Source organism: Carcharhinus amblyrhynchos, chromosome 3 (genome assembly GCF_965287045.1).
Source record: "Carcharhinus amblyrhynchos chromosome 3, sCarAmb.v2.hapA, whole genome shotgun sequence".
Lineage (NCBI taxonomy): Eukaryota > Metazoa > Chordata > Chondrichthyes > Carcharhiniformes > Carcharhinidae > Carcharhinus > Carcharhinus amblyrhynchos.
This window is the reverse complement of record NC_137326.1, coordinates 93,055,601-93,127,689: the sequence shown is the minus strand read 5'-3', so window position 1 is coordinate 93,127,689 and position 72,089 is coordinate 93,055,601. Positions and strand designations below refer to the sequence as shown.

At 40.7% G+C, this 72,089-nt stretch overlaps 2 protein-coding genes across 4 annotated transcripts; one reads left to right on the top strand and one right to left on the bottom strand.

Annotated features, from left to right (window-relative positions):
• The first annotated feature begins 23,409 nt into the window (after nucleotides 1-23,409).
• On the top strand, nucleotides 23,410-26,657 carry LOC145341451 (secretogranin-2-like). 2 transcript variants are annotated; one of them, XM_080186404.1, is made up of 3 exons: nucleotides 23,410-23,532; nucleotides 23,752-23,817; nucleotides 24,438-26,657. In XM_080186404.1, the coding sequence occupies exon 3, from the start codon at nucleotides 24,458-24,460 to the stop codon at nucleotides 26,294-26,296; it is 1,839 nt and encodes a 612-aa protein (XP_080042530.1). In that variant the 5' UTR covers nucleotides 23,410-23,532; nucleotides 23,752-23,817; nucleotides 24,438-24,457; the 3' UTR covers nucleotides 26,297-26,657. The 2 variants fall into 2 exon arrangements, with proteins under 2 accessions (XP_080042530.1, XP_080042532.1); XM_080186406.1 differs by lacking the exon at nucleotides 23,752-23,817.
• Nucleotides 26,658-36,341: 9,684 nt separating this feature from the next.
• On the bottom strand, nucleotides 36,342-71,519 carry ap1s3a (adaptor related protein complex 1 subunit sigma 3a). Of its 2 annotated transcripts, XM_080185529.1 has the most exons (6): nucleotides 71,413-71,504; nucleotides 53,026-53,139; nucleotides 48,784-48,962; nucleotides 43,398-43,506; nucleotides 39,968-40,105; nucleotides 36,342-38,433 (listed from the first exon to the last, which is right to left on the bottom strand). In XM_080185529.1, the coding sequence occupies exons 2-6, from the start codon at nucleotides 53,026-53,028 to the stop codon at nucleotides 38,398-38,400; spliced, it is 465 nt and encodes a 154-aa protein (XP_080041655.1). In that variant the 5' UTR covers nucleotides 53,029-53,139; nucleotides 71,413-71,504; the 3' UTR covers nucleotides 36,342-38,397. The 2 variants fall into 2 exon arrangements, with proteins under 2 accessions (XP_080041655.1, XP_080041656.1); XM_080185530.1 differs by lacking the exon at nucleotides 53,026-53,139 and having other exon boundaries at nucleotides 71,413-71,519.
• Nucleotides 71,520-72,089: the final 570 nt, after the last annotated feature.

Here is a 72,089-nt window from a genome sequence, read left to right as displayed (position 1 = left end):
CAGTGCTTCACTGTGATGAAATGTCTGAGCCTGGTGTTATAATATATGTTCATTCTATTTCCAAAACATTGTAAACTGCAGTCTCCTTTGAAACCGTTTGCTTTCACAGAGGTAATAATGAGCTCACGGCATTCTGCAAAATATAATCTGCACATATACATTATGTATTACCTACTGGCATGAGTAGAATCGCAGAATGGTTACAGTGCAGGAAGAAGTCATTTAAGCCTGTTGTGTCTGTGTCTGCCTTCTTCAAAAGAAACTCAGCTAGCTCCATTCTCCCATCCATTCCACATAGCCCTGAAATCCTTTTCTCTTCAGCACTTATCCAAATTTATCTTGAAAGTCATGATGGATTCTGACTCCACCACACTCTCAGGCAGATATTCCTGATTCTAAACTTGTTGCGTAGAACAAATTCCTCATGCTATAAAAAAAAGATAATGCTGGAAAATGCCAGCAGGCCTGACAGCATGCGGAGAGAGAATAGAGCTAACATTTCAAGAGAAACTCGAAACATTGGTCCTATTCTCTCAAAACACAGATGCTGTCAGACCTGCTGAGATTTTCCAACGTCTCCTGTTTTTGTACCAGCATCTGTAATGTTTTGCTTTTTTCCTCATATTGCCATTGGTTCTTTTACCATTCCATTTATATTGGTGTGCTCTGGTTCTTGTCCTGTAAGCCAATGGGAACAGTTTTGCTGTGTTGACTCTTCATGGTTTTGTACGTCTCTCAAATCCATTCTCAATCTTCTCTTTTCTAAGGAGACCAATCCCAGATTTTCCAACCTATCCACATAACTGAAATCCCTCATCACTGGAGCCATTGTTTTAAGTCTTTTCTGCACCCTCTCTTAAACCTTCACATCCTTCCTCAAGTGCACTTCCAACTGAGCATTATTAGGTGAAGCAATGTGGGGCAGGATTCTAACTTTACCTTCCAATTATTCCTTGTATGAAACTTTTTACATATATAATTTCCGATGGCCAAGAGTACCTGGATGTCAGGGATTGAAGTAGAGTTTCTCCCCACAATTTTTACTGCACAGCCAGTCTTCTGATACACATAGCTTATTTTTCTCTGAAGTCCTTGTAAGATAGGGAAGTTAGCTGAGAAGCACAGCTGGTTATAACAATGAACCTTTGGAAATGGTTCTAACTATAGTCAGTTATCTGAGCTTAAGGTAACGTTGCACACAAAAAAACCATTTGAAACATTTCATTTTGAAGTTGTGGCATACTTGTTAATTTAGTGAATGTTGCTCAATGTGAGATAAGGGCATAGATTTTCCTCTGGGAAGCCGACTGTATTTTCCCCCCAAAGTTCCTAGCGCGGTGCCTCAAGGAACGTAAGGCGGAGAGGCCAATCCCTGTTTCCACCACCCCCTGCTCAAACATTTTATTCTCACCATATCAACATGGATGTTGACAACCAGAATCTTGGTCACTCCCTTGTATATAAATTGTGGTAAATGAAATGATTGTCAACAACAATTTTCGGGCCTTGGTAAAGGGAGAACCAGCACGGAGGCGGGCACGAATCACGCTACTTACCTCATGCCCAACTTTACCAAGTTTTCACACCTGAAAATGTACACAACGCAATGGTAAAATTGGGCCCTACATCCAGCAAGAGTGGAAAATTCAGGCCATAATCATTTTATGTGAAGTAGCATCTAGTGAACTGGCTGGCAATGCTAAATGTTGCTATAATGGAAGAGATTTGTACCCTTAGGTTTGCCAATTGTCCACTTCTTGCCAGAAAGTAATTTATGTTAATATCTAAACTACTAACTAAATATGTACTTTAATAAAAGAATGTATGTACAATAACATTGTGCAAATAGCATAATTGTCATTATTCCTCTCCATAGAGACAAGGTTTAAGAGAATGACCTTTAATGCACTTTTCAAAAGATTGTTCAGCAGCTAAGCATCTGTTATACTTCGTTGCCATAGCAATTTCAATATTTTGTTCTTCTCTTATGACATTGTTGAAACTAAAGAGAAATAATGGATCAAAATCAAACAGTAATGTGTGTATGGTTGAACAAAGTGCAAAGAAAGAAAGCAAACAAATAAGCAGGTACCGAAAATCTCACTGCAGAATATTTTGTCTTGCGTTCTCTAATAACTTCTTATTGTATTTTTTTATTTGTTCTCAGGGTGTGGGTGACTCGGACAATGCAGCATTTGTTGTCCATCCCTGTTTGCCCTAGATAGTGATGTTCCTTCTTGAATCACTGTAATCCTTGTGGTGATGATACTCTCACAGCCTCTCAGTTTGCCATCTATCATCTTGTCATTTTTATCTCTGCCTCTGACTCTTTCTCAACCTTTTTCTGTCCTTAATTTTGTTAGTCTTTCCTTCCTTCTTTCCTTTCTTCTGTCAGGCTGATATTCTTCTCCCCATACCTCATTCAATAAACCTCACATCGCTGTGCTGAATTGCTGCCATTTGTTCCCTTGAAAGCCCAGGCCATACAACAAATGTACAACCAATGGCTTATTGCAATTGCTAGAATTCTGCCCATCACAAAATTAGTCCTAGTGCTTTATCTTGAGCCCCAAAAATATCAGCAGGGATTCTCCCAGCCGGCTGTGTTGCTCGAATAGTACAACAGGGCAGGAGGCAACAGCAGGGGGCCTTTCGTGAGATTCACACTGCTCCCGAGATTCTGAGGTGCTTTTTTTTAAGCACCATCAGCTCCGTACTGGAAATCAGTGCAGAGCTGATTATCGTATGGAAATTTGAATTTCAATATGATTAGTGAGTCTGGGACACTATTCTCCTGATCCGCTAGTCTACTAGTGTCTCCCCAACCCCCTCCCCAGTGGGAGAGATCCCCACCAGCATGGTTTACAACTATTCCTGTGGCCGAGTGGCCTACTCCTGCTCCTGATTTGAATGTTCACATGTTCTTGGATCAATTCACCACTTGATCCAATTATCAGACTTCCATTATTCATAATGGTTACAGCTATCATAATTTCCATTTCAAAGCAAAGTGCCAGTCAATCAACAGAGGCAAACAGATACAGGGATTTATTAAAACTTTCAAACACCTGTTCTTTCTAACCATTAGAGCTGTTAGCTGATGTAAATCACAACATAAAACATGATAGCAGAGGCCAACAGGACCTTTTGTTTTTATATTTTTAATGCAATATAGCATGTTTGACAATGGAAAAAGTCATGACAACAATTACCAATATTAGTCAATGCAGGAATCAACTTACCATTGCAGGACAGACAGTATGATGAATCATTGCATTTAAAACACATCTGCATTACATTACAGCATCTAACATCTGAAGGTGTCAAAACATTTAGTCATAGTCATAGACCTAGAAGTTTACAGCTTGGAAATAGGCCCTTTGGTCCAACTTGTGCATGCCATCCTTTCTTGAAATTTATACTTATGTTACAAAATGTCCATAACTCCTCAACAGGTTTCCCTTAGTTTCAAAATCTTGAAGGAGATACTTTTTTTAGGGCTTACAAAACCTAGACATCACACGAAAATAGTGCACGGGACAAAACACAATTTCGCTATTACTTTAACTGCAGGGTACCCAACCTCTGAAGAGGTGCATGTATATGTTGCTCCCAGGCTCACTGAAAGGTCACATAAAAAGGCATGGGTTCAGCAAGGCACAGGAAAGTTGATTTTCCAGCAAGAAGAAACAAAGTTTAGTGTTTCATGGCCCAATTCACAGCAGCCCTGATCTGTCAATTGGTTGAGCTTCATCATTTCCACATTAATGTAGAACAGTGAAAAATAAGTTCCAGACATGTGTCAGACCTCAAGCTCCAGGCCACAAAAGGAGAGGTAGGTCAAGAGAAGGAGCAGTTGCAAAGTATAATAGCTACATTTAAGATTCCTGAGCCCTTGAAAATTAATGATGTTCCATCTCAGGACCTGAGGGTTGGAGCTGGTGAAGAAGCAGCAGCAGCAATGCAAATGTTTATGGTGGTTCCTGATTACTTGTCCTGTGTGAGTGCAAAATTAGAGATAGTGGGAACAGTCAAACTGTTAATAGCGTTGGAAATCCAAGTGTAATTATCTATGTGAATATGCCCAAAGGAAATATCAGCACTACCTCTTAATGCTCATGGCATTAGGGTGAATACCCTTAAGTATATTCTGACCAGCGAGTGTCCACACAACATTAGACATCCATGTGCCCGGTCCAGAAAATTAATAACATTTGCAATATCTTTGAATGTCTAGGCAACATTCTAAGTCTAGATTCCCAAACACATGGTAATAATAATAGCGAACACCTAATGTATGACGCCTCTTTCTGCTTCTTTAATAGATTCCCAGCCAGTGCCTCCCTCCCAGATGAATTACCTGAAGGCTGTTCAGGAAACCTCTGGGCTGCCTGATATTGGAAGATTGTAACCTGATAAGCTGACTGTCAGATAACTCAAATTAGGAGAAATCATTCATTAAGCACTCATGCTTATATGACTAATGCAAATACTGTTGAAGTTTAAGAAATGTAACTCTGAGTCCTTGTCCACCCTCTCCTCACATTCTGCACAGAAATATTGAAACATTCAAACTTTCATTCTTCCAGATCCCTTATACTTTGTGGTTTATCAATAGATTTCCTGACTACACGTAACTAGTTCACTGTCCCAGAGGGTGGTCCACACTCAGAGAAAGATAGGAAAATAAAGGCCTCATCCTCACCATCATTCTTTTCTTCTAGGCCTTCTATGCCTTCAGAAAGCAGAGCCCCGGCCTCTCTTTTCCTTCTCCTTGAGCTGTACCTTCCCTAACATCCATCCCCACCCACTTAGCCATAGACCCCTGTCTTATTTCTCCCCAAGTATCTCTTACTGCTATGCTGGACCTGCAAGGAGGAAAGCGTGTAAGGTCCAAAATGGTTCCAATATTTTGGACTTTGCACTGCAGGAGATAATGAATGGGAGTGAAAGTTTGATCATGAGCAATGGTGCTGAAGATTGATATGGAAGAATAATAGGTGCTCACACACTTATCTGGTTGCTGCCAACCCCAGTGAGCACCAAAGTCATAACACCTCGGCAGGCTGGGAGCTTTGAAGTGAATTTGGATTTTCTGAATGAATATTCCACACCCCACAACCCTGCGCTCCCCCCCACCCCGCCCCACCGCCCCACCTCCCACTCCAATGTTCTGCACATCTGGTGAGCATTGTGCACCAATTTATCTTGCAAAGGGGGAAAAGAGTATGTAGACATGGCTTTCAGTCTGCCAGGTGTTATTACAGAGGTGGTTTGTGAATGGTGCAAATATGAGAGTACCAAACTGATAGACCATGTTTGAGGATTGTTATAATCAACTACTGTGTTCAGAGAGTTGTACAGGCGTGCATAGTGTAGCTTTGGGTGATAGAGGTGCTCTTAAGTTGAATGCAGTAGGAAGAACAAGTTGTATCTGCTCCCAACTCAATGGGTAAAATGTAACCAGTGTTTAGTTTTCAAACTCTAGGATGTCAGTCCAGCATTAAAATAGTTAAACAACACTGATCAGATACATTTTCTGGGTCTAATGAAATAAATCTTGTGCCTCTTCAAGCATTCTACCTTTATCTCTACCTTTATCCTTAAAACTTTCAGTCATATATTTGTCAGCGTATTTATCCAGCATCATTTAACAGGAATTGATCGGCCTATCTCTTTTGCCAGGAGCCATTCTCATATATCTAACACTCAGTGAGGAGAGAATTTTTTTTGCAATTTCTAGTGTTGCAATATTGTGCTATTGAAACCCGCAGCCACAAACTAAGCTAAATTATTTATATCTACAAAAAAAAAGAAAATGTTGGAAAATCTCTCACAGACTCTGTGGAGAGAGAATAGAGCCAATGTTTCGAGTCTAGATGGTAATTTGCCAGAGGGCGGAATTTTCTCTTTTTGTTTCAGATTCCAGCATCCGTAGTATTTTGTTTTTATCTTTTTATTTACATTGTGTGGGCATTTCAAAAATGTTGGATTATGTCTCCTGTCAAACTCCGCTGATAAACAAGTTGACTTTGGGCCTCAGTCTTCACAGCTGAGAAAGTCAAGCCTTGGAATAAATCTTGGGGGTGATTCTTCCATCCTGACCCGCAAGTTTTCTGGCGAGTCGGGGTGGGAGATGCGCGTCACCAGCTTTGTTCCGGGATTTGCGCATGCGCATCTCCCAGAGCCAGAGAACAGTGGGAGACCAGACCATGCTGGAAACAGGCGGGAAGAGAGGTAAGTCATCTGAAGCTTTTTTTAACAATGTTTTAGATGTAATTATTGGGAACTTTCGGGCCCCGATTGAATCTCCCTCACGCCAGGAGTATTTCATTCTGACAGGGCTTAGAGTAGCTCCCCACATTCAGGGAACTAGCAGAAGACCCTGCTGGAATGAAGAGAGCAATCAAGGCCCCCAGGAGGGTCAGGCAGTGGGGCATGGGCACCCTGTCAGTGCCAGCCTATGCCCCTGGCACTGCCCAAGGGGCAAAGTGCCCATGCCCAGAACTGCCCATGCATCGGACAGTGTGAAGGGGACAGGGCCTATTGTGTGTGGGGTCTAGGGGCAATCAGTGGGTTGGGGAGTCCCACTGCCGCTCTGCATGGGGATCAGTCTGAGATGGAGGGAGGGCAGCGATTGGGGCAGGCCAGGGGGGAGTATGGCGGCGGGGCAGGGGTGGGGTGGGGAAAGAGTGTTGGTCTGCCAGGGGGACCTATCTCCCAGGAGGGATCTGATCCTAGTCGGCAGGGGATGGGGTGGGGTGGGGGCGGGGGGTGGTTTGGGGATCGCCACTGCTGGGGGGGCTGGGCTGGACATCGGGATGCTCCAGGGTGGGGGGAGAGGGGTCAGGGCTGACCCAGGAATTGTTCTGGGGGCCACAACTGAGCCGTGAGGGGGGCTGGAGGGGCAGCACTGCGGGGGTCCCGGGCTGGCTAGCGATTGAGCTGCCAGCAGATGGGGAGACTGACAGATCGGGACCAGTGCACACACGTAGAGTTCCACAACTGTCAAACTCCAGCTCAAATAGCTCCCCCCCTCCAATTCCCAAACTAGATTTTTAATGATATTCACAATTGTAACCTCTGCAGTGCACAGAGTGGGGAGATTCGTATGTAAACTTGAACTGAGAAAACAATCATGATCTAGAAGTTGTCCCAGCAATTCAGCACTTTAGGGAGAATCGTCCCCCCCTTGACCGCCGTCACCATGTTCTTGGTTATCTCCAAGACATTAATCTTAACTTGTAGATATGCAGAGTACCAGTACAAAATAAATCAAATGTAAAGTTAGCTATTAAATAAAATAGAAGTTTCAAAGAAAAGTCTAAATGCTGTGTGCATTGCTGAGAAAAAATTACACATATAAGTCTTAAAAAAGAAGTGTGTTTGAACTGAAGGAAAATTCAAAGCTGTTCAAGGAACCATAAATTACACTAAACTCTGCAAACACAGGGCAAGCACATGGAAGGGGGAAATAAATCTGTCCCACTTTCACTTTATTGTTGATGCATTATTTAGAATGTCCAAGTGAAATAGCACCTGCCAAAGAAAATTGCCAAGTGGAAGACAACTTGTTTACCTCAATTTATGACTAGGCTAAACTTGAAACTGTTTTCTTCTGTCTGTAGTATAAATGATTTCAACAGTGCAACACGGCACTAAAATTAACTGATAGTACAGTTCTATAAACTCTCCTGACTATGGCTGATTATATTTTAGGCCTGGAATTTTCTTGATCAGATTTACACCATAGAGTTACCCTGTTGTATTCACCAGTTGTTCTAATTGCTTCATTCCTTTGCACACTACCTGAACAAACTCTGAACTTGATGGTATACTGAATTATTTATCTGCTGCCTTTGCCTCTGCAACTATTGGTTTGACCAGGAGGCTAATTTTCATATATCCAATGGATGTCATAGTGCTGCATCCACATAGTGCTCCAGTGATCATGGATGACTTTATTCTACATATAGACTGGACAAACCACGTTAATAGTAAAGCTGTGGCAGATGAATTCCTGGACTGTTATACAGGATGTTTTTTTTTGAAGAACCAACAAGGGAACAGGCTATCTGGATTATGTATTGTGCAATGAGATGGGATTAATTAATAATCTTGTTATGTGGGGTCCTTTTAAGGAGGAGTGCCCAGAACACGAGAGAGTTCTTCAGTGCAATAGAAAATAAAGTAATGTAATTTGAAACTAGAGTCCTAAATCTAGGAGAAATTGATGGGACTGAAATTTGTTATTCTATATCCCAGTGTACTAACGGAAGTGGCCATGGAAATAGTGGAGGTTTTGGTCATCCAAAGTTCTGTAGATTCTGGAATAGTCCCATCAGATTGAAGAGTGGCAAATGTAACCCCACTATCTGAAAAAAAGGAGGGAGAAAGCAGTGAGTTTCAGCTCAGTTAGTAGTAGGGAAAATGCTAAAGAATGTGACAACAAGACACTTAGAAATTATAAACAGATTGGACAAAGGCAACATGAATTTATGCAAGGAAGATCCTGTTTGACAAACCTATTGTAGTTTAGTAGAATAGATAAGGGTGAACCAGTAGAAATGATATAATTGGATTTCCACCAAACTTTTGATAGAAGTACTACTTAAGAGGATTGGTGATAATATACTGGCATGGATTGAGAATTTGTTAGCAGACAGGCAACAGAGTAGGAATAAATGGGCCTTTTTCAGAGTGGAAGACAGTGACTAGCGTGCTACATAGGGACCTGCGCTTGGGGCCCCAGCCATTCACAATAAATCAATGATTTGAATGAAGGAATCGAATGTAATATTTCTAAGTTTGCTGATGACACAAAACCAGGTGGAATTATGAATGGTGAGGAGGAAGTAAAGAGGCTTCAAGGTGATTCGGATAAGTTGAGTGACTGGGTAAATACATGGCAGGCGCAGGATGACATGGATAAATGTGAGGTTATGCAATTCAGTAGGAAAAGAGAATCAAGTATATGGTGATAGAATGGGAAGTATTGAGATAGAAAGTGATCTAGGTGTCCTTGCATGTCAGTCATTGAAGGCAAGCATGAAGATGCAGTAAACCGTTAGGAAGCCAAATGGTATGTTGGCCTTTATCACAAGAGGGCTTTTAGTACAGGAGCAAGGATTTCTTACTGCAGCTGTATAGGGCCTTGGTGAGACTACACCTGGGGTACTGCGTGCACTTTTGGTCTCCTTTCTGAAGAAAAGATATATTTGCCATGGAGGGAGTTCAGCAAGGTTTCTCCAGAATGATCCCTGGGATGGCAGAATTATCATTTGTGGAGAGATTGTGCTGACTAGGCATACTTTCACTGGAGTTTAGAAAAATGAGAGTGAAATGAATACAATTTTGACAATGTTGGACAGACTGGATACAGGATGATATTTCCCCCGATTGGAGGTTCTCAAACAAGGGGTCATGGGATCAGGGTAGGTTATTATGACTGAGACAAGGAGAAATATTTTCATATAGAGGATAGTGAACGCATGGAGTTCTCTGCCAATGAAGACTGTAGATGCCAAGTCGCTGAATGTATTTGGAAAGAAATGAACAGATTACTGGACACTAATGGTTTCAAGGGGTATTGGGAGAGTGAGGGAGTATAATGATGAGATACAGTATTACCCATTATCACAGTAAATTGAAGAACAGGCTCTGCAATATATAAACCACTCTCAATGTACAGCTGGTCTGTGACCTAAGAAATTAATTGTGCAGATCAGTGTCCGATTCCCGAAAGCAGCCATGACTCATACATCTTGAGTAGATTACAGATCCCAAGTATCTTTGTGGGATCACGCAGCATTGGAGACAAAGGTTACCAGCAAAGAAAGTGGCTGATGATGCCGGTCCAGTATCCTCAGACTCCTGCAGAGAGAAGATACAACAAGGCTCAAGCTACTAGTCAAGTATTTGTGGTGCACACCATAGAGATCCTAAAGATACAAATCCTATATCTGGACTGGTATGGCAGAGTACTCCCATACAATCCCCAGATGGTCTCATGGATTATTGCGATTTGCTGGGTGCTGCACAACCTCGTGCTATAAAGTGGGGAGGACTTGCCAGATGACAAGTTCGAGGAACTGTGCATCTCCTCTGATGAGAACGACGTCAAAAGTGATGAGAACAACGAGGTCCATGAAGCCGAGGCTGCAGGGGAGGAGCTGGATTGGTCACTTTGCTGGACTCCTGCTGCCAGGGGTTAGAGGACACGGCTGCAGGCTTTGACTGTATCCAGCAGACACTCAAGTAAGGCATCACAGAATTTGAGGCCTGCTGTCCTGTTGGGATTTGGGGGCCATGTCTTTAATGGAGCAACCCTGAGCTGCCTTCTCAAGGAGAAATTGAAGGAAATTAGTATTAGTAAAAAAATCCTGGAGAAATTGATAGTGGGGGTTACATTTGCCACTCTCCAATCTGATGGGACTATTCCAGAATCTACAGAACTTTGGATGACCAAAACCTCCACTATTTCCATGGCCATTTCCTTTAGCACCCTGGGATATAGAGTAACAAATTTCAGTCCCTTCAATTTCTCCAGGATTTTCTTACGAATACTAATTTCCTTCAATTTCTCCTTGAGAAGGCAGCTCAGGGTTGCTCCATTAAAGACATGGCCCCCAAATCCCAACAGGACACAATAGCAGTTTTTGGTGGGATATTCTCCCCACTGCCCTAAGTGCAGGAGTGGTCATGAAGAACAGCATTCTATTCACCAGTTGCAATGGCAGATTTTTGCACCATATCATCTGCTCCCTGGCTCATTGATTATGCACACATCTGAACCATGCTAGATTGCTGGTGGGTGGCCTCTAATTTGCCTGATCTGCCGTCAGTTTCCTTGTCCTCACTCCAGGCATCATATTTAAAATTCAGCCACTTACAGCCTTCTCAAGGAGAAATTGAAGGAAATTAGTATTCGTAAGAAAATCCTGGAGAAATTGAAGGGACTGAAATTTGTTATTCTATATCCCAGGGTGCTAAAGGAAATGGCCATGGAAATAGTGGAGGTTTTGGTCATCCAAAGTTCTGTAGATTCTGGAATAGTCCCATCAGATTGGAGAGTGGCAAATGTAACCCCCACTATCAATTTCTCCAGGATTTTTTTACTAATACTAATTTCCTTCAATTTCTCCTTGAGAAGGCTGTAAGTGGCTGAATTTTAAATATGATGCCTGGAGTGAGGACAAGGAAACTGACGGCAGATCAGGCAAATTAGAGGCCACCCACCAGCAATCTAGCATGGTTCAGATGTGTGCATAATCAATGAGCCAGGGAGCAGATGATATGGTGCAAAAATCTGCTATTGCAACTGGTGAATAGAATGCTGTTCTTCATGGCCACTCCTGCACTTAGTGCAATGGGGAGAATATCCCACCAAAAACTGCTATTGTGCTGTCAAAGCACCTTTGACAACAGGCAGCATGGGAACACAGTGGCTAGAACTGCTGTCTCACAATGCGAGGGACCCCAGTTTGATTCCCAGCTTGGATCACTGTCTGCGTAGACCTTGCACATTCTCCCCATGTCTGTGTGTGTTTCTCCCCAGTGCTCCGGTTTCCTCCCACAGTCCAAAAGACGCGCATTAACTTGAACAGGCACCGGAGTGTGGTGACTAGAGGAATTTCACAGTAACTTCAATGCAATGTTAATGTAAGCCTTGCTGGTGACCAAGAAATATATTTTAATTTCTTTACTTTTTTTTTACAGCTGAAACTGAACGTTCTGATGACTCCTCCAACCTCTGGCAGACAATAACTAAACACCTTGACACATTCCCATCAGGTTTTCTTGTCTCCCTTTCTATCCTTTTAGCTAGTCACACTTTCTCTGTGTCTCATGTATTGTTGATTTCTGTGATTTTTTTTCACTATATCACTCTTTATTTCCTGTTAATTACATTTCAGCTCTATAACCATTTCTTGTTCTCACCTAGGCACATTTAATTTCCTGTCTACATTTTTGTTCCCTTCTGCTTATCCCTTATTCTGGTCTGCCTTAAATGTTGTTAATCTATCTTTTCCAGTCACGAGAAAGGACTTGAGACATGGTTCCTCTCTGTTAATTGTGTCAATAATCAGTAATAATGACCTGTAATCCCCTTCTTTGTTGTTCATTAGTGTTGTAAAAAAGCTTGACTACATATTTTTATCAGTTTTGAAGCATTCCACTGAAACCCTTGATCTGATTTTTTTCCTTTTTGCAGATGATAAGGGCGACTGTTATCTTTGGAGCTTTTTCTGCTGTTAATCTGAATTCAGCATTCTTTATATCTTTATTTAATTTGTGAAAGTTAATGCAGATTCCTCATGTCAATGAAGCATTAGTAAAGAAAAGTGATGGTGAAAAACACATGCAATTTTACAGCTGTGGAATATTTTCAAAAGGAATGTTATTCTTACCCTTTGCTCTCACTATTCATTTGTTCAATTGCAATAGTTTATTTGTTGCTGTTAATGCAACTGTGGGTTGTGACACACTGGTATTTAACATCTGATCGATCTGCTTAAAAAGAATCAACAGTTTTTAATTAAGGAAGCATTTAAGTTTTCTCCATGTGCCCTTCCATTTGTGGCATTTGCTTCTTAACATTGCTTGATCTTCAACTTCAAATAGCGAATAAATTAGTTTGAAAATGCTGCACTTGTACGAGTGAGAGCTCGTACAGAGAGGGAGAATGGGATTTTGCTCATGAGTCATCTACCAACAGTGTACACCAGGCTCAAAGGCTTAGTGAAGTGGCAATAAAAATAATATTTGGTAAAAACAGTCATTCAACTAAAGATGCATGCCTTTGTTTTCCAATGGGTACAGAATACAACACTCATATTGGAAATATAAAATGCTTTTAGGGCTTAGTATAACTCTGTTGAAATATTCAATGCAATAAACATGGAATGCTACTCATCAACCTGTGACCTACATTAATCTTTCTTATGACCACTGTGATTGGTCATTCCCAAACCAAACATTCTGCCATTATTCGTGACAGCCCAAGTTTTGGAAATAAAAACAAGAAGTGCTGGAGATGCTCAACAGCTCAGGTAGCATCTACAACAGAATAAACTGAAATAGCCAAACTCATTGAAAGACGCACAAATGAAGTAACTACCACCAAGATTCCACCTTTGTAGCTTTTATTTTAACACAACCAGAGCCAAAACAAATTGAACATGAATTAACATGAAAATGATACTTCACATAAAAAAGAAAATTGCATTTTAAATAGTTGATACACAAAGATACATCTTATACAACCACTAGCATCCACATCCATTTTGACATAGAAATGGCATTACATAGTAGCTAGATAATTCCATAATATGTTATTATTTATTTATACACAGTCAGTCAGGAAATTTATCTGTCAATATCTTTCATCTTTGAGATTCAAAGGTACAATTATCATCAGCAAGGCATGCTTCTACAAACCTTCTATATTTTGGACCAATACAGTCCTAATGGTAAGGCTTTCCAGAGCTTCTTTTCAACTAACCAATGTGTAAGATCCCAATGCATGGTTTGAGCCCTTCAGGGAAAATAGACAGCTTTTTAACATTCCCAAGCTATTCACATAGCTTTTCATGTTTTAGAATTTTTTTAGCCAGCTAACAGAGTAACTCTAAGAGCTCTTATCAACTTTTCTGTGAAATAGGAAAAATGACCTCTTCCTGAGAGCGATTTGCTTGATCTCTTCCTAGTAATTTTCTTTGTTCCTCTTTCAGTCTTTTTCTGGGTTCTCTTTGTGTTTGAGCCTGTGCACTGATCGCCTTCACCCTCCAACTCCTCTGCTTGTAGCTCCTCTTTCTGTCTGCAGCTTTTCCTTGTGTCTACTAGCCATACAGTTTCATTTTTAACTTTCTTCCTCTGTCTGGGGCACATGGACCAGCATTTCTTATGATTCAAGCAGATCCCTTTACAATTAATGCTAAAGTCATTTTCAAACATTTTTAAAAATCCACAGACATTTAAAGGAAATTACAGATTTTCCTTACTGCACTACATCTGGGTCAAATGAAGAAAGAAGAAAGAAAGAAATTTGACATTTCAGTTGGATAACATTTCATCAGAACAGTTTTGAACTGTCTTTTTTTGGATCTTTATGTACATGGGTTCTATTCTGAGATATCCTCCTTAACTATGGACTTACAGAACTCATACTTGATTAGCAGACAGGTATCTGTTTAACGCTTGTTTATTAGTACTACATTTAAACAGGTCATAGAGTAGACATGTTGCTCCTAGGCATTGTGTACCAACCTCTCTCTTTCTCTCTCTCTCTGAAAAAGACAGAGTCTGATGTGTGTCAATAGTATATCATTGTCTACATTTTTTTATACTCCTTTATATTTCACCTCCCCAAGCCTACTGTCCCATTTTCAACAATATTAAAGCACATCTTTGACTATTTACATTGCATTTCTGTAACTCCTTTTTGACACCTACAGATTCTACTCAACTCCAACTCATATACTTTCCCCTCCCCAAGTCACCATTCTGAGGGATCTAATCATCCAGAGAATTCTCAGACCTTAGGGAAAACATCTTGGAGACGTGGGTCTGTTGATTCTCTTGAATGACATCATCATCAGAAAGGACTGCAATTTAGCAGCATTGCTGGTAAGCAGAGTGTATTTCAGAACTACTGAAATACAAATATATTGAACATTTTTCAACAAAAATCCAAAAGGGAAGGTTGAAGGGCATTGTAATTAGGGGCCAGAAAGTAGGAAATTATAGACCAGTTAGTTTAACATCTGTTGTTGGGAAATTGTTAGAATCCGTCATTAAGGAAGTAATAACAGGATATTTGGCAAGTCAAAACACAATCCAGCAGAATCAGCACGGTTTTATGAAGGGTAAATCATTTTTGGCTCATTTTCTAGAGTTCTCTGAAGATATGACAAGCCAGCTGGAGAAGGGAAATCTGGTAGATGTAATATATCTAGGCTTCAGGAAGACTTTTGATAAGGTGTCACACAGAAGGTGAATACGTAATGTAAAATCACATGGGGTTAGATGTAATTTATTAGTTTGGATAGAAAACTGGCTGGCTGACAGAAGGCAGGGTCAGAATAAATGGGTGTTTTTCAGGTTGGCAAGATGTAACTAGTGGAGTGCCACAGGGTTCAATCCTTGGGCACCAACTATTTACAATCTAAATTAATCATTTGGATACAGGTAGAGAAGGCACTAGAGCCAAATTTGCAGATGACACTAAAATAAGTCAGATAGTAAGTTGCACTGAGGAAATAAGAAATTTACAAATAGACATAGACAGGTTAGGTGAGTGGGCCAAAGTCTGGCACATGGAGTTTAACATGGATAAATGTGAGGTTATCCATTTTGGTCAGAAAAATGGAAAGTCAACTTATTATTTAAATAAACAGGGACTTTGGGGTGCTTCAGCGAGGAGGGAACTGGGGGTCCTCATGCATGACTGACAGGAAACTGATATGCACGTACAGCAGGTAATAAGGAAAGCAAATGGAATTTTGACATTTATAGTGAAAGGAATAGAGTATAAATATAAGGCAGTGTTGTTGCAACTACAAGGCATTGGTGAGACCACATCTGGAGAATTGTTTAAAGCTTTGGTCCCCTTATTTGAGGAAGGATGTAATGGCATTAGAGGCAGTTCAGATGTGGTTTATTAGATTGATTCCTGAGATGAGGGGTTTTGTCTTTATGGAGAAAGATTGAGCAGATTAGGCCCATACTTGCTAGAGTTTAGAAGAATGAGAGGAGATCTAATTGAGGTATACAAGATGATAAAAGGTATTGATAAAGTATGCATAGAGCAGATGCTTCCTCTTGTGAAGAAATCTGGAACAAGAGGTCATAGTTTTAGGATAAGAGATGTTATCAGAATAGCAACATTGTAATTTTGTATTCATCTTGATTTCCAGTTTCTTGGATGGCGTGTATTTCATATATTTCAGAATTTTTTGTTTCCAATCCCAATTATAGTTGGATTTACAGAAATGCTTGAAATGTCCAGTTTTGCTGCATGGAAGCATTTTGCACCCCCTGGTGGGCAGTTCTGGTATTGATATTGGTTCCTATGCCAGATTCATTCTAAAAGGTATACTTGAGTCTGCAGGAATTATTCTCTGCATGAAAAACCATAACTGGAACCTTTCCTTTCTTGAATAGCTTTGAGTTCAAAATGAAATTCACAGTGTGAAATCCATGCAAGCATCTCCAACTGGCTGTAGGTGTGGAATTTCACTTGGTTTGGCTGGGGGTGCAGCTGCTGGCTGTGGTCCTACCCAATCAACAGAGTCACATGAAACCTAAAAGCCACACTGAATTACAGCCTGGTTTAACTCTTTAAGCTCAGCTTGCCTCACGTACTGGACTTGATCTGAAGTAATATCAGCTTGGGTCTGCAGAAACTTGGACAGTTTTCATTCAGACATGTATGACTGTGTGATCACAGATTAGCTAGTCCTTCAGCTCCCTGTGTCTGGAACTAGAAAGGCAATATAGGTCAGTTAAACATAGTTACATCAATTCCCCAGGTTGTAGCAACATTTGGCTAAACCATGTCTGTTCTATAACTGAGCTCTGCTTCAGGCTAAATTAGGTATCAAAAGTTTTGAAAATGGCCTCAACATCCCCAGAGGGCTCCTGCACTCCCTGCCTTTGGAGAATGTCATATGACACTGGACATACAGCATAAAGAAAGAGATTGACTTTCTGCTTTTGCTGATTAGAATGAAGACCTGATCCTGCTTGACACTGGAAGAAATGGCACTTCCATAAGTCCCACTGCTAGCCTCTCTGCAGGCCCTCCAGGTAGTCAAATAGGCAGAGTAGGGACAGGGGCTGCTCATCAAGAACAGTCATCATCCTACCTTTCTACAGTGTGCCTACTCTTTCTGCCAATTTATGACGAGTTACTATTGAGCTTTCCTTCACTTTGTGATTCCTTCAATAACACCTATGCATTTTTTACATGAATACCACTCACTCTTACCACCATGTTCTGAGATGATCCTTCTTACTTATGGACTCTAGGCATGATTTTTGGTTAGTAGACAGACTGTAGTCATACACACCAGTATCTACTGAATACTTGTGTATTATGATTACATCTAACCAAGTCACAGAGTGGACATGTTACTCCCTGGCATTGTGTTCCAACCTCTCTATCTCTCAAGACAGAGAGAGGGAGGCTAACCCATGACTGATTGATGTCAGTGGAGCAACATGATCTGTCATCCATTAACATAGCCCATCAGTTAACCCTTTACAGGTTTTAAAATTGCAGGTGGATTGATAATAGTATCTAGTGATTTCAATATGAAGTGAATAAAATACACCAAAGTCTAACTGCCACGGATGTAATGATAATGATTATCTGAGCACATCCTTTGGCACTAATGCAGAGTTAATTTCCAAAGTAGTAATCTTTTTAAGGTCAGAAATAAAGGATAGGTTTAAAATACTTCATTTGAGAGTTTCAAGAATCTACAAACATGCAAATAACTACCGAGGCTCCAGCTTCAAACTAGATTGAAGTTAAATTGCAACTTTGTGAAACCCTATTTAAGGAAATGATAAACGAAGTAACGTTCATACACCTCACTGTGAGATGATGGCCTGATACATGAATTAGATTTTCAAGTCAATTGGCAGTCAAACACAGTTCACGTCACCAAAAAGTGTCAGTTGTATGCTTTAAGTATGCTTTTGCTCAACCTGTTTAAAAAGCAGAGTATTTTGTCTGATCTGTCTTCAATCTTGGGTTACAATATATTTGTAATTAAGTATGTACATTAGCTAAGTTTTCCCATTGTTTACAACTTAGGTCCATTTCAGCGATTGGAGAACTAAAATATTTATTTAAGTGGAAGAGGGTGGCCATGCATTGGAGTGAGAATGTCTTGTTAAAATATAAATGTGCCCATTGTCCTGAGGGAATGGATATTAAACATTCTTAAAGTTTCTGATTCCCCATTGTGTTTCTATAATACAAAGAAAATGCCTTTGAAAATGGAATGATTCCTGATGCCATGGTCCTTAGCAATGATGGGCATGAGAAATGTATGGCCATCTCTTTCATTCCATATTGCTAAAGTGTGAATGATGAAAAATATCTGCTGTCAGACCCACTGAAATTTTCCAGCATTTTCTGCTTTTGTTTCAGGTCCCAGCAGTAATTCGCTTTTATCATGTATTTCTTTGTTTCTCTTGGACTGTAATATGTCATAGAATCATAGAATCCATACAGTGCAGAAGGAAGCCATTTGGCCCATAATGCCTGCACCGACAACAAGCCCACAAAAGCCTATGTCCATACTATTACTTCCTGTTTTGCAACCAAACAGTGCAGTTAATTCAGCTGTTCTAAAAGCTAGCCTAGAATATAAATGGCTACTAAGCCCCTGACACAAAAGGGCAATTTAGCATGGCCAATCCACCTAACCTACACATCTTGATCTATGCTTGTTTGGGTGAAAATATTCTAATATAAAGACAGTCAGATATGTACCCACAATGGATGCTGCACTGTCACGTCCATTGTGCAGGAAATGCTGTTGAGCACAGAGAACTGTTGATCTAAGTTTCCTCCTTCACGTCAGGCAACAGATACTTAAGAACACCAAGTTCCCCTCCAAGTCACACATCATTCTGACTTGGAAATCTATTCACTTTCCTTTGACCCTTTCCTAGGTCAAAACCCTGGAACTCCCTTTCTAACAGCACTATGGGAATGCAAGTGGTTTAAGAAGGTAGCTCACCATCACCTTCTCAAGGGCAATGAGGGGTGGGCAATAATTGCTGGATTTGTAAGTGATGCCTACATCCCATGAACAAATGAAGAAGTGCAATGTTGCAAAACAAGCTTAGTCGATAAAAGTTAAGAAAGTCTTATGTGGTAGAGCATATTTTTCATTGAATGCAGAACATTATCAATAGAACATAGAACATAGAACATTACAGCGCAGAACAGGCCCTTCGGCCCACGATGTTGCGCCGACCAGTTACAAAAACAATGACCCACTAGCCTATACCAATCCCTTTTCGTCCATAAACCTATCCAGAGATCTCTTAAACGCCCCCAAACTAGACGCATTTACAACTGCAGCAGGCAGGGCATTCCAATCCCTCACCACCCGCTGGGTAAAGAACCTACCCCTGACATCCGTCCTGTAGCTACCCCCCCTTAATTTAAAGCCATGCCCCCTCGTGCTAGCTTTCTCCATCCGAGGAAAAAGGCTATCACTATCCACCCTATCTAAACCTCTAATCATCTTATATGTTTCAATAAGATCCCCTCTTAGCCGCCTTCTTTCCAACGAAAACAACCCTAAATCCCTCAGTCTCTCCTCATAGGACCTCCCCACCATACCAGGCAACATCCTAGTAAACCTCCTCTGCACCCTCTCCAACGCCTCCACATCCTTCTTGTAATGCGGGGACCAGAACTGCACACAGTACTCCAAGTGCGGCCGCACTAGAGTAGTGTATAGTTGCAACATGACGCTGCGACTCCTAAATTCAATCCCCCTACCAATAAACGCCAAGACACCGTACGCCTTCTTAACAACCTTATCTACTTGATTCCCAACTTTCAGGGATCTATGTACACATACACCTAGATCCCTCTGTTCATCCACACTATTGAAAGTCCTCCCGTTAGCCCTATACTCGACACATCTGTTGCTCCTACCAAAGTGAATTACCTCACACTTCTCCGCATTAAATTCCATCCGCCACCTCTCGGCCCAGCTCTGCAACCTATCTAAGTCTCCCTGCAGACTATGACACCCTTCCTCACAATCTACCACACCTCCAACTTTGGTGTCATCAGCAAATTTACTAATCCACCCAACTATACCCTCATCCAGATCATTAATAAAAATTACAAACAACAGTGGCCCCAAAACAGATCCCTGAGGCACACCACTCATAACTGAACTCCATGATGAATATTTACCATCAACCACCACCGTCTGTCTCCTATCTGATAGCCAATTCCTGATCCAACTTCCTAGATTACCCACAATCCCATACATCTGCATTTTCTGCAGAAGCCTACCATGGTGAACCTTATCGAACGCCTTACTAAAATCCATATAAAATCCATATATACCACGTCAACTGCCTTGCCCCCATCCACCTCTTTGGTCACCTTCTCAAAATGGTTAGGATTGTTACCAAATTAACTAATGGCACTCTTAATGTTTGGAACAATAATATTTTCACACTGAATAAGCTTTGCTTGTAGCAAAATCATGAAGAAGAATACGAACAATAGTATTAACAATACTGTTATCAAAAACAAGGAAAAATAGCTCTTCCCCAAATTGATGGCCTCATCCAATAATCCCTGAAATACACATTCTAATTTTTAATTCAAAGACCTCCATCTTCATTGCAATTTTATTTTAAGTAATATATACCTACTACTTTCCATACAATGCTGTGAAATATCTACACCCTAGAGTCTGAAATCTAGGATATGATGATATGAGCTCAAATGATTAAATATTTATAGAATCACACACTTTGGTTCTAAAACTTCCATTAATATCGGAGAATCTCTTCCATGTCCCAGCCTCATGTTCCATTACCGTAACCACTCCATTTATATTCTCTGCTAGCTTTTAGAACAGCTGAATTAACTGCACTGTTTGGTTGCAAAACAGGAAGTAATAGTTTGGATATATGTTCTGGGGTTGATATTGGTTAACCGATCTATTACTGCTTGTTTTAAGTTTCCCTCTGGCCTCTGAATTTCAGTTTCATCCCATTCTTATCAACTATTTTGCTAGTACTAATATCAGCTTCTACGACAGCAGGCAATGGTGTATGCCAGCAGTGACAGAAGCTGCTGGCCTACCCAGAGAGGGATGTAAAGTTCCAAGTGTTTCAGGTTGCTGATAGTCACATTAATCATCTGCCACTAATGGCTTTGATTGCAGTTTGCAGTGAAAGTACAAGGAGAGTTACCTGAAACCATCTGACTTGTTGTTATGCATTTCCTATGATGAACTCAGTTGATGACAAAATCCTAATTCAAAAGCATTGCAAATACTAAGTGAGATTTCTTACATATTCTCCTTGCAAAGTGAATTATTCAAAGACACATGGATAGAAATTCAGCTTGGATTATAGTACATAGTGGTGTATTGTCTACCCATAATACATCCACCCACTATTTGGTTCCATAGACTTTAATGCAATTAAATATCAGGTTTACCAGATGACAATGTGACGATGAGCACTCAAGATTTCTTTCTACCTTTTAGGAACCCTTTGAAGTTTCCACCCATATTCTTATTGATTAATATTCTCTGCTGACTATTTCCTCCGAACTCATGTGAAATATTACCATTTCTTTTGTTGCTGAAGCCAACTGTAATGAATATGTTTTTGGATTGGTGTTGAATACTTTTATTTTTTCAAAATATTTAACTCTACAAGTTCCAAGTTGGACATCGATGGAGTTGGTTGAGCTAATAATTAATTCCACTCTTACTTCTAGATTGCATTTTCTGATTTTGCATCATGACATTTTTTGTATGTCCCAGGGGCATTTCACAGTTTGGTCTTGCAGCAGTTGCAGGAGGGATACAAACTGGAATTAGTATGCTTAACAATTTTGCATTAGCCCTGGGGTAACTGCTAGGGCTGTGTGGGGTGAGGTACACATGAGGTTTGTGATAGTTCATGAAGAAAGACTTATTAATATGCAATTAGTGGATTTTGCAAGTTGTCCAAAGGGAGATGCGATTCATATATACTTTGTACCATTGACACATCACTGAGGTGTGCCAAGAAAAGTTGGAGTAGATGGTGATGCATAGTCATCAGAAATGCATCCCTATGTCTTCTAAAGCTGCAACACTCTCAGATCGGTAAATATCGATAGCTGTTTTGCTATGTATGTGCCTTTCTTCTGATAGATTGATAGTGAAGCAGAAGTTTTTCAGTCCTTTAATTTTCTGTTCATGTTTTATGTCTCATGTCTCTTGTTAGAGAATTTCAAATTGCAAGTGCGAGTGGCATGTGGATTAGTTGGTGCGCTCCTTTGTAAATATGCAGAATAGATTCTGTTGATATCATCAGAGCATCCCCTGCTATTCTAACCTGAAATCTAAGTAGTGGCTTCCCATCCAGGCCAAAGCTGTTGGAAAATGAAGGCCAAGAAAGGCCAAACAAAGAAAATTATTATGTTTCTGTTTTGGTCCTTCTAGGCCAGCAGTACTCCTTTGAGTCATTCTATATAGAGAAACATGGGTTTTCTCTCCTGTAGGATTTCACCATCCTAACCCCTTCCCCAATGCTAACACCCTTCCAGGATTTTTCCTCTCTTCCCATTTATTACAATAGCAAGAACATTTCCTTCTGTTCCACAATGGCAGCTTTGGATTTCCCAACTCATTTCATCTGAAACATGTGTTCATTACAAAAAATAGGAAGAATTGGTCAACTTTGAGAGAAATTTGAGAGAGAACTGTGATTCAAGTAGTGTGAAGTGATGAATAAGAAATGCATACATAGACACAACTTCAATATTATCAAAAATAGTTGTGCATTGAGGCAGGATAGAAGGTATAAAGATAAAAAGAGAGAAAAATACAAATATTGGAAGAAGATTAACAAGAAACGCAAAATGCTACAAATGAATATGAAATCAAGTTGACAGCTGAAAGTGAAAGTTAACATTTCCAATGGGACCTATGGTCAAATTGTTATCTTAGATCCTGACCAGTGGTTATTCAACTGTTCATGCAATTCCAGGAGGCACGATGCTGACTTTCACCTCGTCTAGTTAAAAGATGCACGGTTTTGTAATATCACCAGGTCAATGCAAGTGATCATAGACTCCCCGCAGTGCAAAAGGAGACAATTTGGTCATCGAGCCTACAGTAATCCTACCCAGGCCCTATCCCCGTAACGCCACGTATTTACTCCACTAATCCCCCTGACATTAAGGAGGAATTTAGTATGGCCAATCCACCTAACCTGCACAACCTTGGGTATGAATTAGTGATCAGTTGTAAAAAGTACACAAAATCGTAGATAATGCATATGCGTTAAAATCTCATCTCTGCGCTTCATATAAAAAGCGCATTAGTTTCCCAAATCTAGCCAAACTTCCGATCAAACGCACGAGATGGGAAAATTGGATAAGATCTATTCAAATTCGTGCAAAGTTTGGATGAGGACTAATGTTTCTTGAACTCCCAAGGGATCTTCGTATTTGCGTGTCTATGTTATAGACATAACGCACTCAATGCTGTTATTTCTGATCACTATGCGACCTTACGGTGCTGGCTTCACCGTGTTCTCATTTCCCATTGCAATTACTGATCAGACTGTACTGGCGTCAGAGTTGGGCTGACGCAGGGTCAGGTGGTTTCTGACTTGTTGTGAGGCTGCTTTATATATATAAGGAGCTGTCCAGCTGCTGAAATTTTCAGTCCCACTTCATCCAGACGCTCTCAAACAAGGGAGGGGGAAAAAAGATGCTGTCAGACGATTCGGCTTCATCTTAAAGAGCAGGTAACCCTTTCACAACACGATTAAGAAATCCATTCTGCTTCAAGGGGATGTGATTGCGACTGCTAATCCTTTTAACCGAGTGGTCCTTCAATAGCAACCTGATGCGCTTTGCAAATTGTATTCTACTCCCGATTTACGGAAAAGGTCTTTGGCATGTTTGCGTTCACAAACTCAAGCTGAACTGATATATTTTGGGTTTATTTTTTGTTTGTTTTAAAGCCTTTTTCATTGTGAACTCCGGAGAAGTGACAGACGATAGGGACCAACATCTCTGAACCGAAGTTGGTAAAGTAAACCTTTACTGTGTACTGAGTGAAGTGAAATAAACGTTACTGGCTATTTGTCCAGACTTAGTTAACATAAATCTCGATTTGGAATCTGCTAACATAACAGAGTGGGTTCAGTAATCTCGTCCCATATTTTGCGATTGTGGCGCATAACAAATGCCCCTTTCCAGCTTTCAGTAGTGCCAGACATTGCATGTTACCGTGGCAACAAGTACTGCAGCATTTCCAGACTCAGTGAAGCTGCGGTGAAAACAACACGCCGGATGAATTTAGCATTGACACAAATAGAATGAGTTTACCGGCTTCAGTCTAACCAGGAATATCCAATTGCCTAAACGTGTGCATTGCTCCCCCATTAGAGGAGCATCTTCAACTCACCGAGAAACCACACGTTAAATGGGTTAAGCAGAACTGCGGTTAATAGCCATCGTTCGCAGTCTCTTAGTATAAAGAAATCCCTTTTCGGGTACAAAGCTTAAAGTGTTGGAAAGGCTGGCACTAATTAATATAGGGAATATTTAGTGAGTTGTAGCACATATACTCGAAGTGATTGTATTCTTGAAGTTTGAGTTTCCAAATTAAAATGTGAATCATTTTGTTTTTGTTTTATTTCACTAGTTGTGGGCAACATTAGAAAGATGGCGGTGATCAAATCACTTACAAGCAGCACCATATTAACCCTCAGCATCCTGCTTTATTCCGATAGTCTTAAGGCTGCTTCCTTGGTGCCCAACAGATACGATCCGAGCACTTTCAAAGAAAGCCCGTACAATCCCAACCCGGATATGATTAAAGCCCTGGAGTTTATTGAGAATTTAAGACAAAACAACGAAGACACGTCCATCCCAGACTACGACGCGAGAGGCGCCTTCCGTCCAGTTCAAGAACCCCTCTTTGCAAAGTTAGAGGGAGCTGACCGAGAGAATCAGCAATGGGACACATCCGCAGGCGAGGACAGGGCCGAATGGGCTAAACTTTTACTACAAGCACTGATGCAAGCAGAAAGCAGCGACAGGACCATCGGTAAACCTTCCAGTTCAGAAGCTGGGCCGCAAACCCAAGAGGAGAACGCATTGGGGTTCCTCGGTAACCAGGGAAATTATGATGGATACGAGTTACCCGGGAGCGACAGAAAGGACAAAGTGTGGAGGAAGCATCATGTGGTCTTTCCTGAGGACAGGTACAGGGTCAGTCCCTATAAACGCACCAATGAAATTGTAGAGGAAGAATATTCCCCCCAAAGCCTTGCGACTGTGGAATCTGCTTTCCGGGAACTAGGGAAACACCCAGGTCCCCGCAAGGAGCAAGGAAGGCTAGAGGAAGAACAATTCCGCAAAGACGAGGAAGATGAGATCTCCCAGGACAGCGACTTTGCCTACGAGGACGTGGCGGACCGCGAAGACTGGAAGTCGGTTGAAATGAAGAACAGGCACCAGCACAAAGAATTGCAACTTCAAGAGGAGGAAAGCGAGCTGGACAGAGACTCGGAGAGAGTAGGGAACAGCGCGAAGAATTCCTTAGCTGCTTTAGGTGAGGACCAGCTCGATTCCCAGGAGAAAGCCACACTAGGGAAGGAGAGTGAGGATGAGCTGCCGGATGCGGCGGCAGACCTGATGCTCCAGTATTACAAACGGCTTCAGGACAGAATGGAGATGGGGGAATTCAAGAGGGACATGGGGGAAAGAGATGGAGATAAGGATGTGGGGGGTGAGAAAATCCCAAACAGGCAGCTTAGAGGCTCCGAGGATGAAATCGACCCCCAGGTAGTGAACCAGTTGGTGGAACTGTCCAGCAGACTGCAAATACCCCCAGATGATATCCTCAAAATGCTGAGAGAGACAGAGCAAAGGAAGGCGGCGGAGATTCAGGCTGATCTGAGAAACTCGGCTGCAGAGAGCTCGGAAACAGAGGGCGAAGACAAAAGATTTCGAGAAATGAACCCCCGGGGCCGCAAGGTAGCCGAGAGCGAAGATGAAGATCTGACTCCAGAAGACATCCTGAGTATCTTGGGGGTGGAGGATAGGATGCAAGACAAAGCGACGCATTTCCGAAAGGACCACCAGCCCGGAATCCGCCCCCCGTTTGAAAGGTTGAAAGGGAGTCGCTACCAGGAGCTGTACGGGCGCGGCGGGGGCAGGGACCGCGGGCAGGACATCGACGATGAGGAGCTGGCCGGGTACCTGGAGGAGATGCTGGCCAAAAATCCCGACACCCCGCCGGCACCAGCCAGCTATCAGGATCCAGTCAGAGAGTTACTGCGTGGCATTAACCCACAGAGAGCTACAGAGATCATGTCAGTCATAAATAATCTTGCCAGCTTTGCAGCAAACGATTACCAAGCCCCCCGAAGACAGCAGAATGGAGACGATTCTTCCCTAGTGATCCAGAAGTTAATGGAATTACTAAATGAACAGAATGGAGAGCGGGGGGGCTCTGTGAAGGAATTAAACAGAGGGATGTTTGGGAGTGATGTCTAAACAGTGTTAATGATGAGTAAAGGTTTGTTTGTCTTTGTAAACAGATGAAACGGTAAATTGTACTCTAATCATCAGTTGCCATCCTTACTTAGTTGAAATTTCCATAGTTAGCATACCTGGACAGTGATATGAGTATCCACCCTCTTTATTGTGCACAGGAGGCGGTTGCAGTGAGTCTTTCGTCACCAGCTTTTTGGCATTATTTTAGCTGTGAAGCTATTTACTTTCCATGCCGTAGCAGTTTTGAAAGTTATGAAATGTTGCGACACTTCTTGGCTGAAACCTTTGCCCATCACCCATTGTTAAACTGTTAGCAGAATATGATTATTTTAAAAACAAATAAAATTATGTTTTTTTCTTACTGAACCGAAATGAGCTCGTTATTGTCTGTTATTTCTTGTGAAGCGCTGAGAATAAAGTAACATTAAGAAACGAAAGAAGCACTAGTTCTTGTACACGTCGCTCATATTGTTCCGTGAGTGAAAATACCTCGCCTGTCATTGTTGGAAAATCTCCGCAGGTCTGACAGCATCTTTGGGGAGAGAATAGCACCAATGTTTCGAGTCTAGGTGACTCTAGAGCCAGCTCTGACCAAGGGTCATCCAGACTCGAAACGTTGGCTCCATTCTCTCCCCACAGATGCTGTCAGACCGGCTGAGATTTTCCAGCATTTTCTGTTTTTGTTTCAGATTCCAGCATCCGCAGTATTTTGCTTTCAAGTCTGTCATTGTTGTTGAGTTTCCGGTAAGCTTAAATTGATGGTCGTCAATTGCCTAGTTGGGGGTAACATTTGTAATTTAAAAATATTAAAGCACAAAGGGGAGAGATTTTTCACCCATTCAAACCCCATCCACTCTCACACAGTTAAAATTAGGCCTAACGACACACAAATGATTTCTATGTAAATTTGCAACTTTCTTTCGCCCGAATTTAAAGATAAATCAGAGTTAGAGCGACCTTTGAGGTTGAATAAAACATTTTTATGACGATACTCTAGTGGGGCCATTCACGCGATTCACAAGGAGTACTACAAAGTCTAACTGATCAGGTCGCACTGTTAACCAGTAAAACTGAAAAGTGTGCATTAAGCAGCAGGAAGAAGAGCAGGAACATCAAAGATTGGATAACCAACAAGGACGGAACTGAATACATCTTTGGATAAGGGAGTGTCGTGGAAGGGACAATGGTTCAGGGAAAACCCCTGTATGGTGTTTTCGAACAGATCCAGCAGCATAGAGGCACAAGTTTCACAAGTTTATTTAACCTTTGGAATTAATCTTTGGGGTTGAATTAACAGGGTCAATTCTTCAATAAGGGGCATGCAATTTTGGATGGGAGTTAGTCTTGGACAGCAGCATAACATAAATAGTGGCCACTCAACAGATTCTTCTTCATTCCATTAAGCTGTTTCCTCCCAAACGGAGGGGCTACTGATTTGCTTTTGCTTTCACTTTAGGAAACACCAGCTCACAGCTACTTTAGAGAGTAGGTCAGAGGAGGCATCATCACATGGTGAAACACTGGAAATAGGTATGCAGGAGCTAGGGTGGGAAGAGGTGTCAACTCATCAAAGGATGCAGTGACATATTAGTTCTGCCACACAGAATTCAGATCCTGACTTTAAGAACCTGGGCGACTGATGAAAACTGTTTTGTATCATTGGCCAAGATGGCTTTCTGCCTCAGTGTTTTACATCTCAGAGCGAGTGGCCTAAATATTTAATACGGGGGTGCATTTTCCTATGATGGTCATAGGGAAATGTAAAAGATTGGCTGGGAGATCATTCGACATGGAAGAATGTGCAAGGTGATATGGAAGTGAGCATGATGGTAATGTGAGGAGACCATTTGGCATGGCTCCTCCGAGATGACTTGTTGGATGCAGGCTTGATACCAGGAATCACTAACACAACTGTAAATTAATCAGCTCCTCTTCAGCCTCTCCTTTGTGAACCATGACTGTGGCTAGTGGAAATGTTGGAGATGTGCCAAAGGGTTTCTTCACACCTTACCCTCTTTCTCCTTTTTCATTTTTAAAAGCCCGGCATGACAAATTGCATCTGCTTTCAGCAACCTATTAGTTCTTTCCACGTATCCTTGACACTAAAAATAAATCAGAGGAATGTGAATTTAAGATGCAGAAAATATTGAGGCCTGAAAGATGTACCAAAGATGATTAAAAAAAGTATTCATTTAGATTTGGTTGCCACGAGCTACTTTTGAGAAGATGATGGTGAGCTGACTTCTTGAATTGCTTCAATGGTATGGTGAAAGTAATTCTTCAATATTCTTATACTTCCAATTCATTTGTGGGACATGGGTGTCGTGGCTGACCAGCAGTTATTGCCCATCCCTAGTTGCAGTTGAGAGTGAAGCACATTGCTGCGGCTCTGGAGTCACATATAGGCCAGACCAGGTAAGGACAGCAGATTTCCTTTCCTAAAGGACATTACTGAACCAGATGTGTTTTTACAACAATTGAGAATAGTTTCATGATCATAAGCAGATTCTCGATTCCAGATTTTTTTTATTGAATTCAATGAAATCTGCTATGGTAGAATTCGAACCTGGGTCCCCAGAACATGACCTGAGTTTTGGATTAATAGTCAAGCGATAATACCTCTAGGCCATTGCCTCCTCTATTAGGTGAGGAAATTCCAGAATTTGTTCAAATGATGGTGAAGAAATGGCATTATACCTGAAATTAACATATCCTGTAACTTGGAGGAGAAATTGAAGTCTTGGAGTCATAGAGGTTTACAGCATGGCCCAACTTGTCCATGCTGCCCTTTTCTTTTGAACCCTAAGCTAATCACAATTGCCCACATTTGGCCCATATCCCTCTATACCCATCGTTCCTATGTAGCTATCTAAATGCTTTTTAAAAGATAAAATTATACCCACCTCTACTATTACCTCTGGCAGCTTGTTCCAGACAGTCACCACCTTCTGTGTGAAAAAATTGCCCCTCTGGACACTTTTGTATCTCTCCCCTCTCACCTTAAACCTGTGCCCTCTAGTTTTAGACTCCTCTATATTTGGGAAAAGATATTGTCTATCTACCTTGTCTGTGCCCCTCATTATTTTATAGACCTTTATAAGGTCATCCCTCAGCCCCCTACACTCCAGACAGAAAAGTCCCAGTCTATTCAGCCTCTCCTTATTACTCAAACCATCAAGTTCCAATAGCATCCTAGTAAATCTTTTCTGCACTCTTTCTAGTTTAATAATATTCTTTCTATAATAGGGTGACCAGAATTGCACACAATATTCCAAGTGTGGTCTTACCAATGCCTTGTACAACTTCAACAAGATTTCCCAACTCCTATATTCAATGTTCTGACCGATGAAATCAAGCATGCCAATGCCTTCTTCACCACTTGTCCACCTGTGACTCCACTTTCAAGGAGCTATGAACATGTACCCCGAGACCTCATTGTTCTGTAACTCTCCCCAACACCCTACCAATAACTGAGTAAGTTGTGTCCTGGTTCAATCTATCAAAATGCATCACCTCGCATTTGTCTAAATTAAACTCCATCTGCCACTAGCCCAAATGATCAAGATCCCGTTGCAATTGGAGATAACTTTCTTCACAGTCTACTGTGCCACCAATTTTGGTGTCATCTGCAAACTTACTAACCATGGCCCCTATAATCTCCTCCAAATCATCAATATAAATGTTGAATAACAGTGGACCCAGGTCCACTGATCCCTGAGGTACATCACTGGTCACAGGTCTCCAGTTTGAAAAACAACTCTCTACAACCGCCAGAAGCCAATTTTGTATCCATTTAGATACCTCACCCTGGACTCCATGGGATTTAACTTTATGCAACAACCTACCTTGCAGTACCTTGTCAAAGGCCTTGCTGAAGTCCATGTAAACAACATCAACTGCACTGCCTTCATCTACCTTCTTGGTTGCCCCTTCAAAAAACTCAATTAAATTTTGGAGGTGGTGACAACACCATGTGCCTGCTCCCCCTGTCCTTCTGGAGGGAAAGGTTGAGTTGGGAATGCGTTGTTGAAGAAGCCGTGGCAAGTTGCTGCAATTTATGCAGACAATAGTACAGATATTACAATGGTGGTGAAGGAGATAAATGTTGGATGCTAATTAAGCGGCCTGTTTTGTCCTGCGTGCTGTCAAACTTCTAGAGAATTATGGAGCTGCACACATCCAGGCAAGTGAAGCATATTGATTTATGTCTTGAAAATTGTGGAAATGCTTTTGTCAGGAAATGAGACAGTCACCACAGAATACCCAATTTCTGACCTGCTCTTGTAGCCATAGTATTTTTGTGGCTGATCCGATTAAGCTTCTAATCAGGGATGACAACCAGAATGTTGATGATGGGGGAATTCAATAATGGTAATGCAATTGAACAGCAAGAGCAGTTTAAGAGGCACCTTGTTGGAGATCGGCATTGCCTGGCTCTTGTGGTGCAAACATTTGCTACTTGCCAAGCCTGATGTCCAAATCTGCCTGATGTGGAGTTGCAAATGGAATTGAACACTGTACAATTAGAAGTAAACTTGTTTAATTCTAACCTTCTGATAGAGGAAAAATCATTGATGCTGCAGCTGAAAATGGCTTAACCAAGGTCACTAACTGGAGGACTGAGATGATTGGCCTTAACAGCGACAACCACCTTCTTCTGTGCTAGGAAGGATTCTATTTATCCTGATTTTAGGAAACATCAGCTCACACTTACTTTAGAGTGTAGATTAGAAGAGGTATCATCACTTGATGTGGATATCTCAGAAATGGTTGCTTTACTGGCTGTAAAGCTTGAAACAATGGCTGAGAACATGGAGGAGTCCAATTTTGCAATGTCAGGGGTTCATATTGACTATCAAGGCATTAAGCGAATGGTGAGCTCCCTGGAGTCCATTATGTTGGGACTTCTACCGACAGCATAACATCTTCTCTCTCTGCTCTCAGTACTGCTGTTGAAGCTCAAGGCTGCTGCCCTTTTAGTTTTGGGATCCATTGTCAAGAGAAACTTATAAAGCATCATTTTACATCTGCATTTCATTCTTACGTTAAACATTAGTTATCTTGTGGCTTGGCCCCAGATCAGTTGATATTGGCTCAATGGGAGAGGCAATTGCTATTCTCTCTCAGAACAACAGCATACATGCCCACCACATCCATTCTACCTGCACTCTACTCAGTGCCACACTGGAGCATTGCAGTCTGCAATCAGGTATTTAAAGCCTATCACTACTTAAGGTCAACAACCATTTCCATCTAAAATATCCTTATTGGAAACTCACTTACCTTCCATCTCAGGAACTAGATAGACGCTGCATGGAAAACACTCCCAGCACTTGTGGTTTGAAAACGATATTCCTAATTTAACAAGTTGGCTGTTACAAAATGAATTCTACTACAAAGTGTAGCTGTTAGCATAGTAAATACTAGTAATATCTGAAGTCACATGAGAGAAGTTAGCAAGGTGCAGGGAAATAATCAGATGGTGACATTAGGACAATGACTATTAGAATAAGGGAGAGAAGTGGAAAGGACAATAGTTCAGTGAAAATTTTGTACAATTTTTTTGAAAAGATCTCGCAGCTCAGGAGACATATGCCAAAGCTTCATCTGCTCTTCCTTCTTCCTGACCACATGGTGGTAAAGGATTCTGTATTGCAAGATTATGCAGCAGGCAGCATACACAATTACTTTGGAGATACAGTGTGTAAGGCAAACCTCTGCCAGGACAATCCTAGCAATGGAACCATTGTTTGTGCAAGTCACTGGTTTGCTCTGTAAGGTAGGCTGGTGGCATGGCTGTCATTGCAGGCTAACTATTAAGTCTGTGTCCATGTCCTTGACATATATGTCAGAGCCATTTCTTGAAGAGTGTCTCTGGTTCCTAATAGCCAATCTCATATTTGGTAACCTCGTTGGAATAGAGGTAGGACAGAGGACTGGTTTGAGATGAAGGTATCATGGAAATTGAACACACATAACCACAACAGCCTGTATTCGTCATGCGCCTCTAATGTAACAAAATGTTCCAAGGTTCCAGTTGTACTGAATAAGAATTTCAATGCAGGTATGGGGCAGCACGCTGGCACGGTGGTTAGTACTGTTACCTCACAGCACCAGGGACTTGGGTTCATTTCCTGGCTTGGGTCACCGTCTGTATGGAGTCTGCTCATTCTCCCCGTGTCTGCATGGGTTTCCTCCGGGTGGTCCAGTTTCGTCCCACAGCGTTTCTCCTCAAATCTTTCCATCACGTCGTTGAATGGGCTCATCCTCTTACTTGGTTTCCTAGGATTTTAAACTTTTCTCCCACTCAGTTCCTTCACATTCATAATTTCCTCCATCCAGTATACAACCTTATCCAATTTGGCAGACATCTTTTGGGTCTAGGGTGTGGCAATCAGGCCGTTCAATGTTATCAGCATGCATTCCAAAGATGTGCGAGTTAAGTTGATTGTCACTACAGGGCAATTTAGCATGACCAGAGTAAATCAGCAGCGTAAATATTTGGATGTTACAGGAATAGGGCCTGGGTGAGACTGTTGTTGGCACAGGCTCAGTGGACCAAATGGCCTCCTTCTGCACTGTCAGCTTTCTATGATTCTGAAACATTCAATTGATTGCCTCATGTGCTCCTTATTTGTTTGAGTAAGAGTATCATCAGGCGAATCTAGTGCCTAAATAAAAAATGTTTACAGCTCGGTGAGGGGTCACTTTATTCATTCAAATTGCTTCTGTACTTTAGGTTGAGTGATATTTCCAATTTCAGAGGTGCAGAAGTGGACATTTTGGTGGAGAAGATGCTTTACTAACAGAAAAACTTCCTCTCCTCAGTTTGATATGTATCTTCTCAAAGCACACGAGGATAATGGTTCCTATCCTCCTATTCATGATCAACATAGACATGTTGACAGTCTTCTGCTCCTCCACTTCACACTTTCTAAAGCTATCTCACAAAATAGCACAAACATTAACAATGAGACTAATGTATTATTTCTACAGAAGTTGGTGCACAACAGCTAGGGAGCTAATTTTATTGAAGGGCGTAGTAATAATAGAAAAAGGGGAAATTTTGAAAAAACCTGTTCTGTATGAGGCATCAGACTAGCACTCCATTTGATTCTACAGAAGTACCTACCCACAGTTTCAGACTGGACTCAATGGTATATGATTAAAATTGACCATCCTTCAGTAGGGGCGTGCAGAGCCCAACAGGACAAAGGTGACTATTAAAGCTCTCTTTTAGGTAAGTCTATGATTTGAATATTGTTCTGAAAGGCAGTTATGTGAAGTTTAGAGACATGTTTAAATTTCTACAGTTCTGAATCATCTAAAGAGTTGCACTAAATCTATTAATTTATCAAAATATATAAGCCATTTAGTTTTGAAAGGCAGAGAATGGGAGAATCCCTGCTAAGTATTTTCTCATCCAGATTTTCATGTGCTGATCTTAGATCAGGTGCATTTTATTTTTCTTTCAGATTTCTCTTCCAAACTCAGAACTGATGAGAAAAAAAATGTTGGACAGGATTTAAATAAAGTAATTTAGGTGGCTTCACCTTGATATGGTTACTCAATAACACAAAATAATATTTGGAACTTAACCTGCATAAATCAGTTAAAGTTTATTTATTAATCACAAGTAGGCTTACACCAACTCTGTTATGAAGTTACTGTAAAAATCCCCTAATTGTCACATTCTGGCAACTGTTCAGGTACACTGAGGGAGAATTTAACATGGCCAATGCACCTAACCTGCACACCTTTGGACTGTGGGAGGAAACCCACACAGACACAGGAAGAATATGCAAATTCCACACAGCTAATGACCCAAGCTAGGAATTGAACCCACATCCTTGGCATTGAGAGGCAGCAGTGCTATCCACTGTGCCACCATGCCTCCCTGAATACTGCAGGCACTAGTTTGATGTTACTAAGTTCTTTCAAGAACTACCCGTTAGACAGTTGAGTTAAATTTGTTGCCCTTATTTTCTAAAGTTGTTTACTTCTCAAAATTATCCATTACTATGCAAGTTCAGATTAACCCTAGCTTACACGAGGTTTTAGGCATGACCTTTCCAGTGATAAATATTTAATGTACCTCTGAAACCTTCCTCTAATCATTTTAAGTTAGTTGATATTGCCTCAGGCACATGCAAACATTTCACAGTATCAGAGATCATGCACTCCCAGACTTAACCTATTTTCACTTTCACTATTTTGTCTTGGTTTCTTAATGATTAAAATGTTCAGGCGAATTGCAATTCTGCACAAGCAGCTGAGTTCACATGTACACAGAACATTGCTCAATGCTAGTGAAATAATTAAGGTTAGGAAAAATGTTTGTGTCTTAAAAACTCTTCATTAACAATAGTTGTTAAAATACAATAGATGCACACATCACTTGCAAAAAATTCTTCTTCAAGTTATCATCTCGCAATCACAGTTGAGCTGACATTTCTGCATTGACACAATGTCAGTACATCATTAGGACTGGTCACTAAAGCACAGAAAGATCAAAGTCTGGAATATTGAAAACCTTTTTATATTGGCATATTTATCCTAGCTATGTAAACAAATGGCAACAATTTGTATTGCAAGGTATATGATTAATTGAATTGATTTTATGCTTAAGCAGTTGAATAAGTAATGTATATTTGTTATGTTATATATTTTGCTCTGATGACATCTGGAAAAATGTATAAAGATTGTCTGTACTTCACCGAAAGCAGTAATTATCTTTTAGGCACATAACGATTTTGTACCATAATGCATTTTGTTTTTGAAGATCTTTTACTGTTGATCAGCAGTTTGCTCCACTACTGATACTCATTAGCAGCAATGTGTACCATGTACAAAATACACTGCAGAAATTTACCAAAGAGCCTTAGACAGCAAACCCATGACTACTTCCCTCAAGAAGGACAAGGGCAACAGATACATGGGAACATCACCATCTGCAAGTTCCCTTTCAACTTACTCATCATTCTGACTTGGAAGTATATTGCTCTTCCTTCACAGTCACTGGGTCAAAATCCTGGAATTCCCTCCCTACCAGCACGTAGACTGCAGTGATTCAAGAAGACAGCTTACCACCAGCTTCTCAAAGGCAACTAAGGATGGACAATAAATGCAGGCCAGCCCGTGATGCCCATATCTCACAAATGACTAATAAAAATGCATTTTAAACTAAACTTTCCATTCTATTAATTGGATGCAATCCCTTTTTAAAACAACATTTGTGGGATATGGGCTTCACTGACAGCCATTATTGCCCAACCCTAATTGCCCTAGAGATGTATTGAACCACTGCCTTGAATTGCTTCGGTTCATGTGGTAAAGGTACACAAACGACCTTACAAAATATTGCCTTTGGCCAGGATTTACTGGGCCTGCTATCCCCAGACAGGTACCCCAGGGGCCAGTCGAATTGGATTTGGGCCTAAAACAGGATTGCCACTGGGTGTCAAACACATCATGATACTCCCAGCCTGTCATGCCAGGTCCATTAAGGCTCCTGCCTAATGAATATTCAAAAAGCCTACTATTTAATTAACAGGCAGGAAGCCTGAAATCCATTGGCAGGTGTTGGTGCAGTTCCTGACAAACCTACACCTGGCACCTCAGGCTATAGACCTTAGAGTTGAATGGACTTGGGCTGGCGGGTGGGGGATGATTGAGGACGGCTGACCTTAGGACTCTCCCCCAGGATTGTTGTCAAATAGCTGCACTTATCCTTATTGACTTGGAAAAAGTGTTGTCCATTTTCAGGATGGTGATTTCAGGCAGCAATCTAGTAAAGATATTTAATATTTTCTCTGTCCTTTAAAACCTTTGAAGTGTCCTGGTCACTTTGCGATCCATACCTAATGGACACTTGGAAGCCTTCAAAATCACCCAGCATGCCATTTCACATTTGGGATTGGCCCTGGTAAATGTCATAAACTCCAGGTATTAAATGATTTCTTTAAAGTGTTCTTATAGAAAGAACCTGTCAGTTTTACCATGGAGATCCACTTGCTTTTTCTCATAAGACACCATGGTTCTGAAATCTCTTTGAAGTGCTTTGGTGGATGGCAGGAATTGAGTGTTACAGGGTGTTCCCTTTTAACATTGAAAGAGTAGCATCTAGTACCTGGTTCCTTTGAAGTGCTTTGATTGACAGGTTGGATCACTTACCCACTAGCCAGGAGCTATGTTTGTTTTTCTTCTCTTCATAGTTGAATGCACCTTGAGTGCTGCTTTGTTCCTAACTGCAATGTTTATAAATGTTCTGTCTTTGACAGTTTTGATCATGTACAAGGCACCATGTTCTCTTTTCCAATCACGATGTTTACAAAACATGCATTTAATCAATTTAGCTCAGTTAGCTGGATAGTTTGTTTGGACTTGCATCTTTCTTCTCAAAAACTTGGGAACCAATTGGCACTTCTTTGTTTTTCTGCAATGCCAACAGCACGGGCTCAATTCCCATACCAACTGATGTTAGTCAATTTGCTCTATCTAATAAGCAACCAATTCAACAACTTGTGCAATGGTGCTTATGGAGTCTGTGTAGAAAAATACATGTGGTTAAAATAATTCACTGCATTAGCTGTGCAACTTTAATTAAAACACTTTAATGTTACATCCATGTTTAAACAATACAAGTAAATTATATACAACTATTATTGCAAAAGTCTTCTTAGCCTCCTTTTAAAAATTTGGCCTTCAATACATTTTGCAGGTTGATTATATAACCCATATATTTCTAAATTAAAGCAAACCTTTGAGAATAGGATCATTGTGAAAGAATTTAGAAAAATACATATATAATTGGTTGTTTCTTTTAATGGGTTAAAGTGAAATAAAAATGGAGATTTTGATATTGAAAAGGGAAAAATCTTTAAAAAGTTATCAATAATAAATCTTAGTTGGATATCAACAAAGATGGCTTATTGAAATCACAATGCTGCTGAGAAAAGCATATTGCACCGTGCTAATCCAGACTATTAATAATAAATAAGATAAAATTATCATTTGCATTGGGCTCCTATTGTAGTTTCCACACAGGCTAATAACCTCATTCTGTATTTCCAAAAGATGATGGTAAAAATGTCTTTCACATTCAAATTCCATTGGTTTGAAAGGTAATTTTCCTAGTCCTCAATTGCCTATAGCTTGCTTCTTCTATTGAGCAGTGGTCACAGTTAGCTGTCAAGGGCAGTGCACTGGTTCGTGTTTCAAACCGGATTTTAAATGGGTCTCAAGGATTCAGAAGGAGTCAGCATCTTAATTAGACACCAGATCAAACTGCTTTAGAAAGAAATAACAATTTCAGTTTTGTTTTGATGTAAAATAATCAGTTAATCTGTTTTGGTAATGTTGGCTGAAGATAATTTCCTAGCTCTTTTTCAAGTAGTGTTATGAATCATTTATATCAATTTGAACTAACAGATGGAACCCATGTTGAAAGTCAGCACCTCTGAAAATTTAGTTCTCCCCCATATGGTAGCAGCAGCCTAAACTATGTGCTCAATGTTTTTAATTTCTTCATAGCTTCAACCTATTCCAAACATTTTAAAGTAATATTCTTTTGTCTTAAAAGATTATTCAAAGCAAGAGAAGCCAAATGGAGGTGATAATTTTCAAAATAAATTAACTTATTGACGTCAGTCCCCTACGTGAATTTGGTACATCACAAAATTTCAGGACTAATGTTGTTAGTAATAATATAATAATTTATTTAATTATAAATGATTAGAAGCATGTTTTGCAAACTTTAGTTTAAAAAAAAGAATAATCTGAATGAGAATAGAAGAGCTACGATGTTACCTAGTTAGAGATTTGTCAGGCATGCATTTTTTTAAAGTATCAAAAAATCATACCTCCAGCTTAACAGCAAACAAAAGCTTAGAATGAACAGTATATTGACAGTTATACATATCAAAACATTATAAACAAGCTATGTTTGAACATTACACAATGCTAATTTCGTTTTGGGTGATATCCTTCCACTTTCTTCTAGATACGGCAGCAAAATGTATGGAGCTAAATTTGTAAGTCACTGTAGGTTTATGTGCATAGTTTAGACATTCAGGTATTATCCAGTTCTTTAAAAGCCCAAGTTAGAAAGTTGGCTTAGCCATGTATTCTTCCATGGTCTAGAACAAATATATTATAGTATTGGTTAAATCAATTCAACATTAAAGTTGTTTCATAATAGAATTGCTGATAAAATTATGCAAAACATGTATTATGACACTGGTTTATTTATTTAGAATGATCCAAAAAAATTTATAAGAAACTCTGAAAATTTGCAAACTGATCTGCAAATTCTTCACAGAATCTGACTTCAAAGCAAAGCAATTGTCCAAATGAAATATGTGAGTGTGACCAAGGGATCAACACAAGAGTTGAGAAACATTTAAATGGTGAAACCATTCAACACAATTCAAAGTAATGCCTTCAGTACAAGGGCTTAGGCCTTTCAGAAATAATATATAGGTCTGGAAATTCAGATGTATTTGTACTTAGAGGCATGTGCTTACTATGATAGTCAGCCAGAGAATTCTCTATGAATCTCCCGAAACAATAAACAAGTTTTGGATAATTTAAATAAATTATTTTAAAGTCCCAAAAAGACATTATAATCTGAATGGAGCATGTTTAAAATAAATTGCTGTAAAGTTTTAGTTGAATCGTAAAAAGAGATTTATTTGGTATATATTGAGTATTGGGATTTATTAATGAAAACAAGATTTCAAAACTGGATCTATTCCAATATAAGAACAAGGCCCTCCAAACCTGCACTGACCATGTTGCCTGACTCAACTAAAACCTCCTACCCTTCCAGGGACCATATCCCTCCGTTCCCATCCTATACATGTATTTGTCAAGACGCCCCTCAAAAGTCACTATTGTATCCGGTTCCACTACCTCCCCCAGCAGTGAGTTCCAGGCACCCATCACCTTCTGTGTTAAAAAAACCTGCCTCGTACATCTCCTTTAAATCTTGCTCCCCCTGCACCTTAAACCTATGCCCCCTAGTAATTGATTCTTCCAATATATAATTTTAAGGAAAAGAAAACCCACGTAGTATTTTTAACCCAAGGCCAGAATGTACAAAGTAAATGTTTCAGTTTTCTGGCACTGAAAATATCCCACAAAGGCTCACATATACCAGAAAATTATGTTGCAAAAGAAAATACAATCTTTATTTCCATTTCCCTAACCCAATTTGCTTCCTTGCCAGGGTACAGTTTTACAGTATCAGTCAGCCCCAGTCTTCATGTGTGAACCTGAGCAGTGAGTGCTGACAGACTGTTTGACTGCAGACCGACTCCAGAGCTGAGCAGAATCTGTCATCAGTCAACATCCATGCATACTTTACAAAAGGTACAACCAACCAGCTTGTTGGTTTGATTAAAAAGGGACCAATTGTGGACATTCCAATAGGGGTTGCTGGAACTGGGGCTGTTTATCTAGCACCCTACACAAAGTTTGGGAAATGAAACTTAGAACAACCCAATCTGCCTTGACCAACTGAATGATTAGGAGAGTTAAAGAAAATTACTTTGCACAAGGTACATGATCTAATTATTTGAAAGAACTACATAGGCCATTTTTAACATGTTATGGAAACATTTGTATAAACGTGAGGCCTTTGCCTCAGATATCAGCAAGTTTATGCCTTACCTCTTGCAGCATATCTGCTTCTTCTATCGCTTTTGGTATACTTTGCTTTGAGGTGTCCTGCAATTCCCCTCCAATTAGAAATTCATCCAGTATGAAATAGGCCTTCTCAAAATTAAAGATGATGTCTAGTTCACAGACCTAAGAAAAAGAAACAAAATTACCAGTTTACTGAATCCATAGTAAATGGTTGAAGTAATTTGTTAATGTAAATACTTAAACAAGTAGTTGTGTAGCTGTGCCTTTCTCAAAATATTCTAATTACATATTTAGTGCAGCTAAATGCTAAGTATTCTAGTTGCTATTGAATTATACCATATTTATGGCGAGTGATTTTTCTTTGCTAGCGTTATGTCTTCAGTTCTTTGAAGCACAACAGTACCAGGAATGGTGTTTCATTTGCAAGCTTTTCATTTTACACTATTACTTTACAAAGAGCCTGAGGGTTAATTGGCAAAGCAGTTAGTATTTTCCATTCTTGGATGGAAGCTTAAATCCAACCCAAACTAATTTGATAAAGTCTATTCACGCTTTCTCATTCCTAAGTGAAATTAATTCAGTTTCGCCCATGCAGCTGGTGGTACAGACTAGCCAGTATTTATTTTTGACTGGGTATGGTCAATGCAGTTTGAGATGTGCTTTGAAATTATTGTTGAGGAACATTGATGGCAGGTTTACCTTATCTTCATTTCTAATCCATAGCCTGCACATTCACGCAAAAATGAAACAAATGGATAATTTTCTAACATTCACATCATCTTGAGTGACAAATTCAGAATTAGAATTTGCATCCTTTGGAGGAAGCTAAAAATTCAACGTCGAGAATATTCTCACAGCTTTGCACTCATTGATGCTGATTGGTCTGCTCAGTATTTTCATAAAAATCTAAAATGTACGTGTGATGTACATTCTACACAAAGGCGCCCCAAACTCTTTTCTTGACTGATTTATGTTCTGGTGGTGGTTTACCATTGTCTTCCACTTATAATGGGGCATGGTGGCACAGTGGTTAGCACTGCTGCCTCACAGCGCTATGGACCCGGATTCGATTCCCAGCTTGGGTCACTGTGTGTGTGGAGTTTGCAGGTTCTCCCAGTGTTTGTGTTGGGTTTGCTTTGGGCGCTCCAGTTTCCTCCCACAGTCCAAAGATGTGCGGGTTAGGTTGGTCAGCCATGCTAAATTGCCCCTTAGTGTTAGGGGGACCAGCTAGAATAAATGCATGGTGTAATAGGGATTGGGCCTGGCTAGGCTTGTGGTCAGTGCAGACTCGATAGGCCGAATGGCCTCCTACTGCACTATAGGATTCTATGGTGTGGAGAAAGACCCCAGGCTGCCTCAGCCAGAATGAGAATCATATCTGCGCTGTTGGCATTGTCCTGAACCACAAGCCAGCCTTCTATCCAGCTGAGCTATATGGCTCCTAAATCTAAAATAACTTTGTAGAAAATAAATTTTTGGACTGAATAGATAACAGTCTACATAAAAAGAGCAGTGGCTCTTGAAGTCTCTTTCACATAGTTCTAGTCACCTTATTAAAGAAAGGGTAATATTAAGCTAGAAAGAGTGCAGAGAAGATTTACTAGGATGCTACCAGGACTTGATGGTTTGAGTATAAGGAGAGGCTGGATGGACTGGGACTTCTTTCCCTGGAGCACAGGGGGCTTGGGAATGATCTTACAGAGGTCCATAAAATAATGAGAGGCATAGATCAGCGAAATAGTTGACATTGTTTCCCAAAGGTGCAGGAGCCTAAAACTAATGGACATAGGTTTAAGGTGACAGGGGAGAGATACAAAAGAATCCAGAGGGGCAATTTTTTTCAAACAGAGGGTGGTGAGTGTCTGGAACAAGCTACCAGAGGCAATTCTGTGTTTACAAAGCATTTAGACATTTACATGGGTAAGATGAGTATAGAGGGATATGGGCCAAACACGGACAATTGGGGCAAGCTTAATGGTTAAAAAAGGGGGCAGCATGGACAAAGTGGGCCGAAGGGCCAGTTTCCATGCTGTAGATCTCTATGACTCTGTAAGTAAGAGCACTATTAACTAATTGGCTATGTAGCAGTTTTAGGTATATTAAATACCAGCTCTCATAAACCGGATTGTTTCATCGAAGTATAATAACTAGTACTATAATTACATTAAAACAAGTCAATATTTATCAAGCACACATGAACATCCTAAAGACAATCACAACATTTTAAAGAAGTGATTTTCAATAGAAGCTACTATTCCACAATGGAACTGCAAACTTGTAAAAGAATCTTGTGAAACATTTTCACAAATCTCTTGCAGTACCCTATGTTTGTTATTCAACCCATTTAGAGGAGGAATAGGCAGTTTTTCACAAACCTGGCCAGCATCATGCTCTCTAAACAGGCTGTGATTCACACACATTTCTGCCCTGTATTCTCCCCAACACCCACACATCCTTAACTCTCCTGAGAGTCTCCCATCAACTCTGCTGCCTCCCCAGATTTGTTATCACTGAGATCCAAGTTTCCCCGAAGGAAATGTGACCTATCAATTGGATTCTACCACTTCAGTGAAACTCACCAGTTCCCTAACCCAGTGTACTAAAAAAAATTATATTTAATTTACTTATTATTCATAATTTCAACTGAGAAATTCAGACCTGCATTAAAAAAGGCCCCCATCCAAAATTTTCAATTGAAAGTAAACTGGTGCAGGAACCATGGAAAGAGATTTAAATTTTAATGCTATTTATTCGGATCACGGCAAAATTTTTGAGCTTCACAATCAAATAATTTCAAAGAAAGAAGGATTGATTTTCACCTTTAACAATTGAGACACTAGTACTACAACTGCATGCCACAAAATTGATTTGAAGGAATTCTAACCTAAATAGGTATAATTATCCGAAAGCTATATTAAATTGTGCTGTCTAATGTGGTGAAAACAATTGAAATAGCAACAATATTTAAACATAACTTTTATGGCATATCATGCCTGAAGACCGAATGGTTCAATTTGTTGCATGCCATTCTTTCATTTTTAGACCTTGTGTTAAAAGCTTTCATGATTATGTTATGTCTTTTTATGTTGATTGCAAAATGAGTTTGGGCAGTCCTAATCCAGCTCCTCCAACAGAACATTTTCCCCCTAAGGCTACCACAAAAAAAATTACCTGCTTCAGTTGGAGTGTCCTCAGAAGATTCAAGCTGGAATAAATTGTGGAGGCTGAGCTAAATGAGCTTTACACATTTTAGTAGCTAACCATGCTCTACCAGTACTTGACCAAGAGGTTTTTATTCAATTTCAAAGCATTAATAAGCCTCACTTTGAGTCAAAACCTCAATTTTTTTTACAAAAAGCAGAATTTAATCAAATAAACAATTTCACCAGCACAAATGGGGCTGTTCAATGATAAAATTAAGCATATTTAAATGCATTTATCGCAAAAAACATACATTTCCAAAATACCTATCCAGCAGTTCCACATAGCGATGGATGATTTCTAGAGTCAGAAGCTCATTGTCTTGTTCCTCTATTGCACAACAGAAATATAAACTAGCAAACCTAAGAGATGGACAAAAACAAAATCCCAGAAACATGATGTTATACGCAGCATCAAAGTTATTGACAATGAAGTTCTGTTAGCTTTATAATACTATTCCATTGGTTTAATAATGTTTGGGATATTCCAACGCACTGCTGATTTTTCTATTTGTGAACATTTCATAATCAGTTGTGAACAAGAGGCCTTTGTTAGTAAAATACAAGTTGCATATTTCTTTGAAATAACCTTACAATAGCTGCGAAAAATCAAATAACAATTTTACTAATTGGGCATTGAATTGTAAATTTAAAAGAAATCACAGAAATTTACTTTGATATTATTTACAACAAAATCTTAAGTTTGTATAGTTGTGATTGAAAAGAACTGTAGGAACCATTATTATAGTTGGAAACATGCTTAAAGATTATTACGGACTTGGATAGCCTATTCTAGTTAAAGCAAGCTGCATATTGTGAATGAAAAAAAAATTCAACAGGGGGCGCACGGTGGCACAACGGTGAGCACTGCTGCCTCACAGCACCAGGGACCTGGGTTCAATTCTGACCTTGGGTCACTGTCTATGTGGAGTTTGCACACTCTCCCTGTGTCTGCATGGGTTTCCTCTGGGTGCTCCAGTTTCCTCCCACAGTCCAAAGATATGTGAGTTAGGTTGATGGTCATGATAAATTGCTTCTTAGTGTCAGGGGGATAAGCAGGGTAAATACGTGAGGATACGGGAATAAAGCCTGAGTGGGATTGTGGTTGGTGCAGACTCGATGGACCGAATGGCCTCCATCTGCACTATAGAGAATCTATGGTTGCAAATAACTACACTTTATGAATTATATTTTGGCACAAGACAATAATTTTTTTTGAGTGGCTTGCATTTGAACACTGCAAGCTTTCAACACCAGTTTGAAAAATTTCTCCTGAGCACCATTTCAGTGAAACTATAAACTTACAATTTTTCTACAAAAGAAATCGGTAGGCAGAACATACATCCCATGAATAAACACTTTGCCTCAACTTTGCAGAGAGAGGGGTAAAAAAACAGAAATCAATTTAAAAAAAGGCTCATCATTATCTTTCCTAAGGGCAAAAAATATCATTCTTCAAATCTCGGTTCTCCCTTTATAGGGCCCAAGTCCTTTCCGGGATTCTGATTATGGCGCTGCATTCTGCCTGATCTTTGACAGTTTTCCCTCAGGCTGAAGCTTCAGTTCATTATCTTTGTCAAGCGATTCGAAAAGTAGTTTTGCCATCACAGAATACTTCAATTTAATGGTTCTCTGATCAAATATAAAGCACTTAAGTGAAACGATATTCTAAACAGAGACTGTACACAAAATAAGTAAAATCTTGAACTGAGTGAGATATTGCCAGAATCTAGGTGCAATGTTCAAAATTGCTGCATGATATAATATCCACGTTTTCAGTAAGAACCTCTTAAATGTACCTGTTCTAGCAAATAAATAGAAAATCAGCACATGGCACATCTATTAAAAATCAACAATGTAGAGAGAACTATTTTTCATTGAGGTTCTAAATTTGAATCATTCATGAAAAGTGATCAGATTCACGGATAATACCAAATTGAGAGGAGAGAATGGCGATTGGTGAATCTGAAGAGGCATCCAGATACATGACATAAATGGAAATAACATGGAAAATTAAATTTAATATGGAAAAGTGTGAAGGAAAATGGTGAGCGAGTAGGTGGCATAGTGGTGAGCGCTGCCACCTCACAGCACCAGGAATCTGGGTTCGATTCCCAGTTTGGGTCACTGTCTGTGTGGAGTTTGCATATTCTCTCCGTCTCTTTGTGGGTTTCCTCCAGATGCTCTGGTTTCCCTCCACGGTCTGAAAGACGTGCTGGTTAGGTGCATTGACCCGAATAGGCGCCAGAGTGAGGCAAGTAGGGGAATTTCACAGTAACTCCATTACAGTGTTAATGTAAGCTTTACCTGTGACACTAATCAATAAACGTTAAACTACTTTAAGTATGTGAATGCTGTCAAAATGGCAAAGATGAGGTCTGAAAGAGATCTAGGGGTGATAAGTGATGGAGTAGGTCCTCAATGTGCCCAATGAGCACATGGTGGTGATAAAGAAAACAAACAGAATAATGAATATTTCAGCTAAAGCAGCTGAGTGCAAGTCTGAGAAATGTATGCTTAAATTGTTCAGGACTCTGAATGGCCGTTTTACTGAAAGTGTGGTCAGTCCAAAGCACTGAGACCCAATAGTTACACATTAAACTGTATGGTAAAGGCAAATCTCAACACCATAGTCAAAGAAAAAGGACGTCAGGGCTCACTTTCAATGTATGCAACGGTTTAAAATGGGCAATAGCCAATCAGTAACTTGTTTTACATCTCAGTCACTTTTGATTTCAGTTGAACCCAAGCACTGGATGCTAATCATTGCCTAACAACTGAAGGATGGATGACATCACTCCAATTTAACTAATTAAATTTTTTAGACCAGTAAATGGATGAGTCATTGCTAAAAACCAAATGACAGAAAAGTGGAAGTAGCACAGTGGAGCTGAGGCAGACCCATTTCCTACCACTGAAATGATATGAGGAGGCAGAGGGATGAGAAAAGATCCAGCCACAAAGTCTGCAAATGTAAATATGTCACTGGCATGAACTCGTTGGACTGAATGGCCTGTTTCTCTACTGGTTGTTCACATAATGCAGCAGAACATGAGAACATTTTCTAACACATTATCTGCTAGAGTTCAGTGGGGGCAGAGCTTATATTCATATGGCACTGTGCCAAGGCACTTCATGGAGGCATTATAAAACTAATTATGACAGTAAGTCACATAACGAGAGGTTAGGTCAGATGGCTTAACTGTTCAGGCAAGAATTAGGTTCTAAGGAGCATCTTCAGTGACAAAGTAGGGGTAAAGCGTGAATCCCAGGGTCAAGGCAACCAGACACAGCCACCAAAGGTGGAGTGATTAGAATCAGGGATACTAAGTAGCCACAATTAGCAACACATAGATATCTCTGAGGATTGTGGGGGCGGAGTTTACAAAGATAAGGCAATGAAAGGAGTTTGAAAACAAAGATGAGAAATTTAAAATAAATACATTGCTTGACTGTAAGTCATCAAGTACAGGGGTAATAGGGGAAAGGGATTTGCTGTGAGTTAAGAAATGGACAGCAGAGTTTTGGATCACCTAAAGTTTATGGAGGAACGAACGTGGGACACCACCCAGGACAGCCTTGGAATAGTCAAATCTAAATGTAACAAAGGCATGAATTAGGGCTGCAGCAGCAGGGTGAGCTGAGCCCGGATAAAGTGCTATCAAGTGGCACTTGCTTTGCAATAACTTGTCACTGATGCTCTGTTTGGGTTTCACCAGCATCACTTAGTTCCTGACCCCATTACAGCCTTGGTTCAAGCATGAACAAGACAGTTCAGCTCCTGGGATGAGGTGGGAGTGATTGCCCATGACATCAAGGCAGCTTGTGACTGAAGGAGCCCTAGCAAAACTGAGGGCAATGAGAACTGGTTGGAATCACACCAGCATAAGGAAAGATGGCTGTTGTGGATGGATGTCAATCATCTCAGCTCCAGGACATTACTGCAGTTGGAAATCATGTTGCAGCTTTATAGAACCTTAGTTAGGCCGCACTTGTGATACAGTGTTCAATTCTGGTTGCCACGCTGCCAGTGGATGCTTTGGAGACAGTAAAGGTTTATCAGGGTGTTGCCTGGTATGGAGGGCATTAGCTATGAGGAGAAATTTGGTTTGTTCCCACTGGAACAACGGAGGTGGACAGGCAACCTGATAGAAGTCTACAAGATTATGAGGGGCATGGACAGAGTGGATAGTCGGAAGATTTTTCCCAGTGTGGAAGAGTCAATTATTAGGGGGCAAAGATTTAAGGTGCAAAAGGCCAAGATTTAAAGATTTACGAGGCAAGTTTTTTTACACAGAGGGTGGTGGCAGCCTGGAACTCACTGCTGGGGGACGCAGTGGAAGCAGATATGACAGCGATGTTTAAGGGGCATCTTGACAAATACTTGAATAGGATGGAAATGGAGGGATACGGTCCCCCAGAAGGGTAGAGGGTTTTAGTTCATTGGGGTAGTATGGTCGGTGCAGGCTTAGAGAACTGAAGGACCTGTTCCTGTGCTGTAATTTTCTTTGTTCTTACTATTTATCCTTCTTTGAATATGACAAAACAGCTGATCTGATCACTGTCTCAATGCTCCGTGCAAAGTGACTGTCACGTTTTCCTCATTACAACAGTGACTAAACTTTAGAAGGCACTTCAATGGCTCTAAGCATTTTAGGGTGGCCTGAGGTTGTGAAAGGTGCTATATAAATTCAATGGGAGGTGGTCTTCGTTTCTATTTTGTGATTAATGATTAGAGTTTAAAGTCTGATTTGTGTGTAGGGTGTTGGTTTGAGCTGCTGAAAATACTAATCATGCTTTGTCCTGAAGTAGGTTTTAAATCATTTCTTTTCTTTTCCGATTCATTGAAAGGGATGCAAGCCAAACAGAGCAAATGAAAACTCACTGTTCATCTGGAATACAGATGGAAAGGCATAGAGTAAAAATTCAGTAAGATGCCACGGAAAATTACTGAAGGGAAGCAGGGAATCATAAACTCTGCTTTGGAATAGTCATTCTAAGCTAAAATAAAAGAAAATAAAAGCAAAATACTGCATCTGCTGGAAACCAAAATAAAAACAGAGAATGCTGGAAAGACTCTAGAGGCCTGGCAGTATCCATGGAGAGAGAAATACAGTCTGTATGATTCTACTGCAGAGCTTGTGCCACATGGGCTGGAATTCTCCAATCTCACCCAGGAGTGGGATTAGCCAGTCCTGCTGCTGCGAAGAGTTTTGACCGAGTGCCAAATTCTCCGTTCTCGCTGGCAGCGGAGGCAGAGTGTGCGAGACCGGAGAATTCCAGCCGTGATCTTGAAACATTAACTCTACTTCTTTCTCTCCCTCTCCCCACGGATGCTGCCAGACTGTCGAGACTTTCCAGCATTTTCTGCTTTTACTCTGACTGCTAATAAAATTCAATGAAAATAGAAAAGGGTGCTTCTTATTCTTTAAAGAATCAACAGTTCCGTAAATGTTGTGTCAGAAACAGCTGGTGCCAGTTCTTGTGCAATCACCTGCTTTCAAACTGGTTGTTGTTTTCTATAATGCATCAGAAGTCACAGTTATATCAAGTTTAGTAAATAATCAATAGCTAGTTATTAATTAGAGTAGAAATAATGAAATGTTGCTCATTTCTGCATTACTAAAACATAATTCAAACCTTTTATAAATAATTTTGACATCCCGCCATTCCACAAAACTACACATTCTGGGTTGTCGAGTCAGCACAATTTGAACAAGTTCCCGCGTAATCTTTTTCTTCTCTTTATCAGGCATTGTGGTATACCACTTCTGGAGCCTCAATTTGCCTTGGCGGCTGAAAAGCAGCATAAAGCGCATCTGTAAAAACAAACATTTATCTTTGAATACCCAATGAAGTGGGGAGAGTTCTCATGGTGCAGTGGGTAGAATCCGGGCAGTGTGGTGGCACGGTGATTAGTACAGCTGCCTCACAACGCCAGGAACCAGGGTTCAATCCCCAGTTCGGGCCACTGTCTACATGGAGTTTGCACGTTCTCCCCGTGTCTGGGTGGGTTTCCTCCGGATGCTCCAGTTTCCTCCCACAGTCTGAAAGATGTGCTGGTTAGGTACATTGACCCAAACAGGCGACTACTGGAATTTCACAGTAACTTCATTGCAGTGTTAATGTAAGCCTTACTTGTGACTAATAAATAAACTTCAGTATACTTTAGTAGAAACCCTGCCTCTGACCCTAGTTCGAATCCCACTCTCAGCACTTTATGGCTGAGGAAGGGATGTTCATAAGGCAGCCAAACAGCCTAAACGTCAGCTTGAAAATCCTTCTAGAGCACATCAATGGCAGGCAGGCTGTAAGATCAGGAGTGATTCCTGTCACCTATGCCTTGCAAAGGAAGTCAGAATCTCTCCATTCATTATCCATAGCTCCATGTTACAACATGCAACTCAGACTCAGAGTGATCCGTAGCACGCCGCCATCATTCTATATAGCACCTTGGCTTGTTCCTAATCCCAGAGTGCCACTGCTTCCACCAGAGCTGGTGGCAGGATGATCAAAATACTGTGCAAAGTTGTTCAGTGTGACAAAAGCCAGGAATAATAAGAAATAAACTCCAAATATTGAAGCAATGAAAGCACATATCACGTCAGTCAGAATCTGTGGAGAGAACAGGTAATTTAACACAACATTGTTCTGATGGAGGGCAGTGATTCTATCACTTTGCTGCAATCTATAAAAAACAGAACATATTGGAGATATTCACCAGGGCTGAGAGCATTTGTGGAGACAGAAATGAGAATTGGAATAAAACATTTCAGATCAGAGACTTCTGCCATGTTGCAGATTATGTGTAGCCAGGCTCAAAGGGCAGGATTTGACGCCACTCCCCCCTCCCAAGGCAGATTCTGAGTCAGGATGGAAGAGCATAAATTGCATGGAGAGGATTCTTCCCCGCATCCCGCCTGTCCCGATCCAGATACAATTTCACAGCCATGTGAGGGCCTTTTCCCCCCCAGCCTCAATATTTCAACTAGTGGGAGTGGGCTTGTGTAGGATGGGAAACAGAGCAACAAACTTCTCTGCATCTGGCACAGGAAGTGGAGAAGAAGGGCTCAATCTGAATCCCCCCTCAGATTTGAGGTAGCCATCTCTCTGGGACCTTGTAGCTCTGTCCCTTGCCCCCCACCCATCCAAGATGCCTGATTACCCCTCCAGCCCTAGGACTTACCTTGAGAACAGTCCTGGGACCTTCGTTGTCCACTGCACCACTGTGCCTGGACAGGTTGGAAAGACAGCTCTCACAGACAGAGGTTCCATTCAAGGGCGAATGGAAATTGCACTCTCTGCCAATCAATGTTCAAGTAGATGTTAAATGACAATGGGCTTGGAGGTTACATGTTACGTGCTGACTCTCAGATTGGCGAGTGCCAACTGCTCACCATCATTAACATTCTACCCCAGGTTTCTCAGTGTTGTTTTAGACTGGCCACATTGGTTGCCATGGTGGTGAGGGTGTTAACACAAGCATAGGGAGCCCTGACTAGAGGTCTTCAGAATAGCTGCACTGTGAAATCAATCAGCGTACAAAAATACTTTGCACTGCCACATTACAGCTCAATACTTCAGCCGATGTCCTCACACAGCTAAACATCCTTTCAACAGCAGAAGGATCATATCGCCTGCACTTTCTAAAAGGGAGCATCACATTAATTGCTAATTGATTTTCACACCAGAATGATAGGGAGGGGATTGCTTGATCTTGGAATTGGACATAGCTCAGCATAACACTGAGGGCCAAAGGGCCTGTACTGTGCTGTAATGTTCCAAGTTCTATGTTCTTCTATGATTTCTGCCAACCTGGTTGAGTTTGTGGAACTGTTTGGTGGCTTCCAGAGGCTGACGTGTTACATGCTGCAGGAGTTTCTCCTGACACAGAATTCTGCAAAACCCACTTGCTCCCAGACATGAGTGCAGAAGTATGTAGCCCCCTTGGACTGCTCCAAAATAAAGGAGGATAAGTTGCTGGAAAAGGGAGGAGGTGATTGCAGTAAAGAAAGGCTCTTAGAAAGACCCCATGTGTTCAGATAGCAACAGTCCTTCCTAAACCTCAATGAGTAATAACCTATCTAATGTCTCCACTTCATTAACATGGTGCTCACTGAACACTGCAGGCATATTTGAACTTCAAAGCAGGGTTCAAACAGCATTGCCAATGACTGTGAACATTACTGTAATGTGAAGAAGCCGACGTTGGACTGGAGTAAGCACAGTAAAAAATCTCACAACACCAGGTTAAAGCCCAACAGGTTTATTTGGCAACACAAGCTTTCGGAGTCTCAGGCTCCTTAAGTCTCACCTGAAGAAGGAGCCCAAGACTCTGAAAGCTTCTGCTTCCAAATAATCCTGTTGTCTTTAACCTGGTGTTGTAAGACTTCTTGCTGAACATTACTAAAGGCATGAATTTTATTCTAGTAGGCTCCATCTGAGCTACAGAAAGCATTATTTGCAAAGTCTCCCAGTTTGCAGTCCATTGTTGCAAAAGCAAGGTCATAGAGCCTTTGTATTGCAAGACAACTGAATATAAACTTCATTCTCTCTTGCCAGAGAGAAGCAGTTGGAATAAGCATGCAGCTTTAAGATTATCATTTTTGCCATGATGCAGGATGACACTGCATGGCGTGTCAATAAGAACATAAGAACATAAGAAATAGGAGCAGGAGTAGGCCATCTAGCCCCTTGAGCCTGCCCTGCCATTCAATAAGATCATGGCTGATCTGTCGTGTCTCAGTTCCACATTCCCGCCCTCTCCCCATAACCCTTAATCCCCTTGCCTATCAAAAACCTATCAACCCGCGTCTTAAAAATATTTAGCGAGGCAGCCTCCACCACTTCAACAGGCAGAGAATTCCAGAGATTCACCACCCTTTGAGTGAAGAAGTTCCTCCTCAACTCTGTTTGAAACCGCCCCCCCTTTATCTTGAGGCTGTGCCCTCTAGTCCTACTGTCCTTTCTGAGCGGGAAGAGCCTCTCCACCTCTATCCTATCCATCCCATTCATCATCTTATATGTCTCAATGAGATCTCCCCTCATTCTTCTAAACTCTAACGAGTACAAGCCTAGTTTATTCAGCCTCTCCTCATAGTTCAACCCCCTCAACTCCGGTATCAGCCTAGTAAACCTCCTCTGCACTCCCTCCAAGGCCAAAATATCCTTGCGTAAGTGCGGCAACCAAAACTGCACACAGTACTCCAGCTGCGGCCTCACCAGTGCCCTATACAGCTGCAGCAAGCACATTCAATGTTAAGATAATGTTAAGATGTAAATAATGTTATAATGTTAATATATAATGTTATAATGTTATAATGTTAAGATGTACATAACTAAAAAGGGATTTCACTCCCTTGATTACTCACTGGATAAACATATGTACGTAACTCACTGCATAAACAAGTATACTAATACATTATAAAACTTATTTAAAACACCACAAATCAGCTCAGACCATGTAAATATAGATTTGCATTAGAATATACTTCAGTAAATGTGATTCACACTACTTAATAGCAATTTTAACTCTGGAATTAACTCAAGTGCATATTTAAAGGCATGTTTTCTCATATTTAAGAAAATAACAAAGTATTGTGCAACAACATTGCTGAACCTGTTCAGCCTGTTTCCGGGTATTGCACTATCTTGTGGGGATGCTTTTCAAGTGTTTTGTAATATGAGAACACGAGCTACTTAACAAATATATCAATTGGACACAGCAATATCCATAATAGAAAGGCGCACAGACTCCAATTCAAAGAACTAATAAAGTCACCTTTCCAGATAAGTAAGGTGTGTACCTACTCACACAACCAGCCAGAATGCTACTGATTTTGAATGAACTTTATTACTAGAATGAAATTTCAATGTACCTACCATTCTGATTGTAGGTTCGAAATCTGTTTATATCTTACGTTCAGGAAATTACACTTGCTTTCCCAGAGTTCCTCAAGGTAAAAGCTCCTCCCTATTTCACAATGTCTTCAGAACCTACATACAAATTCATTTAATTTATAATCTTTGACTTCACCTGCAAAAATAGTAACATCCATATTTTCTTTAATAATCACGTTCCCTTATTTGCGTTCTTTTTCTTTACCTGCAGTTTCCTTTTTCTGCACAGCTTTATTTATTTTTGGAAGTTGATGATTCTACTGTTTGAAATGTGATAATTAACTCCAGTGAGAATAACTGATTACACCTCATTTACCGCAAATACAGGACATGTTCATGTACAAGGTGACCTTGATGATACAACTCAAAATATGTTTGCCTCTAATTCTTTCATTTATTCATCAATTGGTTCATAAGAAAATTCAATCCTACAGCTCGACTCACTAGCAATTCATAGGATAACATACTACATAAGGAGATATGGCACGGAAATAAGCCACTCCACCCAACTAGACCGTGCCAGCATTATGTTCTCCACTTCAGCCATTTCCCATCTTTTCACAGCCAAATCCTGATCTATTCCCTTCTTCACCTGCTTCTCTTGTTTCTCCTCAATTGCATCAATACAGTTCACTTTAACCAAACTCTTTGTTAATGAGCTCCACCTTCTCACCAAACATTTCAACTGAATTTCTTGTTGGATATCGTATAGTAAAGGCCTCTATTTATATTCTTTCCCACAAGGAGAAATATTCTTTCCGTAACCACTCGATCACTACCTTGAATAATTTTAAAGACCTTTATTATATCATCCCTTAGCATTTTCCCAAGAGAAAAGAGACCCAGCCTGTCAATAATTTCCTGATATGGACACATATGTGTATCTCGTATCATTCTTGTCAATTTTCTCTGCACCCTCTCTGCTGCTCTTTATCCTTTTCATAATAATGGCAAACAGAACTACACACTGTACTTCAAGTTTGCTCTAACCAAGGCTCAATGCAGATTTTGCGTAACTTCCCTCCTCTCTCTCTCCAATCTTAGTACTTGGTTTGTTTTTATTTAAAGTTTTGTTAACCTGTAGCCCAGCTTTTAGTGACTGGTTACTTGTACTTCTCAGATCCCTCTATTCCTCAACCTCTGCTTGACTTGTACCATCCAAGTAATAAACAACCTCCCTATTCTTCCTACTAAAAGATCTCACTCTCCATTGATGAACCAAAATTTATTTGCCCATTATTTGTCCATAATGCTCTGTCCTCCTGCAATTTATTCAAGTCCTCTGAAGTGAGGACTATTCACCCCATTTTATGTCATCTGCAAATTTAGAAAGTGTGCTTTGGATTCCAAGTACAAACTGTTAACGTAAATTGTGAACAGCACTGATTCTTCTGGAATACCACTACCTACATTCTGCATAATTACCCGAGTCCCTGCTTTCTATTTCAAAGCTAAATAGAAATCCATTCTGTCATTTATCCCAGCTTTGTATTTGCTGACCTTATTCAATTATTGAGCCCCTTATTTGAAGGTCTTTTGGAAATCCAGCTAAGTTACATTGAGTACATTACCATTATCTGCATTACTATTATCTACACTGTTGCCTCCTAAATGAAGGTTAGTCAAGGATGATATCCCCCTTGGAAATCCATGCTGAGTATTCCTTATTGTGGGTATAAATTGTGAAGATTAAATTCAATAACACCTTCAATAAATTGTGAACAATTATTGTAATTTTACATCCATTTTGCCCTCCCCCCCCACCACCACATCCTCCGGCATGCCAAGCTGCTACATTATACACTACTTCCTTTGCTGTAAAACACTTTTTTTCTCATTTAAGGGACATGGACATCGCTGGCTGGCCAGCATGTGTTGTTCAACCCCTGTTGCCCTTGAACTGAATGGCTTGCTAGGTGATTACAGAGGGCAGATGAGAGTCAACAATATTGCTGTGGCTCTGGAATCACACATAGGTCAGACCAGGTAAGGACAGCAGATTTCCTTCCCTAAATGACATGAGTGAACCTGATGGGTTTTTACAACAATTGACAATGGTTTCGTGGTCATCAGTAGATTCTCAATTCCAGATATTTTTATTGGATTTGAATTCCACCATCCGCTATGGCGAGATTTGAAGCTGGATCCTCAGAACACTAGCTGAGTATCTGGATTAATAGTCCTCTTGGACTATTAATAGATAATACAACTAGGTCATTGCTCCCCTTACTTTGGCAAGCACTAGATCTTAAATGCACTCAACAAATTCATATTCTCTCTTCTGTTCAATACAACAAAGAGGGCACACAGGCAACTGTCAAGCTCTTCTCCAACCAGACTTCCTGCCTGTAAGATGACACTTCAGTTGATTTCAATGTGCCTGTTTGTTCCTCCATACAGTTACACTGCTAAGATCTGGAACTGATGAAATGGAAGATCAAAAACATCACTGGAGAACATGATTCTTTCCTGGTGCCCGTGTTTGCTTTGCTTTATTTTTCCTTGAAATGTTGATATAAGTCATAATCATCATACGGAAAGACAGTTATATTCTATAGAACCCGACATAGGGAGGAGGAACAAGGCAGAATATGACTTTCTGCCATTTTGACTTCATACACAAGTGAGAATCCAAGCATAATAAGGTTCAATATTACTATGTTGATATGCACAATAGAAATTTCCCAGATGACTTACAAAATATGTTTTCTGATATGAAAATACATGAACAATTTTGTAATGACAGAATTTTGTAAAAAACTCTTGCAATAATCTTTGTTGGGCGCATTGTCCTCTTTATGCTAAGCGTACAATTAGTGGTTTCACTGACAAAACTATGACACCAAAATGGTTCCAACTTTAAAATTAATTACACTTTACACAATGCCTAATACATTTAAATTCTCTGAATTATTCAGTGCATTCATCCATATAATTCTTTTAAAAATGTCAATAATATTTTATAGATAAATAATATTGCAATTTTGAGTTTTATTGACTGGATTTTTCCTGTTCCTATACCAGTACCTTAAACCTCTGACACTCATTCATAACTCAATAACATACACTCTTCAACATATTAATCTTCATTTTTCCCACATAATACTGAAGAATGAACATGTGATAATCCTCAGGACTTACATGGGGAAACCTTAATTGATCTCCCTATGGAACTTATGGAATGCGAGTTCCCATGGTAATAGTGATTACCTACCTAGGTAGAACTTGTCATCCAAGCCCTCGATAAAGCAGAACCCTGAGCGGGTCTGGTCACCCGCTGGTAATAGAGGGGACTCATGTATGCACACCACAGGATTGTGGCTTAACTACTGATTTAGGAATAAAATTTTGTTTCTTTCCGATCAGCTTCCTGAGTTATTACAGGACATATTATCAACATGTGGTAACATTCATCAACGTTCATGAAGCATCCACTACCCAAAAATTCTTGAGGGCCATCAGATAACCTTGATAAATAATACAACTCATTGTATTAACAATTATTGTTCAAGCAGAGGCAAAAGTTTGTTTTAAATCTTGATTTTTTTTTGTGGACCCATGTTTTCTTTAAGTTTAAAGATAAGTATGAAAATTGACCACAGATAGTAGAAAGATCTACAGAATGTAAGTAATTTTTCAAACAAGTATGATGAATCATCTTGTCAATGGAATGAGTCAGAGTTGAGAATTCTCAAGTTTGAATTGATATTCCAGTCTTACACTTGGCTATCTTTACAGGTCAGTGTGACACTTGTCAGTGGACATTGCCTCTCTGAGCCAGCATACTTTTAAGTTTCATACTTGATCAAAATCAATTAATATTATGTCCAATCCAATCAATCAATTTTATTCAACTCCCTGTTCTGTTGGATTATTTTAGTTTTTTATTTGTCAAGGGCAAAAGCATTTTTAAAAATTATCAAGCAAATTTTGTTACATCAGATTTTTTTTCCAAAGTACCAGCCTTTTATTTCACGCTATGTCTATGATTATAAATAAGGATCATGGAAAGGCCAGGTGTCCTAATGATTTAAAATCTGGTTGGATTTCGTTTACAGTTTTTGGGGAATTAAAAATATGAAAGAAAACGAGAAAATAAAAAGAAAGACTCAAAAAGGCTAATTAAATATCATTAAAGTACAATAAATGAAGGAAGGGATTTAAATAAAGATGCAGTCATACTAAGTCAACCCAAAATCATGGGCCTTTCTCTAGATCCTCATTTAATCCCAAGATGTTTTGTTATTTTGTTAGAAACGATAGATGAAAATAATGAACCAATGTTATTGTTGTAGCTCCTGCCACTTTGATGACAGAATAATTATTCTTGGGAGATTGTATTCAGAGGAACAAACATGTGTGATCTTGCAATAAGTAAACAATATTTTGCGTGTGATCCAAGGCAACCTTTAATTGTTAGTTGGCTTATTTGAAACTATCTTTCTAAACATAAATTTAGCAGTTGAAATGATTACTTCAACTAAAAGAATGAATTTACTACTCATTATGGGAACCAAACAGGTAGATCACATACTTCTCAAAGTTGAAGCAGAAAATCTTATGTAGCACATGCCACAAAACTAATGTTTATAACAAACAGTTCCGAAATTTTACCTTTCACGTTTCCTCAAGCAGTAAACTTAGTAACCTTCAAGGGTTTATCAAGGGCCTGATTTATAGCAACTAATAGGTTAATTTTGCTTTTCGTGGGAATCACATTCTGCAAATCTGTCATGAAAAATATGATAACATATCCATAATTCAAAACCAATGGTTAAGTGAGTAGGCAAAGATCTGGCAATTGGAATACAATGTGGGAAAATGTGAAATTGTCATTCTGGCAGGGAGAATAAAAAACATTTTATGTAAATGATGAGAGAACTCCGATGTGGAAGGATCAGGGTGTTCCAGTGCATAAATCACAGAAGTTAATATGCAGGTGCAACAATCTATTAGGAAAGCTAAAAGAATGCTATTTGTAAGGGCAATTGAATACAAGAGAAGATAGGTTATGCTTCAGTTATACAGGGCATTGGTAGAACCACATCTAGAGTACTGAGTACAGTATTAGTCTCCTAAATTAAGGACGGATTTGAATGAGTTGGAAGCATTTCGGAAAGAGTTTACTGGACCAATAGCTCAGATAGGAGGGTTGTCTTATGACGAAAAGTAGGGCAGGATAGACTTGTATCCACTAGAGTTTAGAACAGTAAGAGGTAACGTGATTGAAACCGACAAGTTTCTGAGGAATCTTAACACTGCACGTAGAAAGTATTATGTTTGGTTTAATTATGAACTATCTAAAGACATGAGGCAACTAGGTAAGATTCAAACAAGGAATGATCTATTGAATGTCTTAATCAGTCTAAGGCTGACTCCCCTAGGCCCCACCCAGGGTGGAGCTTGGTCACCTGATCCTTTCTCTTAAAAGGGACGATGCACTCAAGAGAAAGGATGCATTCTCTTGTGGGAAAATCTAAAACTAGGGTCTCATTTAAAAATAAGGGCAGAGGTGGTAACACTCTTCCTGAAGAGACAGTGGAAGGGAAGCAGAGTATTTGAATATTTTTAAATCAGAGCCAGATAGAGTTTTAAAAAGCAAAGCGGAGTAAGGTTTACCGGTGTAGGCAGGAATGTGGAACTCGGGTTACAATTAGATTAGCCAACATCTTATTGTTTAGTGGAGCAGACTCTAAGAGCCAAGTGGCCTATTCCTGCTCCTAACTTATGCGTTTGTATGAATTAAGATTAACTCATAATTACAAGCCAATTTCCCAGGGGCACAATGCATTATTTTATTCAGGATGTAGTTCCTTCACACATACATTTATAATTAATAAATGGATAAAGGAACTCCATTATTCATTTAAACCAATGTATTACTGCTGGGAGGATGGTGCTATAAGATTTCACATCCTCAACACACAAAAACGTAATCGGGTCAGTCACAATCTTACTGAATGGTGCAGAGCAGTGTCGAGGGGCTGAGTGGCCCACTCCTGCTCCATGCTGTTTATCATAAAATCCCTGTAGTCTAGAAGGAGGCCATTCAGCCCAGCGAGCATGCACTGTCAACAATCCCACCCAAGCTCTATCCCCGTAATCCCATGTATTTACCTAGCTACTCTTCCTGGCATTAAGGGGCAACTTAGCATGGTCAATCAACCTAACCAGCACATCTTTAGAGTGTGGGAGGAGACAAGACCACTCAGAGGAAATACAGACAGACACGGGAAGAATAGGACTGTGTGCAGTTCTGGTTGCCTCACTACAGGAAGGATGTGGAAGGTATTAAGAGGGTGCAGAGGAGATTTACAAGGATGTTGCCTGGATTGGGAGGCATGCCTTATGAAGATAGGCTGAGGGTGATAGGTCTCTTCTCCCTGGAGGGACGAAGGTTGAGAGGCGACCTGATAGAGGTTTATAAAATGTTGAGAGGAATAGAGCGGGTGGATTCTTGGAGGCTATTTCCCAGGGCTGAAACGGTCGCTACGAGAGGACACAAGTTTAAGATGCTGGGCAGCAGGTGCAGAGGAGATGTCAGGGGTAAGTTTTTCACTCAGAGGGTGGTGAGTGAGTGGAATTGGCTGCCATCAGTGGTGGTAGAGGTGAACTCGCTGGGGTCTTTTAAAAAACGTCTGGATGAGTATATGGGATTTAATGGGATTGCGAGTTATAGATAGTTCTATGGCTTGGTAGGTATGGATATGATCGGCACAACTTGTGGGCCAAAGGGCCTGTGTGCGCCGTAATGTTCTATGTTCTAATATGCAAGCTCCTCATAGACAGTGACCCGAGGCAGGAATGGAACCTGGTCCCTGGTGCTGTGAGGCAGTAGTGCTAACCACTACTGCCATCATGCTGCCCCAACCACTGCACCACAAAATGATTCTTACTAAAAGCATTTATGAACATGAGTTCAAATTTTGTGCTAATTTAACCAACAAAATGATTGTTTTCCTGTTTTAAAAATGAGAGATTCTACTTAGACCTGCAAGTTTTGAAAAATAGATGCTGGAAGGTATGGAGCAATAGTTTCTTAGTGCTTAATTGCTGATTAATGCACGACTACTAATATTGTAAATCTACAAAGTAAGATTATTGCCTCACATCAACTTAATTGGACAGTCAACACATCCTGATACCCAACAATGGAAAATATGCCCTCCAAATGAAACATCAGACCAGACTTAATTCCAGTAGTCCTGAATAACACTTTGGTAATCTTGCTTATGGATTTTTGAGACAAACTGAGGATGGAGAAGGATGAAAAGCACAACTTTGACCTTGATAACATTTAGTGATGCAGTCATGATGTGTGGTGTCCAAATAATACAATAGTGGCAAACACTCCATAATCCCTGAAATGAAAAAGCAGCATGTCTCCATTATCAATATAGTGCAGCACAGCAAGTGGCACAATAGCCTTAGTATCAGGCTTGTCACTTCAACTGAGCTCAAAGGAGCTGACAGCAGGTGGCACGCAAGTTTAACAGTGCTAAGGGATCACTAAAAACTGAGCACAGGTCATAAAGTCTCACACTAGGAAAGTTGCAACTTTACTCCATTTTATAGCTTGGGATGCATTGGTTACAGTGCCGGATTTAGGCATAAGCTAAACACGCTACAGCTTAGGGCCTCACAATCTGCAGGGGCCTCAAAATTTCAGAAGGTTTACAATGAAGAGAACATTTAAGAGTGGATACCAGAGAAGAAACAGAAAGCGCCAGCTTTTCTGATTTTGCAAATGATTTCATTCTTGCTTATATTGATAAAAGTGATCCTGATTACTTATTTTGTTAGCATTTTGTGTGTATATAAATATATATATATACAAATATATCTTAAAATTATTTTAAAAATTACATTTAAGTATTGTTTCCCAGGTATACTATATTATAATCTATGAGAGGGATCAAGCCAGCCAAATGATAAATATATAATCAGTAATCAGTAAGTGCATTCATTGGAAAATAATTTGTATTTTTCATTTTAAATATCTTGTTATTAAATAATTAAAAGGCATAATTATGTTTTCAATTTTTTTGTGGACTCAAGATCGTTTTGGTATGCACCTTTGTGGGACCTTTTGGTGTGACTTTTTAACAAGGGGCCTCTAAGTTTTATACAGCTTAGAGCCTCACCAAGTCTAAATCAGGCACTGATTTGTTGTTCAATTATTTGTGAAATACTTTCTGTAGCAGGTGATATATAGGTGGCAATCAAGTGGCCACATTAACCACAGCTGTAAAACCCGTAACAGTCCACATCTGCCTCACAGCCTCAGGGATCCAGGTTCGATTCCCAGCTTGGGTCACTGCCTGTGTGGAGTTTTCACATTCTCCCCATGTCTGCGTGGATTTCTTCCAGGTGCTCTGGTTTTCTCCCGTAGTAAAAAGTCTGACAACACCAGGTTTTAGTCCAACCGATTTATTTGATAAATCACAAGCTTTCGAGATTTCCCTCTTCGTCAGGTGAAGAGGGAAGCCTCGAAAGCTTGTGAGTCTATTATCAAATAAATCGGTTGGACTAAAACCTGGTGTTGTCAGACTTTTTACTGTGTTTACGCCAGTCCAACGCCGGCATACCCACATCATTTCTCCCATAGTCCAAGAGATGTGCTAGTTGGGTACATCGTCCATGCTAAATTCTCCCTCAATGCCCCCACTCCGGCACGCAAACAGGTGCCGGAGTGTGACGACTCAGGGATTTTTACAGAAACTTCATTGCAGTGTTAATGTAAGCCTTCTTGTGACACTAATAAATAATTTGTTTTAAAAAAAATCTCGTGAGAGCCCCAAATCGGGATATGCTCCGGCAAGATTTCAGAAGGAAAAGTTCCCAGCCAGCCCTCTGCCCCCAATGACACAATCAGAAAGGAAGCAACCCTGATTAGCATAATTTAACATAAAATTAAATCTAATTAACCGTCTTACTGTTACTACTTCCATCTTCTCCCATCCAGCTGACGTGAATCACTACTGGTTTTGAAAATTGAAAAAAATGTCATGATGACTGTGCTGGGACTACACAGGTAAGTATAGCTCCCTGGTGGTAAGACACATGGCCACCTTGGCACTGCCCCCAGTACTGCCAACACCAACCCAGCATTGCCAGGGGACAGTCCCCATGGGGGCGGGTTCCCTTATATGGAGTGGGGAGGGGCACAATGTGTAAGGAAGTCTTGATACGTGTGAGATTGGGAGTTGGGGAGAGGGGGAAACAGGGCAGGGAAAGAGTTGTTGCCTATAAGGAAAATGCTCTGTTGTTTGGCTGAGATTATTTGCAGTGCAGATTGGGACACCCTTTAAAGATGGCGCCCCTATCTTTGTGGAGCCAGCCTTGCCACTCTATCAGTCTCTACCCCACCAGAGTTATAGCACAAACCAGTGCACTGAATGCCAGAAAATCTGGATTTCAAATTCGGCTGGAGAGATACACGGTGGTTTTCCTTCTGAACCTGACACACTGACAGATTTTGGGAAAATGCTACCCACTCTGTTCTGCAGAATGGAAGAATTAATTCCCACTGAGTCCACTAGATGGTGCCAGAGTGTTCGATTTAAGCATTCTCACATGATTCTGGGCCCAAATACAGATCAGTTCTTCAGAGATGCTGAAGAACTAAGATTTTCTACTATTTCTCTGCAATTTCTGAAAGGCATCCAGGAAAATGGCAGATACTAATGTCCTGCAAAGATTGAGCATATATTGCTGCAAATCTGCACTCAAGTTAGTGAATATCTGTTGGACTGAAGGTCTATCAAGCTTTACTGCTGATTTAAGTGAATGCTACATTTAAGGTTTAAAGCTCCTTGCCTGGGAAGGAAACAATGCAGAGAGCACAGATTTAAACAGAGTTCATCCAAAACATCTTTGCAATACAGTAAACATGTATTCATTTTGGTTGACTTATACACCATTTGTAATGCAATGTATTTGGCCCAAATTGTTTTGGAGTGGGGTGGGATGCTGACAGCCAACCTAGGCAGCTTCCACCATCATTACCCCTCTAAAGCTTACTGCAACTTCAGGACGTCAGGCCTGCATAGATTGGCGACGAAATGCTGATATTGTGGTTGGCCATTCAGGGCTCCCATACTGGTACCAAAGTGAATTTACACATGGTTTAAAATGGATATGGAATAACATTCCTCAAATCCAGAATAACTAGGACCAATAAACCAGTCATTACTTTGTCTTGGGTGACTAAAAAAAATCTACACCCATTGTGGTGAGGGAAAATTGTTGTCAAGAGGGCACAGAATGAAGAGTTTGCAGAAGTTACGTCGACAGGCCTGTTTGTAAATCATTGTCTGAGGAGGAGTCAGACCCAGCTGGAACTTTACCACCACGGCTGCCCTGGAATTGGGACAGGCGAGGCTTGCAGAATGGAATTCTCCATTGGCCCGGGCAGGATTTTATGAGCCTCACCTGAGCAAAGCCGTAAAATCCCAGCTTGAGTGGGTTTCTTTGGCACTCGTTCCAAAACCGGAGAATCCTGCCTGAGGTTAATGGATCTTTGCATGGTCCATCCACCAACCCCCCTCCCCACAAACTCACTACAATCCCAGTGGCGGGCGGGATGGGAGAACTCCCCCCATTGTCTATCTGCCCGCTGAGGCCAGGATTAACTGAGTAAAGATACACAAAGGGAGTGAATTTTCAAATAAAGGCAATAGTCCTTGGCCAAATCCTAGAAGATAAACATTTAGGAGTTCAGTTTGTAAACAAATGATGGGCTGAATCATCCAAGGTGTGGCAATCACTGTTGTTTTGCTCCCATTTAGCTTACCTTGCACCAGAACTGAGCATTTCTCCACCAGATTTCCAAACCACACATGCTCAAAAATGCAGTGTATTCAAATCTGGGAGTCTTTCCTTTATGGACAGGATTGCTGGGGGAAGCCAAGCCACACCCCCTTTTTATAGCATTAGCTATTGTATTCCAGGTAGTAGAGAGTTTAAAGTTCCCAAAGCCACTTTGAAAAACTGCAGAGATATGCGGGTAAGGGGTTTGGCTGATCATATGGGGTACTCCAATGGCGAGTCAATGGGGCAGTAACATATTAACTAGGAAGTTCAAACTTGTTTTAATCCTTCTAACTTTTCCTGGGTAACTATTATGTTAAGTGCATCAGAACCATCCAAAGTCTCCAATTTAAGTTTAAGAGTTTTGGAGGGTCCCGTTGCAGGAGAATTGCCCATTGGAAGTCCAAATATTCCAGGCAATTCCTGCATAGTCAGGTCCTCCATCACGTCTTGGATGGATGTCTCCTTAATATAACCATCCGTGATCAGAATCGCTGAAATAACATTAAAGAAGGGCAATGCTAAAAGCAATTAAGTCAGACCATGAAAGGAACCAGACCTGTGCATTATCATTCATCTAACCCCAAAATTAGTTAAGAAGCAATTTTGAAAGCCACAAGAAGTCCCAAAATGTTTTACAGTGAATAAAGTTATCATTGTTGGAAAAGCATAGGTGGAAATCTTTGGCTTATATCTGGCCTCTTAAGTGTTTTAACCCATCTTCAAAAAGATGGGAGAAATGCAATGGAGAGAACTTATGAATGACATGCCATCCAGTTTGAATCAAGAAGCGGTTTCCCTGGGTTAATTTTGCTTATAATTAGACATTTCGTACGACAGGCACAACTTTTAATGCAAGGCATTCAGAGTATGCACAGGAGTAACTAGTATCACAATATTCAAGGGAATATCTATGGCATGCTTTCAACATATAACATTTATAAACAACAGTACTAGTGGAAAAGAATAGAGGCTTGGCTTGAATAACGGATCTTTACAGGAACTACAGAAATACATAGCTTCAGGCTTGAAGTCCATGTTAGATCTTCCTGTACATGCAAAGAACCTCTGAATAATAAGTATAGTTTTTGATTCATGATGAAGATTGATAGGCAAACAGCAAAGATCCTTTCCATGGCTCCACGCATGTTTACAACAGGAACCATGTTTATGATTTTCATGAGGATGTTCGGACAAGTGGATTTGTGATTTGATTGGATGTTACAATTTCTGGTGTCATATCATTAATTAATGTCACAATGTGTCAATGAAACCCATTTGATTCATTAATGTCCTTTAGGAAAGGAAATATGCTGTCTGTACTTGGTCTGGCCTCCATGAGACTCTAGAGCCACAGCAATAATGTGGTTGCCTTCTAAAATGGCCTAACGAGCCGTTCAGTTCAAGGGCAACTAGGGATGGGCAACAAATGCTGGCCAGCCAACAACACCCATATCCCATAGAATAATTTTTAAAACCTGGTTTGCGTTCTGAGACTGAGCTCAATTTTACATTTAAAGCAAGTAATTCATACAAACAAAATATATAAATGAGCTGACCACTTAAAAGCAGAGCGGCAGTTTGTCAAACAGTTATATAACTAACATGTTTTCAAATAACTATTGTTTTAGCTACTATTAAAATAATACACATAATTAAGCCCATGTTTTACCCCATTTTAATTCTCCCTCCCCTTTCTGACCTAAATATCGTAGCTAATTGAGATTGCTAAATGATGATCAACTAGTGTTTGGTTCTAATCTATTGAAGATTAGATATTGTCTTTTCATCCATGGATGTAGAAGAGCAGCTTTTTATATTGGCAGGCAATTTTGCTTCATTTAATACACTTTATATTATTGTACATTGAGTTGTATATCATCAAGAAAGTTTTCTTTTACAAATTTCATTATTTCTTTACTGAACAAAGAACAAAGAAAATTATAGCACAGAAACAGGCTCTTTGGCCCTCCAAGCCTGCACCAACCATGTGCCCAACTGAACTAAAACCCCTTACCCTTCTGGGACCACATCCATTTATTCTCATCCTATTCATGTATTTGTCAAAACGCCCCTTAAAAGTCTTTATCATATCTGCTTTCACTACCTGCCCCGGCAGCGAGTTCCACACACCCACCATCCTCTGTGTAAAAAACTTGCTAACAACACCAGGTCTAAGTCCAACCCATTTATTTGATAGTAAACTCGCAAGTTTTCGGGGTTTGCCCCTTCATCAGGTGAATGAAGAGTTCTGGCCTCAGAAAGAGCACATAACAGCACAGACAGTTTACAGATTACTGATTAGAATGTGAATCTTTACACCTAACCTGCTATTCAAGTCTTAAAGAGGCCAACAATGTGAGTGGAAGGAGCATTAAGCCCAGGTTAAAGAGATGTGTATTGTCTCCAGACAGTACAGTAAGTGAGATTTAGCAAATCCAGGCAAGTCATGGGGGTTACAGATAGTGCGACATGAACCCAAGATCCTTGTTGAGACCGTCCTCATGTGTGCGGAACTTGGCTATCAGTTTCTGCTCAGTGCAGAGACTGATAGCCAAGGTCCGCACACATGAGGACGGTCTCAACAGGGATCTTGGGTTCATGTCGCACTATCTGTAACCCCCATGACTTGCCTGGGCTTGTAAAACCTCACTTACTGTACTGTCTGGAGACAATACGCATCTCTTTAACCTGGGCTTAATGCTCCTTCCACTCACATTGTTGGCCTCTTTAAGACTTGAACAGCAGGTTAGGTGTAAAGATTCACATTCTAATCAGTAATCTGTAAACTGTCTGTGCTTTATATGCTCTGTCTGAGGCCAGAACTCTCCATTCACCTGACGAAGGGGCATACCCCGAAAGCTTGTGAGTTTACTGTCAAATAAATCAGTTGGACTTAAACCTGGTGTTGTCAGACTTCTTACTGCGTTTACCCCAGTCCAACACCGGCATCTCCACATCAAAAAACTTGCCTCGTACATCTCCTTTAAACCTTGCCCCTCGCACCTTAAACGTATGCCCCCTAGTAATTGACTCTTCCACCCAAGGAAAAAGCTTCTGACTATCCACCCTGTCCATGCCTCACATAATCTTGTAGGTTTCTATCAGGTCGCCCCCTCAACCTCCGTCATTCCAGTGAGAACAAACCTGTGGCAGGTAATGCACGAGAGATCAACTCACTAATGAGGGCAGAAGAAAGATTTGCATTTATTGGCACTTTTCATGACTTCAAATCATCAGCACTTCAGAACCAATGAAATATTTTTGAAATATCAGGGGTGATTCTCCGACCTTGTCACACTTGGCTCAGATCACACCGATCCAGGAGAATAAAAGTTTAATAGTGTAACAAGTAGGCTTACATTAACACTGCAATGAAGTTTGTATGAAAATCCCTGAATTGTCAACACTCTAGTGCCTGTTCGGGTACACAGAAAGAATTTAGTATGGTCAATGAACCTAACCAGCACGTCTTTCGGATTGTGGGAGGAAACCGGAGCACTTGGAAGAAATGGGGAGAACATGCAGACACTTTATAGGCCGTCAACCAAGCAAGGAATCCAATTCAGGTTCCTGGCGCTGTGAGGCAGCAGTACTAACCACTGTGCCAAGCATGCAAGCCCAAAATTCTGTTTTGCACTTGGCACCAAACAGTTTGTGAATATCTGGGCCCCTTCTTAATGACAGGAACCAGATTGTGTCCAGAAAGGATGTGAGTCCAATTAGCATATTTAAAGTAGTACTTCAATATCCTTAGCCGTTCAATCCTAGTGCACGGAATTCACCGCTCTTTGGGACACGGCGCAATAAAAACAAGAATCACTACCTCAGTGGTCATGCTGGGGGAGATGGGGTTCAGAGGGCATGGAGGCCCCTGGAGGGGGTCAGAATATGGCCGGGCAGTGCCCAATGGGTAATTCCCACCTGGCAGGGCCAAACACCTCGGCAATGCACCAGGCACCCCTGCAGTCCCAGCTGGGCACTGCCAGGTTGCCAGGGCAGTGCCAAGAGGGTGGGGCCTGAGTGGGGACTGTGAAGGCAGTTTTGATGGGGTGGTCATGCAAGGGTGGATCATGGGGCTGGGGGTCATGTCACAGGTCAGGCAGCGGAACCCATCAGGACAGCCCCAGTGCCATCGACCCATGTTGGGTAGAGGTGGGGGAACATGTCACTGATTAGGAGGAGTCCCAATGTCCATCAGGGGAGGGAGAGGGTCTCCCAGTGCACTGTGAGATTAGGGTGCCCTTGCGAAACAGTGCTCTGGAGCTGAGCTCAATTGTTGTGTTGAGGCCTTGCCCCCTCAATACTGGCATGAAACTCCCAAATCTCCAAAACAATGACTGAGTGTGGAATGGAGCACGCCTGAGAGATCAGCGAGGATCACTCCATTATCCTCACCATTATGATGCATAAAAATCTTTTGGGAGAATATCCATAATCTTTGTTGTAATGGAAACGAGGCAGATGATTTGTACACAGCAAATTCCCAGAAACAACAAAATGATAATGACCAGATGATCTATTTGAGCAACATTAACGGAGGGATAAATATTGGCCAGGACACTGGGAATATCGAGGGTGCCAACACTTCTGCAATGGCCGAGAGTATCCTGGAATCAAAGAGAACAAAGAACAAAGAAAATTACAGCGCAGGAAGAGGCCCTTTGGGCCTTCAAGCTGCATCAACCACCAACATCGATTTTCCAGTGGGCAAGGCAAAGAAAATTCTAGGAGATTTTAATATACCGTTTTAACAAAAACAGTCCCACCATTCAGACTTTTTTTGTTTATGTCACAAGTAGGCTTACATTAACACTGCAATGAAATTACTGTGAAAATCCTCTCGTCGCCACACTCCAGCGTCTATTCCGGTACACCGATGGAGAATTTAGCGTGGCCAATACACCTAACTAGCACATCTTTTGGACCCTGGGAGGAAACTGGAGCACCCAGAGGAAACCATCGCAGACACGGCAAGAACTTCCAGACTCTGCGCAGACAGTGACCCAAGCCAGAAATCAAACCTGGGTCCTTGGCACTGTGAGGCAGCAATGCTAACTATTGCACCACGGTGCCGTGCTTTCTGAACCAAAGCTGGATCTAACACAATGCCACCCAATTGAATTCAACTCTTAAACTTGAATAAAGCCAGGAGGACCACGACTGGTAGTGGCCTTTGGCATGCTGCAGTGGGATTGGCGGCAGTTTGAAATTCGCTTCAGGACATGCTTTGAGACTCAGTCTGCTGGGTCATACTTGATGCCACCTTGTATTCACAGATTAGAAATACCCTTAAATTGAAAAAGAAAAAGCAGCCCCTCAGAAGGGAAGAATTTTCACCTTTTAACAGACAGTAAAATGTTTTAGACAGATTAATGTCAGCATCTTTTAACAGTGATGTGACATGCAGAGAGAAATCTGTGTAGTGTTCTTGAATTTCAAAGGAGCAATAAAGACTAAATGTAACAAGTGAGTGAACTTGGCTGAGTGTAGCAGTGAGGGAAAGGGACAGTGAGTCGAAGACAGTGTGTACATGCCTTTATACACTCATACAGATGGAATGAGTGGAGAAGTTACTGATGGCAGAGCTGTAATTGCTCAAATCCACCAGACGTATCAGGAGAATGACGTTCTGCAGCAGGCTTTGAACACTGAACCGGACTCCCACAGGGGAGTGCAGCAGCTGGGAGAGAACCAGCGGTTCCATTGCCCCGGCCCTGTTCCCAATGGCACCAATTGAATGTTGCCAAGGAGCAGGGAGAGAGCCAGATCTTTAAAATCAGTTTTCAGCAAGTGAGTCACCCCTTCCTGGACACTGGCCAAGTACAAGTCCTGCTCCATTTGCATGGGCAGGAGCTGCTGCCCCATCACTGCACAGCAGCAGCTGATGATCTCGGGGAGGAGGGACAGGCAGGAGACTGTGTCTGAACATTCTGGCTTCAGTTCAGAAAGTTGCACTGAATCACCGGGTGGTAATCTGCCAAGTTCTTTTCATATTTTTCCCCAAAACTCTCGCTCTAAAATAATCCCAGTTTCACTCAAATCCTTCAGTGATGTCACCTAAACTGATAGTTTCCTGAATATGCCCCAGCTGGAGTTGATCACCCTAAGAATATCTCCCTGCTCTCCCTCAAAATAGCATCCTGGGGTTTTCTACATCCCCGCAAGAGAGCTGATAGGACTTTAACACTTAATGCAACAGACAGCATCTGTTGTGTGAATTTGAAAATTCTCCCTGTGTCTGTGTGGGTTTCCCTCGGGGCTTCAGTTTCGTCCCACAGTCCAAAGATGTGTGGGTTAGGTGGATTGGCAATGGTAAATTGCCCCTCATTGCCAGGCGCACTAGCTAAGGTAAATGCATGGGGTTATGGGGGTAGTGCCTGGGTGGGATTGTCATCAGTGCAGACTCGATGGGCCAAATGGCCTCTTCTGCATTATCAAATTCTATGATCTCTGACCGTACATCACACCACCACATCAGCTTAGATATTTGTGCTCAGTTTCCTGATGTGGCACACAGATGCACAACTCTTTGATTCAGAGGAAAATGTGCTACCAACTGTGGCAAGTTGACCTGTGTGGAATAGGAGAAGGTAGCAAACACTCAGGATTGTGGAAGTGTTGCGAATCCAGATTGCAAGCCTGGCTGACCAGGCATCTAAAAAACCCATGCAAGTAACAGGACTGTTCCTCACATGGGTCTTCAAAAACAGATTAATGGATGTTTTATAAGGTGATTTCAGATTGAATCAGTTTTCCACTCCGCAGCAAACCAGCAATTCAAAAATTACAAATTAGGTGTGCAGTTTGGAAGATAGTAAAGGATTCAATTGATGGGTGTTTGAATGTTTTTACCAATTCAATATGTTTTTAGGAGTTTTAAAGTGCTTTGTATTTTATACAAAATTCATTTAATACTGATTGCTGGTTTCGAAAAGATTTTCTTCCCCTCTTGTTTTGACCCTGGCTTTACATTTGGAATACCTGCCTCAGGTGCCGTCAGACCTGCTGCCTATTCTCTGTTTCAGACTGCCCAGCATTTCCTGTGCTCATTTGAAAAAGCTGTAATACCTGATTCGTGGGTTATATGCAATTGAGACAAAGCACAAAATTGGCCATAAATTTTATCAAGTACACTTACACATTACATTTTTCAAAAATCAGTATTTTTTGAGAAATGATTTTGATTCAAATAAGTTCAAAAAGATCCTTAATTCAGCAAGTCATAAACCTGATTGGTAGCTATAAGATACCTACTGCTGTAATGGGGTACTGCAAAACAATCAATTTTAACACTTCTAACATGTAGCTTTTTTAAAAGTACCTGTAGTATAGTTCCTAACCTGTTTTTTTTTAAACACACCAAGTACTCACAATCACAGCAACAATGTCCTGATCTCATACTCTTTCTTTCAATGGAGGCTACCAGGTGTGTAATTGTATTTTCACCTGCACTACCAGGTAAAGGAACTGAAAACTGCACTTGACTACATAACTCTGTACTTAGATCTCTTGAGAGGCTGCCAAGGCATGAAATACGCTCTTTAAAAAACTTACCATTCTGCCTTACAGCAAAAGGTGGAGGGGTTTAACCTCTCTCAGAATCTGAACACAGAACATTTCCTGCAAAGCTTGTATTCAGGAACCCATGGCAGTTATCCCAGAATTCTTTGAGTTTAAGGCTCCTCCCTGCCTGTGGATTAGACATTAACCTGCAACAAAAACAGCAGGGGAGAGAAACCCTTCATGTTTCATTAGCTTCATCAATGGTCTTTTATTACCCTCATCCTTAACATTTCATGTCTTGTACAGGTAGAATAGACAAAAGCTTGTCAATCTTCCAAATAAATGTTAATTAAGATTTTATTTACTGCTATTTCTGTGGCTGTGAGTTTGACAAGCTTTGGAATGATAAAACTTTTTGAACACTATTGTTCATTAATGGTTTTTGGTGACGCAATGCTAGATGAATGACATTGTTGGCTGGACCAGCATTTATTGCCCTTCTTAATTCTTTTCATAGAATCTTACAGTTCAGAAGGAGGCCACTCAGCCCGTTGAATCTGTACCACAATTCCACCCTATTGCTGTAACCCCACGTATTTATCCTGGACATGGTCAATCAACCTAACCCACACGTCTTTGGACTGTGGGGGGGGAAACCGCAACACCCAGAGGAAATGCATGCAGACACGGGAGTAACATGCAAACTCCACACAGTTATCCGAGACTGG

Coding starts and splice junctions, on each gene's coding strand:
- ap1s3a (XM_080185530.1), bottom strand. Junction 43,507..48,783: donor GTCAAAATTATTTATAAAAG/GTTTGAATTATG, acceptor TCCATCTCTTAG/GTTTGCTAGTTTATATTTCT. Junction 38,434..39,967: donor AAGCAGATATGCTGCAAGAG/GTAAGGCATAAA, acceptor TATTTGTTCTAG/ACCATGGAAGAATACATGGC.
- LOC145341451 (XM_080186406.1), top strand. CDS start 24,458: ATGGCGGTGATCAAATCACTTACAAGCAGCACCATATTAACCCTCAGC.